General features: G+C 46.9%; 3 protein-coding genes across 3 annotated transcripts; all 3 read right to left on the reverse strand.

The window, feature by feature from the left end:
* Nucleotides 1-27,068: 27,068 nt before the first annotated feature.
* LOC145406768 (uncharacterized) lies at nt 27,069-27,857 on the reverse strand. The gene has a single exon (XM_080277868.1). It carries the CDS (start codon nt 27,855-27,857, stop codon nt 27,069-27,071), a length of 789 nt encoding a protein of 262 aa, XP_080133994.1.
* A 4,695-nt stretch (nt 27,858-32,552) lies between these two features.
* LOC145406777 (uncharacterized) lies at nt 32,553-34,902 on the reverse strand. The gene is made up of 3 exons (XM_080277876.1): nt 34,453-34,902; nt 34,056-34,262; nt 32,553-33,791 (listed from the first exon to the last, which is right to left on the reverse strand). The coding sequence occupies exons 1-3, from the start codon at nt 34,900-34,902 to the stop codon at nt 32,553-32,555; spliced, it is 1,896 nt and encodes a 631-aa protein (XP_080134002.1).
* A 14,238-nt stretch (nt 34,903-49,140) lies between these two features.
* Nucleotides 49,141-49,797, reverse strand: LOC145406787 (uncharacterized). The gene has a single exon (XM_080277887.1). The coding sequence runs from the start codon at nt 49,795-49,797 to the stop codon at nt 49,141-49,143; it is 657 nt and encodes a 218-aa protein (XP_080134013.1).
* Between the last annotated feature and the right edge of the window lie 22,292 nt (nt 49,798-72,089).

The following is a 72,089-nucleotide window of genomic DNA, read 5'->3' on the forward strand; positions in this document are numbered from 1 at the left end:
GACAGTATTCTCTCCAACCAGCCCCCTCCATCTCCACGATCATCACGCTGATGTAGAAGTGATCACACGACGTCTTGCCAGTAGTTTAACAAAGTACTGATACAAACAATCTTGAAATTTCTACGACGAACCATCGAACTACAACCATCTACAATCAACTACAAGTAACAACTCTACGAGTCGTCTGTATAATCTTCTACACGCACCTACAAGTAGCGGCAGTCTTCATCCAACAACGAGTAAATCACAAGAGAGAAGGACCGAGAAAACATCGACAAAGAAAAACGAAACAAACAAACGAAGAGTGAGACACGACTCATAACTCATAACCACCAGACCTCACTCTCCTCCCTCTGCTACATCCACCCAACCTCCACCGCTCACGCAGGAGTGAAGAGGTCAAGACGACGAAGAAAATACCAAGTCCATATTCACACCTCATCTTACTCACTCATCTTCACTCAAGTTACTCATCGCTACTCATTCACTCACCACAGCTACCAGTGTGAGAAGTCGACGTCATCATGCGTGCTTGCTGAAAAGACGCCACGTCAGTCAACTCACCACCTGCACCACCACTCACACCATTCCCACCACGGTAAAAATTAGTGAGTTACATAGTTACTTCATATATACAATACACAGTGATAGACAATAAGCTTCTGCACAAACATATAAAACGTGCTGTATAGTTACAGCTTAAATACACATACTTACTTCAGTTATCTGCATAACTCAAATACTAAATAATCACCAACAATAAATATTTTACACTATATGTTCATTCATTTATTATAACATTTATTTACTACCAACGAGTGTTACCATTTATACCTACATAAAATACGTGTTTCATACATACAGCTATACATTATTACATCTACAAAGTGATAAAGAAAATATACCATCACAGTTACTCAGTGAGCGATTAAAAGAATTGTAGTAAACATTTATTAATTAAAGCTACCTAGTGGAAACATATAAATTAAGTTACAAGGTAAACTAGAGGAAAAAAAAATGGCCAACACAAAAAACGTTAGCAAGAGTGAACATCTTCAACACAATCGTGAAGACAATGATTTCCACACAGTGCTGACACATATATTTCCCACGATAGGTACAAGTGAACAACAAGTCAGTATATATACATCTATCTATCTATCTATCTATTGCCAGACGCCTCAATCCCTTTTGGAGTGGCCACAAACAAATCGCCTCCAAGTCGCCCTGTCCCTCGCCATTTCACTGCCCTGCTCCCAACTCACCCCCCCCTCTCTCATATACCTCTCCACCCCATCCCTCCATCTCATCCTCGGCCTCCCCCTCCCTCTTCCCCCCTCCACCTCACTCACATACACTCTCTTCGTCAGTCTTTCACCCTCCATCCTCTCCACATGGCCATGTGTATATATATATATATATATATATATATATATATATATATATATATATATATATATATATATATATATATATATATATATATATATTATAAAAAAACAAAATATGGGACTATATAATATCATTTTCAATAATATCTGTGCAATATAAACTAAACTTTAAAAAAGTATCCCAAGGAAATTAGCCAGTAATTATGCAACCATAAACAACATAGAAAAAGCGTACACAAGCGAAGAAAAACAAACTATAGAAAATCAATACATCAAAAAAAAAAGAAAGAAAGAAAGAAACAGTAAGAAAGAAAAACGAGAGAAATAGAGTAAGATCACATAACAAACAAATGAAAATAAGTGTAAGTGTTACTACATATGCCAAAATACCACATAAACTACAAACAAAAAAGCAAATTGTTGTCTCCACGAGCCAGTGGCATGTCACATCATCACTATCATCGACCGCAGCATGACCGGATTCATATGTTAGGACTGCAATTATTACAATTATGTAACTACAAACGATATGTAACAATTATGTAACGACAAACGATTGCATTATGTTACACTTGCTACAATTATGTAACTACAAACAGTATGTACCATTTATGTAACAGTTGCATTAACAAGATGTAACTTTTATGTAACTTTAACTATAATTATGTAACTACAAACAATATGTACCATTTATGTAACAGTTGCATTAACAAGATGTAACTTTTATGTAACTTTAACTATAATTATGTAACTGCATCGATATGTAACAATTATGTAACGACAAACGATTGCATTATGTTACACTTTGCCAATTATGTAACAGTTGCATTAACAAGATGTAACTTTTATGTAACCTGAACTACAATTATAAGGCCAAGACACTAACAGTTGCATTAACAAAATGTAACTACATTTATAAGGCCAACACAATTATGCATTACCACAATATTATGTAACAATTCATAAAATATTACAATTATGTATTACTACAATATTATGTCAAGTCATACCATTATACCACAATTCTGTATTACCAGTATCATACAAGTTAGGTGAAATATTAGACATTACTAAAGTGATAACTCAATATGTAATGTATAACCTAGCAGTATTACCATTGCACAATTATATGCGTATGTCTGTTATACATACACATCTCACAAAACGTATACAACTTGTTTAAAATGTAATATTACTGGAGAATTGCTATTTACTATGAATGTTATATGTATACAATATTATAATCAATATTATATACTAATAGATTAGCATATGTCAATGATGATTGCTGTCGGAGGACCTCCAGTGGCGTGTACCGAGCATATGTTAGGACTCCATATTATATTTACAAATCATAACAGATAGATAGATAAATAGATAGATAGAGAGACAGATAGAAGCAAGAAGTCAGATGATGAGAAGGTACTGTGTCTGGAAGAATCGAGCAATGCTAAACATGCTTACAAACTCTTAACTCAAGGAATGCTTTATAGGCACACGACAGCGCCTAGTGACCATACACACACATACACACATACTCACACATAGGCTTCTAGAACTTTCCAATCACAGGGAACACACGTGACACAACCCATGCTACACCAGAATTTAGGAAAGAGAGGATGAAGGAAGCTAGCCATAGAACAGGCAGGTAGTGGGGAGAAGGGCTTAGCAACATGGGCAAGAGAGAGAGAGAGAGAGAGCGAGACAGGAGGTAGCAGGCGGGACTCTACTTTATACTTCGCTCTGTGTGAGAAACTGTTAATATTTCCAAGACAAATAAAAATAGTCCCATACTATTCTTTACCTTCTCCTTGTCATTGAATGACAAATGGGAAAGAAGATTATCTACTTACAAAGCTACTCAAGTATAACAACCGCTCGTCCACAAGTCTAATATATAAAACTTCTCTACAAGTAACATACAAAGGAGTTACAAAGTCTTTTTATGACAGTTTCACTTCTTCAGACACAGCCGAATTTCGAATCCTACCACCAACACGTATCATCTCGTCTTCATCTAAAAACACATCCAGTTTATAAAGCGGACTACTGTGAGAGACTGTTTTCTGACTCGATAGTCTCCCGAATTCCTTTGCAAAACATGATCTTTGAACTGTTTGAATGACAGAAGTCTTGGCCTTCTCCACTTCCTCGACCTTTAAGCTTCCTTTCCTTTTTGCACCTCTACAGTTGTCAAAGAACCTTAAAATCCAAGCCCACATCTTTAAAGTACTAAACCAGTTTTTGTAGATGAACACATGGACTACTTGAGATTCATCACCTTGACTGCTCAAGCACTTCACTTCTACATCGTCGGAGGATACTGCTGGGCTGAATCGTTGGATGTTCAAGTCAGATCTCCTGAGAAAATCTGGTCCCTGCAGCCAACGTTCTAACCAAACTGCACGCGATCCATCATCAGCAGGATTTTCAGCACTGTTAACATGAAACCATTGTTCAGGACAACACCCATCATGTATCCTTTGGACTCTATTAGCAACAAAAAACCTTGAATCTCACACATACATTCTTTATGTATCCTAGTACAACAGAACTGTCCGTCCAAAAGTACTCCGTGTACTGCAGACATAACTCCTTCCTTAGTTTAGTTGCAAGTTCTACACTGAGAACTGTCGCAATCAGCTCAAGGCGAGGAATAGTCAGTACTTGTTTAATAGGAGAGACTCTGCATTTACCAACCATGAAAGCAACACTGATCCTTCCATCTTCATCCAGAAACCTGAGATAGGAACAGGCAGCATATCCAGTAGAACTACCATCGGCAAAGTGATGCATTTCCAAAGCTGACATTTTCTCGCTCGAGTGGACGCAACGAGGAATGGTGACTTCTCCAATCTCATCAAGATTAGTAGACCACCTTTCATACTTCTGCAACAAGTCACCAGACAACATGTCATCCCATCCATAATTGTCATGACACATTTGATGTAACAACAACTTTGCTCGATGAACAAGTGGATACATGACACCGAGAGGATCATAGATCTTAGCAAGAGTGGAAAGCAAGCCTCTGCAAGTCATACTGCCTCTGTCAAAGTTCAAGGGAAAATTAAGTTCATCTGCCTCGACATTCCATAAAACACCTAGAGTTTTGTGCAATTTGGACTCATGTGTTGGTGCTCTGTCTTCAATGTGCACACCGTTCATGACTTCCTGAGAGTTTCACATCACCTTGTGACATTTGCAACCACCTTCAGCCAGAAGCTTCTGAGTTTCAATAATCAATTTACAAGCGGAGCTCACAGAAGAGGTAACACCATCATCCACATAAAAATTCTTCTGGACAAACTGCGATGCCTCGTCAGCGTACTTTGAACCATGATCACTAGCAGTCGTTCTTAGCGCATATGTGGCAACTCCTGGGGAAGAAGTGGCCCCAAACAAATGAACTCTCATTCTGCAATCAACAAAGTTCGAGCTAATATCACCATTGTTCCACCACAAGAATCTCAACAAGTTTGTATCACCAGGAGAGACCATGAACTGGTGATACATATTCTGGATGTCACAAGTGAGAGCAATGGGTTCAAGACGAAATCTGAACAGGATCCCTAACAACAAATTCATTAAACTGGGGCCCTGTAACAACCTGTCATTCAGACTAACACCTTGAAAATCCGAGCTACAATCGAAAACCACTCTCAGATTTTTAGATTGTTGCACACCATGGTGTGGAATATACCAAGTTCGGCCAACTGGCGAGAAATTCCTCTGGTGGAACAACTTCAGCAAACTCATTATCAAACATCTTCTGTATCACTTCTGATGGTAGATTGGATCCTTTTGAAATTTATATTTTAGCTTCATTAAGCATCTTTGTGCTATGGATCTGTTCAAAGGAAATGGTGCCTCGTATTTCAAAGGTAAAGGAGCTTCATAATGTCTGTCATCTCTCTGATACATCCTTTCTGACATGATATCCACGAATCGCACATTCTCTACACTGTACTTCTCATCCATCCCAGGCATAATTACCTCTGTATCATCAACATCCAACATCATCTCATGACATTCAGTCTTCAATGCAATGCAACCTTGTACAATGTGTGTAGTTCCCAATTCGTCTGTTTCATGAGTATTTACATCAGCACAATTTGCGCCCACAACTCACCAACCAAGACTTGTCTTCCACCCAAAAGGCTCTGAATCACCTCCACTCGCTATCTCCAATGGATGTATAACCTGAGAGCAATGGTAACCAGTTAGAAGACCAATGGGTGCATTCTCATAATACTGGGGAATGTCAATGCGAGAAAGATGCGGCCATTTGCTAATGACGTCACTGGTGGGAATGATTTCACGCCTGCAAGGTATGGATTCTCTCACATAGCATGACGAAATCCCAAAGTAAGGACCATCGGACACACTTCACTTCCAAACCCCCGCTGAGGGGGGTCACCTTGACGTGGTGGCGGGGCTTGAAGCGTGGCTGGCAGTGCCACCTACTTTGGAGGCATGCCTACCTTTGTAGGGTTCGGCATTTGTCAGTGTCGTGGACCAAGCACCCCCTACATCACTGGTGGAGGAGGCCTCCTGGTGATGCTAGTCCCTGCCCACTTGCCATCTAGGGCGGGACTGTTGCCTCCCCACGTGTTTACCGTGCATGGCATCCCGTAATGCTGGGAGACGGGAGTCCTGGAGGTTGAGTGATGCTGCACGGTGCGTCCTGCAGCTAGCAATACACCTCTTTGGTCCCTTATTCTGGCTAGACGGGCGGCCTGGTTGGGCCCGACCAGTCAAGCGGCTGGTCATGCGTTGGCTAGGGTCAAGTGGGCACTGGGGGGCCTGGTGGCTCCTATTGTCCTGGAGTCACCCTTGTCCGCGTCCCCCAGTGGTTACCTGTGTATACTCCTCTGCTACCCCTGGGGTCGTCAGTGGTTCTGTCCCTGACATATGGCCTCCCCCTGTTGGGCTCCATGGTGGGTGGGGGGGTGGGGGAATGAAGTTTTTTTTTAGTACTACATGGAGCATAAAGACAAACCTCTTGTTGACGACACGGCATCTGTCCCTGGCCATTCTTTGGACTCCTCACTTATTGCCACTCTGGAGCCTTTCCAGACCCGTGACGTTTATCCTCCTCTACCCCAGCGATCAGATGGGACTGGGAGGCGGTCACGTCGGGTTGGTGGGGCTATGAGGCAAGGTCTTGATGAGGCTGAGCCTGTAATTTACACCAAATATCTGGTATTGAAATCCTCTGAGGGGACATCAGTGATGGACATTGACATTTTTGACCTGCACCGGGCCATAGTTTCTACATGTGGGAGGGAACCGAAAATCTCGACACAGGGAGATGGAAGCATTCTGGTTGAGGTGTCCTCCCCAGAAGAGAGCTCCAGTCTCATGGCTCTGAAGTCTGTCTCAGGTTCTGGTATTTGCTGCGTACCACATGCTTCTTTCAACAGTTGTAAGGGCGTCATATTTTCTCATGACCTACTCCGATATTCAGAGGGACGGTTGTTGGAGGAATTGCAGTCATCAGGTGTTGTCAAAGTTGAGCGTCTACAGAAGAAAATAGATGGTGTCCTGACCCCTACTCCGACCTTGTTCCTGACCTTTAATAGATTAACTTTGCCTGCATCAGTGAAACTTGCTTGGCTATCTCTTCCAGTGAAGCCGTATGTGCCAACCCCAAAGCGTTGTTTCCACTGTCAAGGTTATGGCCATGTTAGCCGCTTTTGCCGTCATGCACAGGCTGGCCTTCCTGCCATATGTGTCTCTTGTGGCAAAGTCATACCAATGACTGTCCAGGCCCCCTTAAATGCTATCACTGTGGGGGTCCGCATGCTGTAAATTCTAAAAACTGCCCACGCTACTGTCCAGAAAAGGAGATTTTGTCTATCCGAACGACTGAGAGGGTTTCGTTCTTGAAGCTAAGAAGATAGCCCAGACTCGTTTTTTCCAGCCCGGAATTACTTATGCTGCTGTCCTTACTGGAGTGTCTGTGCGCCGCCCTGTATTTCAGAGGCAGCCTCGACGTATTCCAGTACCCACTCCTTCAACTCATGATATACAGAATGCTGTCCCCATGGTTACTACTGTTGGTGAGAATGATGCTTGCCTGACCGCTACTCCGACTGTTTCTGCCCCCACTTCGGCGTCTGACGCCTTGCACACTTCTGTGGTGGTGGCAGACGACAATATTGACCGGACCTCTTTTCCCGTTGAAGCCAGTATGCCCGAGGCTCCATCTGTACCTGGTAAACGTCACCATAGTTCATCAGGGTCCTCTGAACATGAAGACCGGCCACTTAAAGTCTCTGTTGTTGACCCTTCCGTTGACACCTCTCTTGTTCCCTCTGTCCAGCAGGCTGAGGGATCTAGCCAGGAGACTGCTGAAGCTGATGGTTCAGCTCTGGTCCAGTCCCCACCTGGGGATGTTGGACCACTTGTTGGTGCTTCAGATCTGAAGCATAGGACGGCCTCAAATGACTCTAGACCTGTGGGCTCTACTTCCACTTCTGGGGCTTCTGGTGGGTGCACTGGCCATCCTACGCCTCCAAAGACAGCCCCCAAGTCACTTACCAAACAAACTGGTATGCCCACTCCAAGAAGGAGTGTTGTAAAACTTACTTCCCCATCCTCACGTCTGTCTTCAGGTGTTAGACAGAGGGTGCGGGTTTCTGGTGCTAGGCAAGCTCCTATGAAGGGTCTTCATAAGCATCAATCCAAACCTGCTCGCTCATCAGATGTACAGTCCTGCACTTAATCATCATTCCTCCATTATGGGTTCTATCATCCAGTGGAATTGTCGGGGTTTACGTGCTAACTATGAGGAACTGTGTCATCTTGTTTCTCAGTCTACTCCTCTGTGCATGTGCATCCAGGAGACCATGGTGGGTGATACTGTTCCTTCTGGTCCTTCTGGCTACCATGCCTTTTATTCTGATCCTGTGCCAGGTCAAGGTCATCATGGAGGTGCTGCTATCTTCCTTCGCAAGGATATTCCATACAGTCATCTGGACATCTCCACTCCCCTGCAGGCTGTTGTTGTCCGGATGTTTTTACGTCGACAGTATACAGTTTGCAGTCTTTATCTTCCTCCTAGTGCTACTGTTGAAAGGGCAGATCTGGAATGCCTTATTCATGACCTTCCTTCTCCCTTTCTGTTACTAGGAGATATGAATGGTCACCATCCTCTATGGGGAAATAGTGAGGCCAACCCTCGGGGTGTAATGCTGGCCTCTTTAGTGGAAGATGAGGGGTTGGGCATTTTCAGTGCTGATAAAATGACTTATTTCCATAGTCAGACTGGAACTTTTACTGCCATTGATTTGTCCTTATGCTCTGCTGATGCTGTTTTAGATTTTACCTGGGATGTGTTGCCAGACCTGTATGGCAGCGACCATTTTCCATTACTTTTAACTACTAGTGCTGGTGGACCTCAGCCACGTCTTCCTCGCTGGCTTCTGGATAAGGCTGACTGGCCAAGTTTCAGGGAATTAAGTTCCATTTCCCTTTCTGTCAACGAGTTTGGCTGTCTTAATGAGGCTGTGTCATATTTCAATACCGTGTTGCACTCAGCAGCCCTGTTATCTATTCCAAAAACGAAGGGTCAATTTCCTAAACGTCCGGTTCCTTGGTGGAACTCTGAGTGCAGTTCCACAGTGAGAGCCAAACGAGTCGCCTTCTCTCGACTTCGTCGTCACCGTAGGGATCCTCAGTATTTGGTGGCGTATCAGAAGGCACGAGCTCATATGAGGAGGGTTTTAAAGGAGGCCAGGCGTTCATCCTGGAAGAATTATGTTTCCTCCTTCAATTCGATGACTTCCATCACCGGGGTGTGGAACCGGGTAAGGAAAATTTCAGGAAAATTTACTGTTCCCTCCCCTCCTGTTTTATCTGCAGCAGGTGGAACTGTGGCTGATCCATTTGCTGTTGCAGAGTTGCTTGCTGATCATTTTGCCAGTGTGTCAAAGAAGGATGCAGATACGCCTTCGGCTTGCCACCGTCGGCGCCTAGAGTCTCGTGGTCTTAGTTTTACATCTTCTGGAGGAGAGCCTTACAATGTTCCATTTTCAATTTCTGAACTCCAGGCGGCTTTGTCGCAGTGCCATGATTCCTCTCCTGGTTATGATGATATTCCTTATGCCTTTTTATGCCACCTGTTTGAGGAGTCCCTGTTGTTTTTGCTTTCACTGTTTAATAAGATCTGGTGTTCTGGGGAGTTTCCGGCTTGTTGGGGTGTTGCTGTAGTTATCCCCATCCCCAAACCAAATAAGGACCACTTACAGGCGACGAATTATCGGCCTATTTCTTTGACGTCTTGTATATGTAAAGTTTTGGAAAAGATGGTCAATGTTAGGCTTGTGTGGTTTTTAGAGAGAGGTGACTTCTTATCCTCTGCTCAGTATGGTTTTCGAAAAATGCGACCTACCTCTGATGTACTACTGTCCTTGGAATCTTCTGTCACTGAGGCTTTCTCCACTAACCAACACCAGGTCACGGTCTTCTTTGATCTGGCGAAGGCATATGACACTGCCTGGCGTCATGGTATTTTACTCTCTCTTCACGAGTTTGGTCTTCGTGGACGCTTGCCTATTTTTATTCAACAGTTTTTATGTAACCGAATTTTAAGGGTGTGAGTGGGAGGAGTGCTTTCTACTACCCGAGCTCTAGAAGTTGGAGTACCACAGGGGAGTATCCTTAGTGTTACTCTGTTTGCTGTAGCCATTAACAGTGTCATTAGTGTATTTCCTGACGGTGTACGAGGATCACTATATGTCGATGACCTCTCGATTTCCTTTACCTCGTCTAGAATGTCTCTGATAGAGAGGAAGTTGCAGCTGGCTCTAAATCGAATTTCTGACTGGGCAGAAACTCACGGTTTCCATTTTTCTTCAACAAACACAGTGGCTATGCATTTTTGTCGCCTTCGAGGGGTTCACCCTGACCCTGACTTGTATCTCTATGGTAGGAGAATATCTTGTGTGGAAGAGACGCGGTTTCTGGGTCTTTTGTTTGATAGACGACTAACCTGGGTTCCTCATATTCGTTCTGTTAAGGTGGCTTGTCTTAAAGCTTTGAGTCTTTTGAGGGTCTTAGCTCATACCTCTTGGGGTGCTGACCGTCAGACCCTCCTCCTCTTGCATAGGTCTCTTATTCTTCCCAAACTTGAATATGGGTGTGAGGTCTACTCCTCTGCAACAGATGCACGTCTCCGGTTGTTAAATTCTGTACATCATGCTGGTGTGCGTCTGGCAACCGGGGCATTCAGATCATCCCCGATTCCAAGCTTATTGGTGGATGCTGGTGTACTCCCCTTGGATTTGCGATGCCAGTTGCTAATGATGAGCTGTTGGTATCGTCTTCACCGCATTCCAGACTCAGTTTCATGTGCCATCGTCTCCCAGGATTCCCGATCTTCTGTTTTTGACACCCGTCCGAATTTCCCAAAGCCATTTGGTTACAGGGTCCGGTCTGTTATGTTAGCCCTCTCTGTCCCAAGACTGGCAATTTGTCCTCATTGGATCTCAAGGGTGGGTTTTTGGCTGCTCCCTCGTGTGACATTCTGTAGGTCCGTTGTTGAAAAAAAGTGCTCATTTCCCTCTCATGTGTCCCTCTCCCTCTTTTTAGAACATGCCTCCATTCATGAGGGTTCTGTCCCTGTCTATACCGACGGGTCTAAGACTGATACTGGAGTAGGATTTGGTGTTGTCTTCCCTTCCTTTAGTAGGGGTGGTAGCCTTCCTGGCATTACTTCAGTGTATACGGCAGAACTGACTGCAATTTTATATGCTGTTAAAATTATTTTTACTCTCCCCCAATCCGTTTTTGTGATTTTTAGTGACTCACATAGTGTTTTGTCTGCACTGGAGTCTTTTAATGTATCCCATCCATTGGTTTTATCAATTTTAGAGTGACTTTTTCTTCTTGGCCGTCGTGGCCGCCATGTAGACTTCTGTTGGGTACCTGCACATGTTGGTGAGGTGGGCAATGAGAGGGCAGATACTTTAGCTAAAGCTGCATCTTCTCAACAGCCCCCAACCGACTACCCACTTCCTGCTTCAGATGTAACACCTTACTTGCGGTACGCAATTCATACGTGTTGGCAGAGACACTGGGATGTTGTTTCTCACAATAAACGAAAAGAAATCTTTAAGAGAGTGGTTGTGCCAAAGGCTCTTCCTTCTATGTCTCGGCGATTGGAGGTGGCTCTTGCTAGGCTTCACATTGGGCATTCGCGGCTTACACATGGGTTCCTGATGAATGGTGAATCTCAACCGTACTGTGATGACTGTCTTGTTCCCCTTACTGTCCGTCACTTGCTGGTCGAGTGTCCGAGTCTGGGGGACCTACGTCAGAGATTCCTCCATAGGCATAAGGGGGCAGATGGTGCCTACTGTTTGTCCTCGATGCTTGGCAAAGCCTCTAGCGATTTTAGTGATGTTTTTAGTTTTCTTCAGGAGGCGGGCCTCCTTTCACTTTTATAAGTACTTAATATTTTATACACAATTCTTTTATTGTTTTTCAGTTTTTTGTTCCTACTACCAGATATTAACTTTAAATTGAACATGCACTTTTTATTTTGTTGTGCGTTTTACTTTGTTGTCCGGCGGCATATGACCCTGGCAGTTGCGCCGCCAGATTTTAATTATTTGCAATCAATCAATCACTTCCAAACCATCGACAGCTATAGTGGGCACACTCATACGCCCATTAATGGTCGTTAGATCCAATATAGTGTGACGACCTGACACGTTTAGCAACTTCACAACTTCATCGGTCATAAAATTAGTGTTAGAGTGTGTGTCGAAAAGTGCATACACCAATACCTCTTTATCACTTGATGGATGACGCAGCATGACAGGTAGTATCATGGTGGTGACACGATTGCTGATGTTGATACTAGAATTAGCGCCAGCAGCAAGATTGACATTGTCGGAAGTGGTAGTTGTGTCATTCTGTGATTGCAAACTGTAGTCGTGAAGCAATGTTGGGTGTCTTTTCGAACACACATAGCAAACATGCCGGTTTTTGCATCCCTTACTATAATGCCCACTGCCCAGACAACCAAAGCGCATGTTCTTGTCGCAGAGAGTAGATCTTCTGTCTGCTAAGCACATGTTGCTAAAAACGGAGCATTTAATAGTTTTATGTCCATCATCGCAAACAGGACAACTCTTGGACCCCGCTTGTGTATGCTGGGTTTGCCGTGCAGCCAGGTCTGACTGAATTACATGTGTCTGACCTTGAACACTCAAATCAGACTTAGGCAGTTGTGACCTCTTCGTGCTAGAGGACTGATGCAGTGATGAATGACCAGCCCAAAGTGCATGATTTGCAATTGTGGCCTTAGCCTTTATGAAATCAGAAAACTTATCAAAATTGGACAAAGAACCTTGTTCGACTACAAACTCAATCCACTTATTTACTAGCCACGTTGGTAATTTATTCAAGATTTTCTTACTTTCAAATTCATCACTCAAAATCTCTAAAGATTTGTAAGATTTCTTGGCAACACATATTTGGGCCAGAAAGTCTGAAATTCCCTGGAGTGCTTTACCGTCGCGTTCTCCAACCTTTGGCCAGTTCTCCAATTTTTTGTGAAAGGCAGAAGCAACTAGAGACCGCTTACCAAACCTCCTTTCAAGTATGTCAAGTGCAGCTTCATATGAGGACTCGTCAGGACAAAGGAATAAGGCTTCAATAGCGCTCTGAGCTTCACCAACTGTATATTGTTTATGGTAGAATATCTTTATATCATAATCAATATTGTGCTTTCCAACTAAAGTGTTGAAAGATGCCTTCCACAAAGGGTATGTCTCAGGTCTTCCACTGAAAACATCAGGTTGCGGCACTGAAGGTAACTTAACGTAAGACATAGAATTAGATTCAGCGGTGAATTTCATTTGTGATTGAGCACTAACCTTCGAACCTCTCCGAATGTAATCACTAACACCTTGCAAACCATCAGTATAATTGCATTCAACTTCTTCGAAATATTTGTCACTTGCCACAATATCAGATTCATCAGTGAGTGCATTATGATATTCATTATGTGCTTGTGTGAAATCATGGAAAATTCCTTTAATTAAATCAAATTTCTGAACTACTACACTGTATGCACAGTCAACTACAAGTCTTCGAAGTTCATTAATCTTTTTTGTCACCCGAGTTCTCTTACTTGTGCGAATTTTGCGTAGCTCTTCCATAGATGCCATGGCTGTATGATCAACAAATCCACTTTACCTACAGCCGAATCAACAGACAAAAAAGGATCACCGATGCACTCACTCCCTGCCTAGCTCTCGTGATGAGCAGACCTCTCGCCAGTCTCTCTCGAGTGTTGGACTCTGCCTTAGTTACTGAGGAAGCATTTTGGGGAGTTTTTCCTGTTTTTAGGCATTGCAGGACTAAGCCTAATTTACTTAGGCGATTTTTCTCTTTTTTTTTCCTGTTTCTGGGTGGACTCTGTCTCTGATAGATAGCCTTGCGAGCTTGTGTGTGTGAGTGTGTGGGTGTTTTGTGAGTGTGTTTGCGGGTGTGTGGGTGTTTTTTTTTTTTCTTCTTTTTTGGCCGCCGTTAGCGTCTCTCTGCGTGGTACGAAGCCGAACCCTGAAGGGCTGCCGTTAGGGCAGTTCCATGAGGGGGGGCCATTAGGGCCTGGTTATAGGAAGCGCAGAGAGCGGCTCTGATAGATTAGGGAAGACCCGAAAGGGGCAGTGGCGGGGCCTCCCACGTCGCCTTTTAGAGGGCGGGGAGCATAGGTAGCCCGTCACTGTAGGGACCTGCCGGCTTTTTCTTAAGTTTATTGTTCTTTCAGAGTGAGTGTTGGTGTATCTATTTGGGTGTCTGTGTGAGTGGCGTCTTTGTGTGTTTGTGTGACTGTCCCTCAGGGACATGAGACGGACCCAGATCCCCAGGCCTACGGGGCCACCGCGCCAATCCCAGTCACAGCAGAGGACGACTCGCCCTGCTGCCACGCCAGGCGCGAAGCGAGAGCGGCATCTCTCAGATGCGAACTCTCACTGTCAACTTCTGGTGATGTCTCTGCCTCTACTTCTTGTCGCCCTAAAGAGCAGGCTCCCCTCACGAGGCCTGTCGCTTTAGCCCCCTTTCCCCTTTTGGCACGTGCAGCTAAGGTTGCACGTGTCCATGAGGCTATAGAGGAAGCTGCTTCGGCTCTGCTTACCGTCCCTAACAACAAGCCCTCTGTACATGTCCCTACTGCTGCCTCTACTGCTGAATGCCCATGCCGCCAGGCCCTTACCACTGCCATGCCATCTCCACACAATGGAGCCTGTGCTGCACAGGCACCCGTTGCCGACCATTCTCCCACTGGAGCTGCCCCTGCTGCTAGGACTGAGGACGCTGACGGCTTTATAACTGTGGCACGCAAACCACGGCGAGCGCCGCAGGGAAACACCGTTCCTCCTGCATCCAGGACTTTGGCGCCACAGCAGCCTCCCTCTACTCGTCGCCCTTAAGTCTCAGTCGTGCCTCCTCCACCTCCTCGCTCGTCCTTCCCGGCCTTTCGCGTTCCCCTCCAGGCGGGGTTCAGCACGAGCTATGATGCAGTAGCGCCCTTAGAGGAACACCTGACGGGCCTAGTGGCTATCAATCGATACGGCCGCGATGACAGCTGCGTGCTGATCCCTACCAAGGAGGAGTCTTATCTGTGCCTGAAGGCAGTGGCGGAGGAGGAGGCCCCATTTGTCAAGCTCGTGGAGCTCTCGCAGGGCACCCAGACAACAAGGGCGATGGTTATGGGATATCCTCGGCGCATGCCGGTGGATATCCTTTTAAGGCATCCACTAGTAGAGGCAGCAGAACGCTGTCAAAACCAGCGAACCAGAGAGGAAACACTGCAGGTCTGTGTGACTCTGCAGGGGCCTCTCGTGCCATCCCTCGACCTGGGCAATTGGGGAGCTTTCCATCTCCGCCCCTTCACGCCGGAACCACTGCGCTGCTACCGGTGCCAACGCTACGGCCACCACCGTGCCAACTGCAACCGCCCCGTCATCTGCGGCACGTGCAGTGGCGCCCACGATACGGACGAGTGCCTGCAGTGGTTGAGGGCAAAGCAACCAATTGCGGCCAAGTGCCCCAATTGCTCAGGACGACACCACGCCTGGCACTGCAGTTGCCCTGCGAAGGTTCAACAAGTGAACCAGAGTCGAGAGAGGCAGGTTGCTTTTGTGCAAGAGAACCAGGACACCAGCGTCACTCCAGCTCCCCCCGGCACTTTCATCTGGGGACAACAGCACCGCCCTCTCATTCAGTACCCACCACCCCTCAGCGACCAGGAGTTCCCTCCATTGCCCTCAGCTCTTACTGTGGACCAGACCACAGCAGAGGTCCACCGCCAACAGCCGCCTGTCTCGCCACCACTTCCCACTGTAGCGACCAGTCAGCCACTGACAATTCCGCCACCAGTACCTGGCTCCACACCCAGTCCACACACTGCTCCTGCTTCACTGGTCCTCGCGTTCACGGCGGAGGATCTGCGGGACCTGGGTTCACAGATTGCAGTGGCCGTGGCCCAAGCAGTGTCCCTCAAACCGGGGATCACTCTCAAGGCGGCCTCAATCGCCTCTGCAGCCGATCGCATCGTCGATCGCGCAATCGCCAGGAAGCTGCATGGTCCCGACACCCATCCTGCCCCTCGACGTCCGGCTCGCTCAACAGGGGGACCACGGACTCCCCCACGCAAGCCGGCTCGCTCTTTCAAGCGCACCAAGCCCAGGAAGGCTGCTGCCCTATCTTCCACCCCTCAGCAGAGTCGGCCTCGCCCCCTTCCAGAGCAACAACTGATGCCCGTCGTGGCACCCTCGACAGCCATGGCCTCACCTCCGTTGCTGGAGGACGTCCGTCTCTGTCTGTCTCCGGACAGTGGGACGCTCCCCCCTTCGACTCCTTCAGTGGAACTGTTTAGGAGCACGGCTCAAGCTCCCGCTTCTGCAGGAGGCGGCCAACAGGGACCGTCCCTATGTCATCCTACTGCAAGAAACCCTGCTCCCGGATAGTTCCACTTTTCATCTCTCGGGTTACAGCACCCATCTCCTCCCGTATGTTCGTGGCGTCACACGAGGGTGTGCTGTTCTGGTCCAGGACCACATTGCATGCACAGATTGTGACCGTCCTCCTTTCTGTGGATCTGATGTGGAGGTCCAGGGCGTGGTTCTACACCTGGCAACGTCACCCCTGACGGTATATAATGTATATCGGAGCCAGAGAGGCACCCTGGAGTTGGGTGATCTGTTCTCCCAGGCTGCCAGGGGAGCCATGTATATAGGGGGTGACTTTAACGCCCACCACGCCCTTCTATCATCGCCTCTTCAGTCCAATGAAGCAGGACGGCACATTTCTTTACTTCTGGAGGAGATGGGTGGTGTCTCCCTCTTAAACGACATGACAGAGCCCACCCATATTGGGGGAGGTCACCTCGACCTCTCCTTTGTTTCAACCCCACTGTCAGGCCTGGCGTCATGGTCACTCCATCCCCACCTTGCGAGTGACCACTTTGCTCTTCTTGTTGGCTTGCCTCTCGCCCCCCTCCCACCGCCGGTACCTGGTTGCTGTCACTCGGCATGTGGTCTCTGAAAAGCGTCGCCTTAAAGAGGAGGCGTGGATCAGATGTTGTCGTACCCTTGATTTTCACTCCACTCTCCGTGAGATGTGGGGGAGAATCAGGTCCATCTCTGATCCACGTCCTCCTCGTCCGCCCTCCCACCCTGACCCTGGCGCTGAGACCGCTGTCTTGCCCAGCATTTCGCCGACCGCTCAGCCTCTTCCAATCTCCCACAGTCCGTCCGAGCCTTACAAATGCAGCTGTCCGCCTCTTGCATTGCAGCCATTCAGACAGCATGTGATACACCTGACCCCGCTGACTGTCCAATCACCAGCGAAGAGCTTCAGAAAGCGCTGAGGCGCTGGGAGGATACTGCGCCGGTTCTCGACGGGGTCACGTGCTCCATTTTATCACATGCTGGAGATTGCGGTAGAGAGCGTCTGCTTGATTTGCTCAACCTCTCGTGGTCTGAGGGGCGTCTACTGAGGTCGTGGAAGATGGCGGTCATCCACCCGATTTCTAAGCCTCGCGATCCCACTGCCATGCGCCCTATCTCCCTGCTCAGTTCCATTGCTAAGACAGCTGAGAAGGTTGTGCGGGCTCGTCTTGCTTGGCGGCTGGGACCGCTGCACCCAAGGATTTATGCCTATCATCCAGGCAGGAGTGCCACCCACTGCCTTGCATCATTCCTTGGAGAGCTGAGGGGCGGACGGGGTATGACCATCTTCCTCGACCTCGAGAAGGCCTTCGAACTGGCAAACCCCACTGTTATCTTGGCGGCTCTTGCGGCCAGGGGAGTAGCGGGCAGGCTCATATCCTGGGTCCGGGACTTTTTCAGTGACCGCACTGCGGGGGTCCGCTTTCAGGGGCACCTCTCCCCTTTTCATCCTCATCCTAATGGCACCCCCCAGGGAAGCGTTTTGAGCCCTCTCCTCTTTAACGTCCTGATGGAGGAGCTCCTAACTGTGGAATATGGGCCTGGCATAACTCTTCTTTGCTATGCTGACGATCTGGCCCTCGTCTTTACGAGGAGAGACTGCTTCACACAGGCGGACTTGGCCCTTTCTCGGCTGCATGCCTAAGTGCACCGAGCTAGGCCTAAAGATCAATTTCGCCAAGACGAAGTGTCTGCCTTTTGGCCTCCGCCCCCTCGACTTTCCACTGCTGCTTGGAGGTCATCAGCTCTCCCTGGTCACCGTCCACCAGTATCTGGGGGTCTGGCTAGATGTGGGTCTCACCTTTGCTTGTCACGTTCGGTATCTGAGGGAACGTGCTTCCACCCGAATGGCTGCTCTTAGATATCTCTGCAGGCGGAGTTTGGGGGCATCATTTTCTGTCCTCCGGACTTTTTATATTCACGCCATCCGATCTCTGGTGGACTACAGCGCCATCTGTCTGACTGGCCTCACTCCACCAGTGTCTCAATCTCTGGAGGTCATCCAGAACGATGCCCTCCATGTCATGCTGGGTGCTCCACATTGGACCCGGGTTGTTAATCTGCAAATGGAGGGTGGTTTGCCATCTCTGCCCCGCTGAGGGGGGGTCACCTTGACGAGGTGGTGGGGCTTGAAGCGTGGCTGGCAGTGCCACCTACTTTGGAGGCATGCCTACCTTAGTAGGGTTCGGCATTTGTCAGTGTCGTGGACCAAGCACCCCCTACATCACTGGTGGAGGAGGCCTGCTGGTGATGCTAGTCCCTGCCCACTTGCCATCTAGGGCAGGACTGTTGCCTCCCCACGTGTTTGCCGTGCTTGGCGTCCCGTAATGCAAGGAGACGGGAGTCCTGGAGGTTGAGCGATGCTGCACGATGCGCCCTGCAGCTAGCAATACACCTCTTTGGTCCCTTATTCTGGCTAGACAGGCGGCCTGGTTGGGCCCAACCAGGTCAATCGGCTGGTCATGCATTGGCTAGGGTCAAGTGAGCACTGGGGGGCCTGGTGGCTCCTATTGTCCTGGTGTCACCCTTGCCCAGGTCCCCCATTGGTTACCCACGTATACTCTCCCGCTACCTCTGGGGTCGCCAGTGGTGTTATCCATGGCATATGACCTCCCCTTGTTGGGCTCCGTGGAGGGTGGAGGGGTGGGGGAATGAAGTTATTTTGTGTCAAAATATGGCAAAGAATATTCATAACTCTGTTGATGACTCTGGCTATGCCCCCGGACATTCTTCGGACTCCTCACTTATTGCCACCCTGGAGCCTTTCCAGGCCCCTGAGGACGTTCCTCTTGTTCCCCAGCGTTTTGCTGGGAGTAGGAGGAACTTCCGACGGATTGGTCTAGCTATGGAGCTCTCCCCAGAAACCACGGTACCACAGTCTTTCACAAAATATCTAGTCTTAAAATCCTCTGTAGGTGGATCAGTGAAAGAGATAGATATTTTTGAGTTATACCATGCAATTTTAGCAGCCTGTAAGAGAGAGCCAAAAATTTCATCTCAGGGGGATGGAAGCATCCTTATTGAGGTCTCCTCACCGGAAGAGAGTTCCCGGCTGATGTCTTTGACCTCAGTTTCTGGTACAGAGGTTACATGCACTCCAAACGCTACATTTAACAGATGCAAGGGAGTAATATTTTGTCATGACCTCCTCCGGTACTCGGAGGCGCGATTGTTGGAGGAGCTGCGATCTGCCGGTGTGGCAAATGTAGAGCGCCTGCAGAAGAAGGTAGATGGTGTCTTGACCCCTACACCGACCTTGTTCCTAACATTTGACAGGTTGACCTTGCCTGCCTCTGTGAAGTCGGCTTGGCTATCACTTCCGGTGAAACCATACATACCAACCCCAAAGCGCTGTTTCCACTGCCAGGGATATGGACATGTCAGCCGCTTTTGCCGCCGTGCACAGGCTGGCATTCCTGGTGTATGTGTCTCCTGTGGTGGACTAAGTCATACCAATGACTGTCCAGGACCCCTTAAATGCTATCACTGTGGGGGTCCTCATGCTGTAAATTCTAAAAACCGTCCTCGCTACTGCCTGGAAAAGGAGATTTTGTATATTAGAATAACTGAGAGGGTTTCATTTCCTGAAGCTAAGAAGAGAGCCCAGACTCGCTTTTTCCAGCCGGGAGTTACTTATGCTGCTGCCCTTTTTGGAGTGTCGGTGTGGTGCCCTGTATCTCAGAGGAAGCCTCAACCCATTCCAGTGCCCTCTCCTTCGACTGGTGATTTGCAGATTGATGTCCCCAAGGGTAGTACTGTTTGTGAGACTGAACCTCGCCCACCTTCTAAACTTGCAGTTTCTCCCCACATTTCCGTGGCTGATGGCTTGCACAATTCTGTTGTGGTGGCAGATGTCCACACCGACCGAACTCCTCCTGTCTTACCCAGTGTGACTGAGGCTCCATCTGTACCTAGCAAACGCCAACGTTGTTCGTCAGAGTCCTCTGAGACAGAGGACCGACCACCTAAGGTCTCTGTTGTCGACCCTTGTGTCGACCCCTCTCCTGTTCCCTCTGCCCCGCAGGCTGGGGAATTTAGCCAGGTGACAGCTGAAGCTGATGGTCCACATATGGTTCAGTCCCGACTTGGGGAAGTTGCTGGACAAATTGTTGGTGCTTCAGATCTAAAGCATAAGATGCCATCCTCAAATTATTCAAGTCCTGTGGACTCTACTTCCACGTCTGGGACTTCTGGTGGGGGCACTGCCCCACCGACGCCTCCAAAGGCACCCCCCAAGCCACCTTCCAAACAAACTGGTTTGCCCACTCCAAGAAGGAGTGTGGTAAAACATCCTTCCTCGTCCTCTCGTTTGCTCACAGATGTTCAACAGAGGGTGCGGGTTTCTGGTGCTGGGCAGGCCCCTGCGAAGGGCCTTCATAAGCATCAAACCAAACCCTCTCACTTGTCAGGTGTACAGTCCCGCACTTAGTCATCATTCCTCCATTATGGATTCTATCATCCAGTGGAACTGTCAAGGTTTACGTGCTAACTATGAGGAACTTTGTCATCTTGTTTCTCAATTTACTCCTCTGTGCATGTGCATCCAGGAGACCATGGTAGGTGATGCTGTTCCTTCTGGTCCCTCTGGCTACCATGCCTTTTATTCAGATCCTGTGCCGGGTCAAGGTCGTCATGGAGGTGCTGCTATCTTCCTTCGCGAGGATATTCCATACAGTCATATGGACATCTCTACTCCCCTGCAGGCTGTCACTGTCCGGATGTTTTTACATCGGCAGTATACAGTTTGCAGTCTTTATCTACCTACCAGTGCTGTTGTTGAAAGGGCGGATCTGGAACGCCTTATTTGTGGCCTTCCTTCTCCCTTTTTGTTATTAGGAGATATGAATGGACACCATCCACTGTGGGGAAACAGTGAGGCCAACGCTCGGGGTGTCATGCTGGCCTCTTTAGTGGAAGATGAGGGGTTGGGCATTTTCAGTGCTGATAAAATGACTTATTTCCATAGCCAGACTGGAACTTTTACTGCCATTGATTTATCTTTATGCTCAGCTGATGCAGTTTTAGATTTTACCTGGGATGTGTTGCCAGACCTATATGGCAGTGACCATTTTCCATTACTTTTAACTGCTAGTGCAGGCGGACCTCAGCCACGTCTTCCTCAATGGCTTCTGGGTAAGGCTGACTGGCCACGTTTCAAGGAATTAAGTTCCACTTCCCTTTCTGTCAATGAGTTTGGCTGTCTTACTGAGGCAGTGTCATATTTCACTGACTTGTTGCACTCAGCAGCCCTTTTAACTATTCCAAGAACTAAAGGTCAGTTTCCTAAACGTCCGGTTCCTTGGTGGAACTCTGAGTGCAGTTCCGTGGTGAGAGCTAAATGAGTCGCCTTCTCTTGACTTCGTCATCACCGTGGGGATCCTCAGTATTTGGTGGCATATCAGAGGGCACGAGCTCATATGAGGCGGGTTTTAAAGGAGGCCAGGCGATCATCCTGGAAGGGTTATGTTTCTTCCATCAATTCGAGGACTTCCATCACCCAGGTGTGGAACCGGGTAAGGAAAATTTCAGGGAAATTTACTGCCCCCTCGCCTCCCGTTTTATCTGCAGCAGGTGGAACTGTGGCTGATCCTTTTGCTGTTGCAGAGATGCTTGCTGATCATTTTGCCAGTGTGTCACAGAAGAATGCGGATATGCCTTCAGCTTGCCACCGTCAGCGCCTAGAGTCTCGTGATCTCAGTTTTACCTCTCCTGGGGGAGAGCCTTACAATGTTCCATTTTCAATTTCTGAACTCCAGGCAGCTCTGTCGCAGTGCCATGACTCTTCTCCTGGTTATGATGATATTCCTTACGCCTTATTAAGTCACCTATCTGATGAGTCCCTTATGTTTTTGCTTTCTCTGTTTAATAAGATTTGGTGTTCCGGGGAGTTTCCGGCTAGTTGGGGTGTTGCTGTGGTTATCCCCATCCCCAAACCAAATAAGGACCACCTACAGGCAACGAATTATCGGCCTATTTCTCTAACATCATGTATATGTAAAGTTCTGGAAAAGATGGTCAATGTTAGGCTTGTGTGGTTTTTGGAGAAAGGTGACTTCTTATCCCCTGCCCAGTTTGGTTTTCGAACAATGCGATCTACCTCTGATGCACGGCTGTCCTTGGAATCTTCTGTCTGTGAGGCTTTCTCCACTAACCAACACCAGGTCACGGTCTTCTTTGACCTGGAGAAGGCATATGACACTGCCTGGCGTCATGGTATTTTACTCTCTCTTCATGAGTTTGGTCTTCGTGGACGCTTGCCTATTTTTATTCAACAGTTTTTATCTAACCGAATTATAAGGGTGCGAGTGGGAGGAGTGCTTTCTAATGCCCGACCACTAGAAGATGGAGTACCACAGGGGAGTATCCTTAGTGTTACTCTGTTCGCTGTAGCCATTAACAGCATCATCAGTGTACTTCCTGATGGTGTACGAGGATCACTGTATGTCGATGACCTCTCAATTTCCTTCACCGCGTCTAGAATGTCTCTGATAGAAAGGAAGTTCCAGCTGGCTCTCAATAGAATTTCTGACTGGGCAGAAACATGCGGTTTCCATTTTTCTTCAGCAAAGACAGTGGCTATACATTTTTGTCGTCTTCGAGGGTTTCACCCAGACCCTGACTTGTATCTCTATGGTAGGAGAATATCCTGTGTGGAAGAGACACGGTTTCTGGGTCTTTTATTTGATAGAAGATTAACCTGGGTTCCCCATATTCGTTCTGTTAAGGTGGCTTGTCTTAAAGCTTTGAGTCTTTTGAGGGTTTTAGCTCATACCTCTTGGGGTGCTGACCGTCAGACCCTCCTCCTCTTGTGTAGGTCTCTTATTCTTCCCAAACTTGAATATGGGTGTGAGATCTACTCCTCTGCAACAGATGCCCGCCTCCGGTTATTAAATTCTGTGCATCATGCTGGTGTACGTCTGGCAACCGGGGCATTCAGATCATCCCCAATTCCAAGTTTGTTGGTAGATGCTGGTGTACTCCCCTTGGACTTGCGACGTCAGTTGCTAATGATGAGGTGTTGGTATCGTCTTCACCGCATTCCAGACTCAATTTCATGTACCATTGTCTCCCAGGATTCCCGATCTTCTGTTTTTGAGACCCGTCCTAATTTCCCAAAGCCATTTGGTTACAGGATCCGGTCTGTTATGCTAGCCCTCTCTGTCCCAAGACTGGCAATTTGTCCACATCGGATCCCAAGGGTGGGTTCTTGGCTACTCCCTCTTGTGACATTCTGTAGGTCGGTTGTTGGAAAAAAGGGCTCACTTCCCTCTCAGGTGTCCCTCTCTCTCTTTTTAGAACATGCCTCCATTCATGAGGGTTCTGTCCCCGTCTACACTGACGGGTCTAAGACTGATACTGGAGTAGGATTTGGTGTTGTCTTCCCTTCATTTAGTAGGGGTGGTAGCCTCCCTGGCTTTACTTCAGTGTATACGGCAGAACTGACTGCAATTTTATATGCTGTTAAAATCATTTTTACTCTCCCCCAATCCGTTTTTGTGATTTTTAGTGACTCGCGTAGTGTTTTGTCTGCACTGGAGTCTTTTAATGCATCCCATCCATTGGTTTTATCAATTTTAGAATGGCTTTTTCTTCTTGGCCGTCGTGGCCACCGTGTAGACTTCTGTTGGGTTCCTGCACATGTTGGTGTGGTGGGCAATGAGAGGGCAGATTTTTTAGCTAAAGCTGCATCTTCTCAACAGCCCCCAACCGACTACCCACTTCCTGTTTCTGATGTAACACCTTACTTGCGGTACACAATTCGTTCTTGTTGGCACAGACACTGGGATGGCGTTTCTCATAATAAACTAAAAGAAATTTTTCTGAGAGTGGTTGTGCCAAGAATTCTTCCCTCTATGTCTCGGCGACTGGAGGTGGCTCTTGCTAGGCTTCGCATTGGGCATTCTCGGCTTACACATGGGTTCCTCATGTGTGGTGAGACTCAACTGTACTGTGATGACTGCCTTGTTCCCCTTACTGTTCATCACTTGCTGGTCGAGTGTCCAAGTCTGGGGGACCTGCGTCAGAGGTTCCTTCATAGGCATGGGGTAGCAGATGGTGCCTACTGTTTGTCCTCGATGCTTGGTGAGGCTTTTAATGATTTTACTGATGTTTTTAGTTTTCTTCAGGTGGCGGGCCTCCTTTCACTTTTATAAATAATTGTTATTTTATAAACTATTCTTTTATTATTTTTAGTGTTTTATTCCTACTAACTGATATTAACTTTATTTTGAATAGGCACTTTTTATTTTGCTGTGTCTTTTACTTTATCATCCGGTGGCATATTACCCTGGCAGTTGCGCCGCCAGATTTTTATTATTTTCAATCAATAATCAATCAATCAATTGCCATCTCTGGCATGTCGTATTGCCCTACGAGTGGTGCTCATCACTCTACAGCTGGTGCAGTGCCGGCCCCACCTGCCTGTCTCGGCACTCTTAAAATGGCTCATGTGTCGCCCACCTGCGCAGGCCCCTCGGCGTGACTGGGCCCGCAATACAGCTGCCATTGTTCATGGGTTGGGAGTTGCAGAGAGCCTCTGTCAGGATCCTGACTCCCCTTTTCCGGGATACGCGGAACCACCAACATGGGATCCCCTGCATTTTCACATTTTTGGTCCCTCGGAGGCTAAACCTCGCTCCTCCTTTCCTGCACTCCTCCGTCAGGAGGGTCTAAGCCGAGTAGCAACTCTAGCCTTACCGGACTCGGCCGTCTACTTCACTGATGGCTCAGTTTCATCTGATGGCTCTGCTGGGGCGGCCTTTGTTTCTGGCCAACTGGTAGAGTCTTGGCGACTCTCCTATTGTGTCTCAGCTTTCCAAGCAGAGCTTGCTGCCATCTTGGGTGCCTTGCGACACGCCCATCACCATCATCGCCACCGAGTCATTATTCATACTGACTCTCTTTCCTCCCTGCAAAGACTCCCCTTCAGGACAATATCTTTCTTCTCATGGTTATTTATACATTTGCATCCCTTTTTGTCCGCAGGGGTGCTAATATCATCCTCCACTGGCTCCCTGGACATGTTGGTATCCGCGGCAATGAGCTTGCGGATGGTGCAGCAAGGGCAGCTTGCTCTCTCCCTGATATATCATTTCCACTGCTCCCCGGCCCATCGCACCTCATCCGCACTCTAAATGCTACCATTGGCGGGCAATCCATAGAGGATCATTGGCTTTGGGAAACGGAGGGCTCTCGCTCTGCTACCTGGTATGCCACTGCCACGTCCTACTCCCTGCTGTCACCTCCTCCGAGTACACCTAATTATCTTCTAGTGAGGCTCAGGCGTTTGCGTCTGGGGTTCCCTGGCTATAGGCAGATTATTGGCGCAGAGCCAGACCCGTGTACCCACTGTCTAGCTAGTCCTATGGAGCCGCTCATTCACTATCTGCATTACTGCCCTGCCACTACCATGCTTAGGCCTCAACCTGCCACAGCACTGGCACGGTCTGGAGATGACTCTATGGAAGCTGCTGGCATTGTCACCTGCGCTCCCCTCAATATTCTACTCCAAACGGTCAGGGACTACCTTCCCCCTCGATAATTCATGTTTGCGCCTTATGCGCACCTCTGATGGGCTCTCTTGTTTGCCCGTGTCCCCACCATTTATGGTGGGACAAATATCCCAACAACAACAACAACCGATGCACTCTTGCCATATGTTGGTGTAGGCCGTAACAGTCTGTTGGTGGCCGGCACAGAGATGAACCATGAGCGACAACTCTGAGTGCAGAGTGGCATCAACAATGCCGCGGTGAACAATGAACACAGGTGCAGCAGTTACGGTGCCAGGCTATCGATGTCATTGTCGGTCGCTAGAAGTTCACTGTTGCCGTCCCCGCCCAGAAGATCAATAAAGTCCGACTGCCCTCAATAGTTTATTGAGTAGCGTAGAGTGAACTGCAATACAAGTACACATCGTAACAACAACAAAAGTATTGACACGTATTTCATGTATACATCAGTAGAAATCTGAAACTGTCATTTATGTTTTATACACACAAGTTGTTAAGCTATACACACCTTCTATTGCGATAACTGGGCTCTCAAATGGGTGAGCAACTGTACATCCAATAAAACACTAGCCAACGTCCCGGCCGCGACAATGCCCCAGCCTCAACTGAAGGCACGCCCGCGTCCGCGGCAATCAAGCTGCCTTGGGTCACCGGTTCTGATGAATCACTCCGAACTCTCAAGCCAACCCACACCTCACCTCTCGAATCATCACGTCAAACACCCATACAAATGAAACAACGGGACACAAACAAAATGAACAACATTAAACTAACACAAGACAAATACATAATACAGAAAATAGCAACACAATAATGTACAACAAAAGCAAACAAATTTTACCAGAGTTGAAATTTCACCAATGCATTCACGGATTCATACATGATTCCAGTCACATGGCTCCCCTAATTATAATACATTATAATTACACAATCAATATAAACACAACACATATACATATAATAAACATATATAATAAACACATACATATAATACATTATAATTACGCAATCAAAAAACATACACAGTCAAACATACATATGCCGGCTCCTTGACGGGGATCGTGCCCTGCATCTTAATAACTCAACAGTTTGATTAACTTTTGGACAGGGCGCTTTAAGACTGATTGGTCAGCAGGTTGTACCTTTACTGAGCACACCAAACCATCTTCAGATGGTTGAGCTTCAATGACTCACACCAATTTCCAATATGAACGATGACACTGTTCGTTTATGATTAAAACCAGATCACCTATCTTTAGATTCTGTCTAGGAGTATTCCACTTAGCTCGAGACATATGCTGCTGAACGATTTCCTTCTTCCATCGTGACCAAAACAAGTCTATCATATACTGAACACGACGCCATTCTTTTGTCGCATACAGGTCGGATCGTTCTGCATCCACTGTGGCCAGAGCACGAGGAATGACCTTCGATTTCATTGTGATCAAATGATTTGGTGTCAGAGGTTCAAGAGACTGAGGATCACTGATGTGGTCAACGTTGAGAGGTCTACTATTAATAATTGATGTGGCTTCAGACAGCACAGTCATCAAGCCTTGGTCATCGAGACGAGACCCATGTTCACACAAGATGCCTTCAATGATTCGTCTGGCAACACCAATCATCCTCTCCCACACCCCACCTCTGTGGCTTGATATAGGTGGATTGAAGACCATATCACATCCCATTTTCAACAACTCATTTCTTGCACTTATCAGATTAGTGCCTTGGTCACACTTGATCTCTCTCACAGCACCGCGAAGGGCGACAAACCTTCTAAATGCATTGAGCAAACTGTCTGTGGTGAGAGAGTGAACGACTTCGATGTGCACAGCCCTGCTCACTAAGCAAGTGAACAGCACACCATATCTCTCACACTTTCGGCGACCCGACTTCACAATGTAAGGGCCAAAAGAATCACAGCCCGAGAACCAAAATGGAGAACATGGGGACAGTCTGTCCTCTGGCAGATCAGCCATCTTTTGCTATACAGGCCTGCCACGCAGACGAAAACAAGTCACGCATGTGCGAATCAGCTTCTTCACCAGTCTTTGTAAGGATAATATCCAGAAACCATGGCTGCGAACCTCAGAGCACGTCATCCCTCTACCCTGATGATGGGTTTTCTGATGGAAATACTGGATAATCAGAAAGGATAGCTGGTGATCAGAAGGCAAAATCAATGGATGTTTTGTTAGGACTCCATATTATATTTACAAATCATAATAGATAGATAGATAAATAGATAGATAGAGAGACAGATAGAAGCAAGAAGTCAGATGATGAGAAGGTACTGTGTCTGCAAGAATCGAGCAATGCTAAACATGCTTACACACTCTTAACTCTAGGAATGCTTTATAGGCACACGACAGCGCCTAGTTACCATACACACACATAGACACATACTCACACACAGGCTTCTAGAACTTTCCAATCACAGGGAACACACGTGACACAACCCATGCTACACCAGAATTTAAGAAAGAGAGGATGAAGGAAGCTAGCCATAGAACAGGCAGGTAGTGGGGAGAAGGGCTTAGCAACATGGGCAAGAGAGAGAGGGAGAAAGCGAGACAGGAGGTAGCAGGCGGGACTCTACTTTATACTTCGCTCTGTGTGAGAGGCTGTTAATATTTCCAAGACAAATAAAAATAGTCCCATACTATTCTTTACCTTCTCCTTGTCATTGAATGACAAATGGGAAAGAAGATTATCTACTTACAAAGCTACTCAAGTATAACAACCGCTCGTCCACAAGTCTAATATATATAACTTCTCTTCAAGTAACATACACAGTCTTTTATGACATTTGGTAGCAGCGAACGTATACGAACCTTCTCTACGAATCAACAGTGAATTCCTACAAAATATCAGGATTGAAAACAAAAAAATACCTCTCACAATCAACAACTTACAACCAGCTCCTGACAGTATTCTCTCCAACCAGCCCCCTCCGTCTCCACGATCATCACGCTGATGTAGAAGTGATCACACGACGTCTTGCCAGTAGTTTAACAAAGTACTGATACAATCTTGAAATTTCTACGACGAACCAACGAACTACAACCATCTACAATCAACTACAAGTACCAACTCTACGACTCGTCTATATAATCTTCTACACGCACCTACAAGTAGCGGCAGTCTTCATCCCACAACGAGTAAATCACAAGAGAAAAGGACCGAGAAAACATCGACAATGAAAAACGAAACAAACAAACGAAGAGTGAGACACGACTCATAACTCATAACCACCAGACCTCACCCTCCTCTCTTTGCTACATCCACCCAACCTCCACCGCTCACGCAGGAGTGAAGAGGTCAAGACGACGAAGAAAATACCAAGTCCATATTCACACCTCATCTTACTCACTCATCTTCACTCAAGTTACTCATCGCTACTCATTCACTCACCACAGCTACCAGTGTGGGAAGTCGACGTCATCATGCGTGCTTGCTGAAAAGACGCCACGTCAGTCAACTCACCACCTGCACCACCACTCACACCATTCCCACCACGGTAAAAATTAGTGAGTTACATAGTTACTTCATATATACAATACACAGTGATAGACAATAAGCTTCTGCACAAACATATAAAACTTGCTGTATAGTTACAGCTTAAATACACATACTTACTTTAGTTATCTGCATAACTCAAACACTAAATAATCACCAACAATAAATATTTTACACTGTATATATTCATTCATTTATTATAACATTTATTTACTACCAACGAGTGTTACCATTTATACCTACATAAAATACGTGTTTCATACATACAGGTATACATTATTACATCAACAAAGTGATAAAGAAAATATACCATCACAGTTACTCAGTGAGCGATTAAAAGAACTGTATTAAACATTTATTAAGTAAAGCTACCTAGTGGAAACATATAAATTAAGTTACAAGAAAAACTAGAAAAAAAAAATGGAAAACACAAATGACGTTAGCAAGAGTGAACATCTTCAACACAATCGTGAAGACAATGATTTCCACACAGTGCTGACACATATATTGCCCACGATAGGTACAAGTGAACAAAAAGTCAGTGTATATACTTAATACTGTATATAGTGTATATATATATATATATATATATATATATATATATATATATATATATATATATATATATATATATATATTAAATAAAATAAAATATGGGACTATATAATATCATTTTCAATAATATCTGTGCAATATAAACTAAACTTTAAAAAAGTATCCCAAGGAAATTAGCCAGTGATTATGCAACCATGAACAACATAGAAAAAGCGTACACAAGCGAAGAAAAACAAACTATAGAAAATCAATACATCAAAAAAAAAAAAAAAAAAAAAAAGTAAGAAAGAAAAACGAGAGAAATAGAGTTAGATCACATAACAAACAAATGAATATAAGTGTAAGTGTTACAACACATGCCAAAAAACCACATAAACTACAAACAAAAAAGCAAATTATTGTCTCCATGAGCCAGTGGCATGTCACATCATCACTATCATCGACCGCAGCATGACCGGATTCATATAATAGGACTGCAATTATTACAATTATGTAACTACAAACGATATGTAACAATTATGTAACGACAAACGATTGCATTATGTTACACTTTGCCAATTATGTAACAGTTGCATTAACAAGATGTAACTTTTATGTAACTTTAACTACAATTATGTAACTACAAACGATATGTAACAATTATGTAACGACAAACGATTGCATTATGATACACTTGCTACACTTATGTAACTACAAACAGTATGTACCATTTATGTAACAGTTGCATTAACAAGATATAACTTTTATGTAATTTAACTACAATTATGTAACTACAAACAATATGTACCATTTATGTAAAAGTTGCATTAACAAGATGTAACTTTTATGTAACTTTAACTACAATTATGTAACTGCAACGATATGTAACAATTATGTAACGACAAACGATTGCATTATGTTACACTTTGCCAATTATGTAACAGATGCATTAACAAGATGTAACTTTTATGAAACTTTAACGACAATTATAAGGCCAAGACACTAACAGTTGCATTAACAAAATGTAACTACAATTATAAGGCCAACACAATTATGCATTACCACAATATTATGTAACAATTCATAAAATATTACAATTATGTATCACTACAATATTATGTCAAGTCATACCATTATACGACAATTCTGTATTACCAGTACCATCATACAAGTTAGGTGAAATATTAGACATTACTTAAGTGATAATTCAATATGTCATGTATAACCTAGCAGTATTACCGTTGCACAATTATATGCGTATGTCTGTTATACATACACATCTCACAAAATGTATACAACTTGTTCAAAATGTAATATTACTGGGGAATTGCTATTTACTGTGAATGTTATATGTATACAATATTATAATCAATATTATATACTAATAGATTAGCAAATGTCAATGATCATTGCTGTCGGAGGACCTCCAGTGGCGTATGCCGAGCATATGTTAGGACTCCATATTATATTTACAAATCATAATAGATAGATAGATAAATAGATAGATAGAGAGACAGATAGAAGCAAGAAGTCAGATGATGAGAAGGTACTGTGTCTGCAAGAATCGAGCAATGCTAAACATGCTTACACACTCTTAACTCAAGGAATGCTTTATAGGCACACGACAGCGCCTAGTGACCATACACACACATACACACATACTCACACACAGGCTTCTAGAACTTTCCAATCACAGGGAACACACGTGACACAACCCCTGCTACACCAGAATTTAGGAAAGAGAGGATGAAGGAAGCTAGCCATAGAACAGGCAGGTAGTGGGGAGAAGGGCTTAGCAACATGGGCAAGAGAGAGAGAGAGAGAGAGAGAGCGAGACAGGAGGTAGCAGGTGGGACTCTACTTTATACTTCGCTCTGTGTGAGAAATTGTTAATATTTCCAAGACAAATAAAAATAGTCCCATACTATTCTTTACCTTCTCCTTGTCATTGAATGACAAATGGGAAAGAAGATTATCTACTTACAAAGCTACTCAAGTATAAGAACCGCTCGTCCACAAATCTAATACATAAAACTTCTCTACAAGTAACATACAAAGGAGTTACAAAGTCTTTTTATGACAGTTTCACTTCTTCAGACACAGCCGAATTTCGAATCCTACCACCAACACGTATCATCTCGTCTTCATCTAAAAACACATCCAGTTTATAAAGGACTACTGTGAGAGACTGTTTTCTGACTCGATAGTCTCCCGAATTCCTTTGCAAAACATGATCTTTGAACTGTTCGAATGACAGAAGTCTTGGCCTTCTCCACTTCTTCGACCTTTAAGCTTCCTTTCCTTTTTGCACCTCTACAGTTGTCAATGAACCTTAAAATCCAAGCCCATATCTTAAAATACTAAACCAGTTTTTGTAGATAAACACATGGACTACTTGAGATTCATCACCTTGACTGCTCAAGCACTTCACTTCTACATCGTCGGAGGATACTGCTGGGCTGAATCGTTGGATGTTCAAGTCAGATCTCCTGAGAAAATCTGGTCCCTGCAGCCAACGTTCTAACCAAACTGCACGTGATCCATCATCAGCAGGATTTTCAGCACTGTTAACATGAAACCATTGTTCAGGACAAGACCCATCATGTATCCTTTTGACTCTATTAGCAACAAAAAACCTTGAATCTCACACATACATTCTTTATGTATCCGAGTACAACAGTACTGTCCGTCCAAAAGTACTCCGTGTACTGCAGACATAACTCCTTCCTTAGTTTAGTTGCAAGTTGTACACTGAGAACTGCCGCAATCAGCTCAAGGCGAGGAATACTCAGTACTGGTTTAATAGGAGAGACTCTGCGTTTACCAACCATGAAAGCAACACTGATCCTTCCATCTTCATCCAGAAACCTGAGATAGGAACAGGCAGCATATCCAGTAGAACTACCATCGGCAAAGTGATGCATTTCCAAAGCTGACATTTTCTCGCTCGAGTGGACGCAACGAGGAATGGTGACTTCCCCAATCTCATCAAGATTAGTAGACCACCTTTCATACTTCTGCAACAAGTCACCAGACAACATGTCATCCCATCCATAATTGTCATGACACATTTGATGTAACAACAACTTTGCTCGATGAACAAGTGGAAACATGACACCGAGAGGATCATAGATCTTAGCAAGAGTGGAAAGCAAGCCTCTGCGAGTCATACTGCCTCTGTCAAAGTTCAAGGGAAAATTAAGTTCATCTGTCTCGACATTCCATAAAACACCTAGAGTTTTGTGCAATTTGGACTCATGTGTTGGTGCTCTGTCTTCAATGCGCACACCATTCATGACTTCCTGAAAGTTTGACATCACCTTGTGACATTTGCAACCACCTTCAGCCAGAAGCTTCTGAGTTTCAATAATCAATTTACAAGCGGAGCTCACAGAAGAGGTAACACCATCATCCACAGAAAAATTCTTCTGGACAAACTGCGATGCCTCGTCAGCGTACTTTGAACCATGATCACTAGCAGTCGTTCTTAGCGCATATGTGGCAACTCCTGGGGAAGAAGTGGCCCCAAACAAATGAACTCTCATTCTGCAATCAACAAAGTTCGAGCTAATATCACCATTGTTCCACCACAAGAATCTCAACAAGTTTGTATCACCAGGAGAGACCATGAACTGGTGATACATATTCTGGATGTCACAAGTGAGAGCAATGGGTTCAAGACGAAATCTGAACAGGATCCCTAACAACAAATTCATCAAACTGGGGCCCTGTAACAACCTGTCATTCAGACTAACACCTTGAAAATCCGAGCTACAATCGAAAACCACTCTCAGCTTGTTAGATTGTTGCACACCATGGTGTGGAATATACCAAGTTCGGCCAACTGGCGAGAAATTCCTCTGGTGGAACAACTTCAGCAAACTCATTATCAAACATCTTCTGTATCACTTCTGATGGTAGATTGGATCCTTTTGAAATTTATATTTTAGCTTCATTAAGCATCTTTGTGCTATGGATCTGTTCAAAGGAAATGGTGCCTCGTATTTCAAAGGTAAAGGAGCTTCATAATGTCTGTCATCTCTCTGGTACATCCTTTCTGACATAATATCCACGAATCGCACATCCTCTACACTGTACTTCTCATCCATCCCAGGCATAATTACCTCTGTATCATCAACATCCAACATCATCTCATGACATTCAGTCTTCAATGCAATGACACCTTGTACAATGTGTGTAGTTCCCAATTCGTCTGTTTCATGAGCATTTACATCAGCACAATTTGCGCCCACAACACACCAACCAAGACTTCTCTTCCACCCAAAAGGCTCTGAATCACCTCCACTCGCTATCTCCAATCGATGCATAACCTGAGAGCAATGGTAACCAGTTAGAAGACCAATGGGTGCATTCTCATAATACTGGGGAATGTCAATGCCAGAAAGATGCGGCTATTTGCTAATGACGTCACTGGTGGGAATGATTTCACGCCTGCAAGGTATGGATTCTCTCACATAGCATGACGAAATCCCAAAGTAAGGACCATCGGACACACTTCACTTCCAAACCATCGACAGCCAAAGTGGGCACACTCATACGCCCATTAATGGTCGTTAGATCCAATGTAGTGTGACGACCTGACACGTTTAGCAACTTCACAACTTCATCGGTCATAAAATTAGTGCTAGATTGTGTGTCCAAAAGTGCATACACCAATACCTCTTTATCACTTGATGGATGACGCAGCATGACAGGTAGTATCATGGTGGTGACACGATTGCTGGTGTTGATACTAGAATTAGCGCCAGCAGCAAAATTGACATTGTCGGAAGTCGTAGTTGTGTCATTCTGTGATTGCAAACTGTAGTCGTGAAGCAATGTTGGGTGTCTTTTCGAACACACATCGCAAACATGCCGGTTTTTGCATCCCTTACTATAATGCCCACTGCCCAGACAACCAAAGCACATGTTCTTGTCGCGGATAGTAGATCTTCTGTCTGCTAAGCACATGTTGCTAAAAACGGAGCATTTAATAGTTTTATGTCCATCATCGCAAACAGGACAACTCTTGGACCCCACTTGTGTATGCTGGGTTTGCCGTGCAGCCAGGTCTGACTGAATTACATGTGGCTGACCTTGAACACTCAAATCAAACTTAGGCAGTTGTGACCTCTTCGTGCTGGAGGACTGATGCAGTGATGAATGACCAGCCCAAAGTGCATGATTTGCAATTATGGCCCTAGCCTTTATGAAATCAGAAAACTTATCAAAATTGGACAAAGAACCTTGTTCGACTACAAACTCAATCCACTTATTTACTAGCCACGTTGGTAATTTATTCAAGATTTTCTTATTTTCAAATTCAACACTCAAAATCTCTAAAGATTGGCAACACATATTTGGGCCAGAAAGTCTGAAAATCCCTGGAGTGCTTTACCATCGCGTTCTCCAACCTTTGGCCAGTTCTCCAATATTTTGTGAAAGGCAGAAGCAACTACAGACGGCTTACCAAACCTCCTTTCAAGTATGTCAAGTGCAGCTTCATATGAGGACTCGTCAGGACAAAGGAATAAGGCTTCAATAGCGCTCTGAGCTTCACCAACTGTATATTGTTTAAGGTAGAATATCTTTTCATCATAACCAATATTGTGCTTTCCAACTAAAGTGTTGAAAGATGCCTTCCACAAAGGGTATGTCTCAGGTCTTCCACTGAAAACATCAGGTTGCGGCACTGGAGGCAACTTAACGTAAGACACAGAATTAGATTCAGCGGTGAATTTCATTTGTGATTGAGCACTAACCTTCGAACCTCTCCGAATGTAATCACTAACACCTTGCAAACCATCAATATAATTGTATTCAACTTCTTCGAAATATTTGTCACTTGCCATAATATCAGATTCATCAGTGAGTGCATTATGATATTCATTATGTGCTTGCGTGAAATCATGGAAAATTCCTTTAATTAAATCAAATTTCTGAACTACTACACTGTATGCACAGTCAACTACAAATCTTCGAAGTTCATTAATCTTTTTTGTCACCCGAGTTCTCTTACTTGTGCGAATTTTGCGTAGCTCTTCCATGGATGCCATGGCTGTATGATCAACAAATCCACTTTACCTACAGCCGAATCAACAGATCACAAAGGTTCACCGATGCACTCACTCCCTGCCTAGCTCTCGTGATGAGCAGACCTCTCGCCAGTCTCTCTCGAGTGTTGGACTCTGCCTCAGTTACTGAGGAAGCATTTTGGGGAGTTTTTCCTATTTTTGGGCATTGCAGGACTTAGCCAAATTTACTTAGGCGATTTTTCTCTTTTTTTTTCCTGTTTCTGTGTGGACTCTGTCTCTGACAGATAGCCTTGCGACCTTGTGTGTATGAGTGTGTGGGTGTTTTGTGAGTGTGTTTGCGGGCGTGTGGGTGTTTTTTTTTTTCTTCTTTTTTGGCCGCCGTTAGCGTCTCTCTGCGTGGTACGAAGCCGAACCCTGAAGGGCTGCCGTTAGGGCAGTTCCATGAGGGGGGGCCATTAGGGCCTGGTTATACGAAGCACAGAGAGCGGCTCTGATAGATTAGGGAAGACCCGAAAGGGGCAGTGGCGGGGCCTCCCACGTCGCGGGGAGCATAGGTAGCCCGTCACTGTAGGAACCTGCCGGCTTTTTCTTAAGTTTATTGTTCTTTCAGAGTAAATGTTGGTGTATCTGTTTGGGTGTCTATGTGAGTGGCGTCTTTGTGTGTTTGTGTGACTGTCCCTCAGGGACATGAGACGGACCCAGATCCCCAGGCCTACGGGGCCACCGCGCCAATCCCAGTCACAGCAGAGGACGACTCGCCCTGCTGCCACGCCAGTCACAAAGCGAGAGCGGCGTCTCTCAGATGCGAGCTCTCACTCGTTGATGTCTGGTGACGTCTCTGCCTCTACTTCTTGTCGCACTAAAGGGCAGGCTCCCCGCGCGAGGGCTGTCGCTTCAGCCCCCCTTCCCACTTTGGCACGTGCAGCTAAGGTTGCACGTGTCCATGAGGCTATGGAGGAAGCTGCTTCGGCTCCGCTTACCGTCCATAACAACACGCCCTCTGTTCATGCCCCTACTGCTGCCTCTACTGCTGAATGCCCACGCCGCCAGGCCCTTACCACTGCCATGCCATCTCCACACAATGGAGCCTGTGCTGCACAGGCACCCGTTGCCGACCATTCTCCCACTGGAGCTGCCCCTGCTGCTAGGACTGAGGATGCTAACGGCTTTATAACTGTGGCACGCAAACCACGGTGAGCGCCGCAGGGAAACACCGTTCCTCCTGCATCCAGGACTTTGGCACCATGGCAGCCTCCCTCTTCTCGTCGCCCTTCAGTCTCAGTCGTGCCTCCTCCACCTCCTCACTCGTCCTTCCCGGCCTTTCGCGTTCCCCTCCAGGTGGGGTTCAGCACGAGGTACGATGCAGTAGCGCCCTTAGAGCAACACCTGATGGGCCTAGTGGCTTTGAATCGATACGGCCGCGACGACAGCTGCATGCTGATCCCTACCAAGGAGGAGTCTTATCTGCGCCTGAAGGCAGTGGCGGAGGAGGAGGCCCCATTTGTCAAGCTCGTGGAGCTCTCGCAGGGCGCCCAGACTACAAGGGCGACGGTTATGGGATATCCTCGGCGCATGCCGGTGGATATCCTTTTAAGGCATCCACTCAAACCGGGGATCACTCTCAAGGCAGCCTCAATCGCCTCTGCAGCCGATCGCATCGTCGATCGCGCAATCGCCAGGAAGCCACATGGTCCCGACACCCATCCTGCCCCTCGACGTCCGGCTCGCTCAACAGGGGACCACGGACTCCCCCATGCAAGCCGGCTCGCTCTTTCAAGCAAGCCAAGCCCAGGAAGGCCGCTGCCCTGTCTTCCACCCCTCAGCAGAGTCGGCCTCGCCCCCTTCCAGAGCAACAACCGATGCCCGTCGTGGCACCCTCGACAGCCATGGCCTCACCTCCGTTGCTGGAGGATGTCCGTCTCTGTCTGTCTCCGGACGGCGGGACAGCCCCCCCCTTCGACTCCTTCAGTGGAACTGTTTAGGAGCACGGCTCAAGCTCCTGCTTCTGCAGGAGGCGGCCAACAGGGACCGTCCCCATTTCATCCTACTGCAAAAAACCCTGCTCCCGGATAGTTTCACTTTTCGTCTCTCGGGTTACGCCACCCATCTCCTCCCGTATGTTCGTGGCGTCACACGAGGGTGTGCCGTTCTGGTCCAGGACCACATTGCATGCACAGATTGTGACCGTCCTCCTTTCTGTGGATCTGATGTGGAGGTCCAGGGCGTGGTTCTACACCTGTCAACGTCACCCCTGACGGTATATAATGTATATCGGAGCCAGAGAGGCACCCTGGAGTTAGGTGATCTGTTCTCCCAGGCTGCCAGGGGAGCCATGTATATAGGGGGTGACTTTAACGCCCACCACGCCCTTCTATCATCGCCTCTTCAGTCCAATGAAGCAGGACGGCACATTTCTTTACTTCTGGAGGAAATGGGTGGTGTCTCCCTCTTAAACGACATGACAGAGCCCACCCATATTGGGGGAGGTCACCTCAACCTCTCCTTTGTTTCAACCCCACTGTCAGGCCTGGGGTCATGATCACTCCACCCCCACCTTGCGAGTGACCACTTTGTTCTTCTTGTTGGCTTGCCTCTCGCCCCCCTCCCGCCTTCCCCTGCCTCCCACACCATGGTGGGATCTACACAAGGCGGATTGGGCGGCCTTTGACCGTACTCTCACGGCGGCCTTTGCAACATCTTCTCCCGCTTCAGACCTCGAGAGCTGGGCGGATCAAGCAGCAAATATTTTTTCGCATGCTGCCTCTCTTGCCATTCCATTGCAGCGGCGCTCGGCGAGATGCTACCAGGACGGCTGGTTTTACTGCGACAGGGTCAGGGAATTGAACAGGAGGCTCAATGCAGCACGCAAGCAGTACCGGCGGCGCTGGACATCTCCGCACCGCCGGTACCTGGTTGCTGTCACTCGGCATGTGGTCTCTGAAAAGCGTCGCCTTAAAGAGGAGGCGTGGATCAGATGGTGTCATACCCTAGATTTTCACTCCACTCTCCGTGAGATGTGGGGGAGAATCAGGTCCATCTCTGATCCACGTCCTCCTCATCCGCCCTCCCACCCTGGCCCTGCCGCTGAGGCCGGCCGTCTTGCCCAGCATTTCGCCGACCGCTCAGCCTCTTCCAATCTCCCGCAGTCCGTCCGAGCCTTACAAATGCAGCTGTCCGCCTCTCACATTGCAGCCATTCAGACAGCGTGTGATACACCTGACCCCGCTGACTGTCCAATCACTAGCGGAGAGCTTCAGAAAGCGCTGAGGCGCAGGGAGGATACTGCGCCGGGGCTCGACGGGGTCACGTACTCCATTTTATCACATGCTGGAGATCGCGGTAGAGTGTCTGCTTGATTTGCACAACCTCTCGTGGTCTGAGGGGCGTCTACCGAGGTCGTGAAAGATGGCGGTCATCCATCCGATTCCGAAGCCTCGCGATCCCACTGTCATGCGCCCCATCTCCCTGCTCAGTTGCATTGCTAAGACAGCTGAGAAGGTTGTGCGGGCTCGTCTTGCTTGGCGGCTGGGACCGCTGCACTCAAGGATTTATGCCTATCATCCAGGCAGGAGTGCCACCCACTGCCTTGCATCATTCCTTGGGGAGCTGAGGGGCGGACTGGGTATGGCCATCTTCCTCGACCTTGAGAAGGCCTTCGAACTGCCAAACCCCACTGTTTTCTTGGCGGCTCTTGCGGCCAGGGGAGTAGAGGGCAGGGTCATATCCTGGGTCCGGGACTTTTTCAGTGACCGCACTGCGGGGGTCTGCTTTCAGGGGCACCTCTCCCCTTTTCATCCTCATCCTAATGGCACCCCCCAGGGAAGCGTTTTGAGCCCTCTCCTCTTTAACATCCTGATGGAGGAGCTCCTAACTGAGGAATATGGGCCTGGCATAAATCTTCTTTGCTATGCTGACGATTTGGCCCTCGTCTTTATTAGGAGAGACTTCTTCACACAGGCGGACTTGGCCCTTTCTCGGCTGCATGCCAAGTGCACCGAGCTAGGCCTAAAGATCAATTTCCCCACTGAGGGGGGTCACCTTGACGTGGTGGCGGGGCTTGAAGCGTGGCTGGCAGTGCCACCTACTTTGGAGGCATGCCTACCTTTGTAGGGTTCGGCATTTGTCAGTGTCGTGGACCAAGCACCCCCTTCATCACTGGTAGAGGAGGCCTACTGGTGATGTCAGTCCCATTTGTCCCATTTGTCCCCCATTTTCCATCTAGGGTGGGACTGTTGCCTCCCCACATGTTTGCCGTGCGTGGCGTCCCGTAATGCTGGGAGACGGGAGTCCTGGGGGTTGAGTGATGCTGCATGGTGCGCCCTGCAGCTAGCAATACACCTCTTTGGTCCCTTATTCTGGCTAGATGGGTGGCCTGGTTGGGCCCGACCAGGTCAATCGGCTGGTCACTGCCTAGCCATCCAGGCTAGTCACCTAGTGGCTTTAGGGTCAAGCGGGCACTGGGGGACCTGGTGGCTCCTATCGTCCTGGAGTCACCCTTGTCAGGGTCCCTTGGTGGTTACCTGCGTATACTTTCCCACTACCTCTGGGGTCGCCAGTGGTGCTTTCCCTGGCATATGGCCTCCCCTTGTTGGGCTCCATGGTGGGTGGAGGGGTGGGGGAATGAAGGTAGTTTTTGTCTAATATGGCCTTTTATAAAATTTCATCAGCTGACGACCCTGGTTCTGTCCCTGACCATCCTTTAGAATCTCCCTTCTGTGCGCCTCCTGTGCCTCTGGCTGGTGAGACCCATATTGCCACCCTGGAACCATACCTACCTGGTTCCAGTGGTTTACGGTCAACGGCCACTACAAAGAAGAGCCGGACACACACAACAACATATAGTGGACATGCCCGTGAGGTCCTGCCGGGTGTCTTTGAGAGGGTTGATCTTACAAGGTACTACACCATTCGTACTTTGGATGGTCAACCTATTGGGAATTTGGATATTTTTACTGTTCATCGGCGTATTATGTCAATCTGTGGGAGGGAGCCGAAGATTTCACCTCAGGGGGATGGTAGCCTACTAGTGGAGGTTACATCCCCTGAAGAGGGTTCCCGGCTGGCTGCCCAGTGTAAGGACCCGGATGCTCTGTTTTCTTGTGTCCCTCATGCTTTTTTCAATCAGTGTCGAGGTGTTGTTTTCTCCAAAGACTTACTTCGCTACAGTGAAGAGAAGCTACTTGAAGAGCTCCAGGTCCACAGGGTCGTTAAAGTGGAGAGATTTCAGAAGAAGGTTGATGGTATTCTTACCCCAACTCCATCCTTGTTGCTGACGTTCGACTGTACTGTTCTGCCTTCATCTATCAAGGTGGCTTGGTTGTCCCTTAGGGTCAAACCCTTTGTCCCAAATCCACGACGCTGCTACCACTGTCAGATGTACGGGCATGTTGGGCGAGTCTGTCGTCGTTTGCAACAGGGCCTCCCAGTGGTGTGTGTCAGTTGTGGAGCATCTACTCATGCAGGACAGGACTGTCCTGGACCTGTTTGTTGTTTGCACTGTGGTGAGGCACATCCTGCTTCATCTAAAGACTGTGCCCGGTTTTGCTTGGAGAAGGAGATCCTCCTCATCCGTAATCGGGATAAAATAAGCTTTCCTGAGGCCAGGAGTAGAGCCATGTCATCTGTTTTCCGTAACGGAGTGTCTTATGCATCAGTTTTGTCCGGTCATAGCCGTCCTCGTCGTCCTGTCCAGCAGCAGGCCCGAGTTCCTCCTGTTGTGTCAGCTCCTATGCCTTCATCTGCTGATTCCATGTCAGTGCAACAATCTCCCGCACTTGAGACGGTTGCCACTACAGTTCAAGACTCGACCTCTACATCAATGGTATCCCCTGGTAGTCATGGTGCACATTCTTCATTTGCTAAACGTCATCGTGGTTCCTCAGAGTCTTTGAGTCTTGAAGATCCTCCAAGCAAGGTGTCGGTCGTGGAGTCCACATCCTCTGTAGTTAGTCCATCTGTGCAACAGCCCTCAGACCCTACTTCTGGGTCTTCGGGGGCTTCTGGGGTGTCAGGTCAGTCTGGCACCTCTTCCTCTGGGGAATCGGATGTTCCTTCTCCTGTTACCTCTGAGGATCCTGTCCTGCCCCCTCCACGTTTGGAGGCCAGGACCCCAATCCCTCCTACTCGACCTCTTGGTTCACTGGGGGCCCCGGGCAGGGTTCGGAGTAGCTCTTCCTCTCCTGCTGGGCAGCGACGGGTGTCTGTGAAGTCTCCCAACACTTCGCAGACCCCAGGCCCTCGTTCTAGCCATGCTGCTGCCCGTGGCAAGCCCCTTAGTGGGCGTATCCGCATTCCCAAGAAGATTGTCTCCCAGGGTCGCTCAGTGGTTTCCACTAAATGACCCTTTCTTTTGTGTATATAGTTCCTCCATTTTAATATTTTTAGTATTTTTTTTTATGGTCTTCTGTTTGTCCCTCTCCCCTGCCCCTTTTTATTTCAGTAGTTTTAATGGCTAATATTATTCAATGGAACTGCCGTGGTTTACGAGCCAACTGGGAGGAACTCCGTTGGCTTCTGGCTGAGTATTCACCTGTGTGTGTTTGCCTACAAGAGACAATGGTTGGTGATGCTGCGCCTCCCAGTCCACCTGGTTACCAGGTTTTTTATTCAGATCCTCTTCCTGGACAAGGTCATGGTGGGGGTGTGGCTATTCTAGTACGCAGTGACATACCTTTCACTGCTGTGAATCTTAACACTCCACTGCAGGCTGTTGCTCTCCAGATTTTCCTTCCCCGTCGTTATACTGTGTGCTCTTTGTACCTCCCTCCTAGTGCCACTATTGAGAGGGTTGATCTTGAAAATCTTATTCGTGCACTTCCCTCACCCTATTTCTTGCTGGCTGACATGAACAGTCATCATCCCCTGTGGGGTGGCTCCACAGCTGATGCTAGAGGTACTATGTTAGCCTCCATTGTGGAGGATGTGGACCTGTACATTTTAAATTCTGGTGAAGTTACTTACTTCCATAGTCAAACGGGTATTTTTACTTCTATTGATTTGTCTCTGTGCTCTGCAGGGGTAGCCCTGAATTTTACATGGGCTGTGTTACCAGACTTACATGGCAGTGACCACTTCCCTATTTTATTAAGATCGACACAGAGTGCGCCTCGGCGTCGTCTTCCCGGCTGGCGCTTGGATAGGGCGGTCTGGCTGGTTTTTGAGGAGCTGTGTTCCCCGAACCGATGTGTGGAGGATTTTGTCAGCACTGATGCTGCTGTTGAGTATTTCACAGACTTACTACACTCGGCGGCACTGCAGAGTATTCCGAGAACAGCTGGTCACTTTCCTTGCCGTCCAGTTCCCTGGTGGACTGATGAGTGTGCTTCTGCTGTTCGGGCTAAACGTGCTGCTTTCTCCCGACTTCGTCGTCACCGAGGTGACCCTGGTTACTTAGCGGCATATAGGAGGGCCCGAGCTCATGCCCGGCGGGTTATGAAGGAGGCTAGGAGGAAGTCTTGGGCATCATTTGTTTCTTCAATTTCTTCACAGACTCCTCTCACAAAAGTGTGGAAACGGGTGAGGAAGATTTCAGGGAAATTTCCTGTTCCCTCTCCTCCTGTTTTATCTCATGTAGGTGTGGTGGTGGCTCATTCTTCGTCTGTTGCCGAGATATTTGCAGCTCATTTTGCTAATGTCTCTAGGAAGGACACCTCATCCTCATCAGCACGCCGCCGACGGCACCTGGAATCTTTGGGCATTAGTTTTCCATCTACTGCGGAGGAGTCGTATAATGTTGCTTTTTCTGCTTCTGAACTTCAGATGGCATTGTCGCAGTGTCGTGACTCGTCTCCAGGCTTGGATGATGTCCCATATGCCTTCTTACACCACTTGCAGCCCTTCATTTTCTGTTGTCACTGTATAACAGAATTTGGTGCAATGGTGGGTTTCCGACCTCATGGGGTGTTGCTGTGGTTCTCCCCATCCCTAAGCCGGGTAAGGATCACTTGCAGGCCACTAATTATCGCCCTATCTCGCTGACATCTTGCCTTTGTAAGGTCCTTGAAAAGATGGTGAATAGTCGGTTCATGTGGTACTTAGAGAAGGGTGGTTACTTGTCTCCAGTCCAGTGTGGGTTTCGGAAGATGCGGTCGACCACAGATGCTCTCCTTTCTTTAGAATCTTCCATCTGCCAGGCTTTTGCAACTAACCAGCATCATATCACAGTGTTCTTTGATTTGGAGAAGGCGTACGACACTTCCTGGCGTCATGGTATATTGCAATCTCTTTATGAGTTTGGTCTCCGTGGGCAACTCCCCACTTTTATCTGGGAGTTTTTATCTAATCATTTTATTCGGGTCCGAGTCGGGAGTGAGCTGTCTACTGCACGTCCCCTTGAGGATGGTGTGCCACAAGGGAGCATACTAAGTGTTACCCTTTTCGCAGTGGCAATTAACAGCGTTATTTCTGTGCTCCCTGATGGTGTTCGTGGCTCTCTCTATGTTGACGATTTATCAATCTCTGTCACTGCCTCATGGATGTCAATGGCAGAAAGGAGGATGCAGATGGCTCTCAACCTTGTCTCTAGATGGGCTGATGAACGAGGTTTTCGATTTTCCTTCAAGAAGACCGTTGCCATGCATTTTTGTCGTGTTCGTGGAGTCCACCCTGACCCAAACCTTTTTTTAGATGGGCGTCGTATTTCGTGTTTAAAGGAAACCCGTTTTTTAGGGCTGATTTTTGACAGCCGGTTGACTTGGGTCCCTCACTTGAGGTACGTAAAAGCTGAGTGTCTCAGAGCATTGGGTCTCTTGAAAGTATTAGCGCACACATACTGGGGAGCTGATCGCTAGACCCTCCTCCTCTTGCATCAGTCTCTGATTTTATCCAAACTTCATTATGGATGTGAAGTTTATTCCTCTGCCTCAGAAGCCCGGCTTCGTATTTTAGATTCCATACATCATGCTGGTGTTCGTCTCGCCACTGGGGCATTCCGATCTTCCCCGATTTCGAGTTTGTTGGCTGATGCTGGTGTCCTTCCTCTAGACTTGCTCCGCTCTTCCCTTTTGATGAGATGTTGGTATCGCTTATCTCGTCTCCCAGACTCCGTGCCCTTTCTCAAGGTCTCTCAAGATTCTCGGTCACCTATTTTTGCAACTCGGCCATCCTTTCCAAAGCCCTTTGGTTTCAGGGTGCAGTCGATTATGTCTAGCTTCTCTGTTCCTTCTGTGCCGATCACTCTCCACCGTGTCCCGAGGGTGGGCTACTGGCTTCTCCCCAGGGTGACATTTTGTCGTTTCTTCTCATCCAGTAAGGCCTCCCTTCCTTCTCATGTTTTATTTTCTCTGTTTTTAGAGCATGCCTCTTCTCATGGGGACTCCATACCAGTTTATACTGATGGATCTAAGTCTGATGCGGGTGTGGGCTTTGGTGTGGTGTTTCCCACCTTCTGTCGAGGTGGGAGCCTCCCTGTGACTGCTTCTGTTTTTACGGCTGAGCTGACTGCTATTTTATTTGCCCTTCAGATTCTCTTCACTCTCCCCCACACTCCTTTTACTGTTTTTAGTGACTCACGAAGTGCTCTTTCTGCAATGGAGTCTTTTAATCCCTCTCATCCTTTGGTTTTATCCATTTTAGAGTGGCTTTTCCTTTTAGGGCGTCGTTGACGTCGTGTAGATTTCTGTTGGGTTCCAGCTCATGTAGGAGTGGCAGGGAATGAACGAGCTGATCAGCTGGCCAAGGCGGCAGCGGCTCGTCCCCCTCTTGCACAGTTCCCTCTGTATCGTTTGCCTGCTGCAGATATGCGCTCCTTTATTGCCTTCAGAGTTTGGTGCTGTTGGCAGGAGCATTGGGATGCTGTGGGTGCCAATAAGTTGCGCTCGATTTGCCAGAAGGTGGGCTCATTCAGTTACCAGGGCTTCCCTCGTCAATGGGAGACTGCTTTGTGCCGCCTCCGCATTGGCCACACCCGTTTCTCTCACGGTTTTTTAATGGAGAGGGCTCCTCCTCCATTCTGTGATGACTGTCTGGTTCCCTTGACTGTTCGGCACCTGTTGGTGGAGTGTCCTAGTCTTGAGGATTTACGGCGTCGGTTCCTCTCTGACCACCAAACGGATGGAGGTGTGTATCATCTTTCCTCCGTGCTTGGGGAGGATGCCTGTGCACTGGGAGGGGCAACCCTCTCCTTTGTCAAGGAGACAGGACTTCTTAAAGATATTTAGAATTTCTCCTTTTTTATTGCCTTATCCTCTATTTTTTGTTTTTTGCTTTTTACTTCTTTGTTAAACGGCGGCATATGACCCTGGCAGTTGCGCCGCCATGATAATTATTAAAAAAAAAAAAAAAAAAAAAAATAAAGATCAATTTCGCCAAGACGAAGTGTCTGCCTTTTGGCCTCCGCCCACCCGACTTTCCACTGCTGCTTGGAGGTCATCAGCTCTCCCTGGTCACCGTCCACCAGTATCTGGGGGTCTGGCTACATGGGGGTCTCACCTTTGCTTGTCACGTTCGGTATCTGAGGGAACGTGCTTCCACCCGAATGGCTGCTCTTAAATATCTCTCCAGGCGGAGTTTGGGGGCATCATTTTCTGTCCTCCAGACTTTTTATATTCACGCCATCCGATCTCTGGTGGACTACAGCGCCATCTGTCTGACTGGCCTCACTCCACCAGTGTCTCAATCAGTGGAGGTCATCCAGAATGATGCCTTCCATGTCATGCTGGGTGCTCCACGTTGGACCCGGGTTGTTAATCTGCAAATGGAGGGTGGTTTGCCATCTCTGGCATGTCATATTGCCCTACGAGTGGTGTTCATCACTCTACACCTGGTGCAGTGCTGGCCCCACCTGCCTGTCTCGGCACTCTTAAAATGGCTCATGTATCGCCCACCTGCGCAGGCCCCTCAGCGTGACTGGGCCCGCAATACAGCTGCCATTGTTCATGGGTTGGGAGTTGCAGAGAGCCTCTGTCAGGATCCTGACTCCCCTTTTCCGGGATACGCGGAACCACCAACATGGGATCCCCCGCTTTTTCAAATTTTTGGTCCCTCGGAGGCTAAACCTCGCTCCTCCTTTCCTGTACTCCTCCGTCAGGAGGGTCTAAGCCGAGTAGCAACTCTAGCCCTACCGGACTCGGCCGTCTACTTCACTGATGGCTCAGTTTCATCTGATGGCTCTGCTGGGGCGGCCTTTGTTTCTGGCCAACTGGTAGAGTCTTGGCGACACTCCTATTGTGTCTCAGCTTTCCAAGCAGAGCTTGCTGCCATCTTGGGTGCCTTGCGACATGCCCATCACCATCATCGCCACCGAGTCATTATTCATACTGACTCTCTTTCCTCCCTGCAAAGACTCCGCTCCTTTTCCCTTCGGGACAATATCTTTCTTCTCACGGCCATTTATACATTTGCATCCCTTCTTGTCCGCAGGGGTGCTAATATCATCCTCCACTGGCTCCCTGGACATGTTGGTATCCACGGCAATGAGCTTGCGGATGGTGCAGCACGGGCAGCTTGCTCTCTCCCTGATATATCATTTCCACTGCTCCCCGGCCCATTGATCCTCATCCGCACTCTAAATGCTACCATTGGCGGGCAATCCATACAGGATCATTGGCTTTGGGTAACGGAGGGCTCTCGCTCTCCTACCTGGTATGCCACTGCCATGTCCTACTCCCTGCTGTCACCTCCTCCGAGTACACCTAATTATCTTCTAGTGAGGCTCAGGCGTTTGCGTCTGGGGTTCCCTGGCTAAAGGCAGATTATTGGCACAGAGCCAGACCCGTGTACCCACTGTCTAGCTAGTTCTATGGAGCCGCTCATTCACTATCTGCATCACTGCCCTGCCACTACCATGCTTAGGCCTCAACCTGTCACAGGACTGGCACGGTCTGGAGATGACTCTATGGATGCTGCTGGCATTGTCGCCCACGCTCCCCTAGATATTCTGCTCCAAACGGTCACGGACTACCCTCCCCCTCGATAATTCATGTTTGCGCCTCATGCGCACCTCTGACGGGCTCTCTTGTTTGCCTGTGTCCCCACCATTTATGGTGGGGCAAATAACCCAACAACAACAACAACCGATGCACTCTTGCCATATGTTCGTGTAGGCCATAACAGTTTGTTGGTGGCCGGCACAGAGATGAACCATGAGCGACTACTCTGAGTACAGAGTGGCATCAACAATGCGGCGGTGAACAATGAACACAGGTGCAGCAGTCACGGTGCCAGGCTATCGATGTCATTGTCGGTCGCTAAAAGTTCACTGCTGCCGTCCCCGCCCAGAAGATCAATAAAGTCCGACTGCCCTCAATAGTTTATTGAGTAGCGTAGCGTGAACTGCAATACAAGTACACATCGTAACAACAACAAAAGAGACTGAAACTGTCATTTATGTTTTATACACACAAGTTGTTAAGCTATACACACCTTCTATTGCGATAACTGGGCTCTCAAATGGGTGAGCAACTGTACAACCAATAAAACACTAGCCCACGTCCCGGCCGCGATAATGCCCCAGCCACAACTGAAGGCACGCCCGCGTCCGCGGCCATCAAGCTGCCTTGGGTCACCGGTTCTGATGAATCACTCCGAACTCTCAAGCCAATCCACACCTCACCTCTCGAATCATCACGTCAAACACCCATACAAATGAAACAATGGGACACAAACAAAATGGACAACATTTAACTAACACAAGACAAATACATAATACAGAAAATAGCAACACAATAATGTACAACAAAAGCAAACAAATTTTACCAGAGTTGGAATTTCACCAATGCATTCACGGATTCATACATGATTCCAGTCACATGGCTCCCCTAATTATAATACATTATAATTACACAATCAATATAAACACAACACATATACATATAATAAACATGTATAATAAACACATACATATAATACATTATAATTACGCAATCAAAAAACATACACAGTCAAACATACATATGCTGGCTCCTCGACGGGGATCGTGCCCTGCGTCTTAATAACTCAACAGTTTGATTAACTTTTGGACAGGGCACTTTAAGACTGATTGGTCAGCAAGCTATACCTTTACTGAGCGCACCAAACCATCTTCAGATGGTTGAGCTTCAATGACTCGCGCCAATTTCCAATATGAACGATGACACTGTTCGTTTATGATTAAAACCAGATCACCTATCTTTAGATTCTGTCTAGGAGTATTCCACTTAGCTCGAGACATATGCTGCTGAACGATTTCCTTCTTCCATCATGACCAAAACAAGTCTATCATATACTGAACACGACGCCATTCTTTTGTCGCATACAGGTCGGATCGTTCTGCATCCACTGTGGCCAGAGCACGAGGAATGACCTTCGATTTCATTGTGATCAAATGATTTGGTGTCAGAGGTTCAAGAGACTGAGGATCACTGATGTGGTCAACGCTGAGAGGTCTACTATTAATAACTGATGTGGCTTCAGACAGCACAGTCATGAAGCCTTGGTCATCGAGACGAGACCCATGTTCACACAAGATGCCTTCAATGATTCGTCTGGCAACACCAATCATCCTCTCCCACACCCCACCTCTGTGGCTTGATATAGGTGGATTGAAGACCATATCACATCCCATTATCAACAACTCATTTCTTGCACCTATCAGATCAGTGCCTTGGTCACACCTGATCTCTCTCACAGCACCACGAATGGCGACAAACCTTCTAAATGCATTGAGCAAACTGTCTGTGGTGAGAGCGTGAACGACTTCGATGTGCACAGCCCTGCTCACTAAACAAGTGAACATCACACCATATCTCTCACGCTTTCGGCGACCCGACTTCACAATGTAAGGGCCAAACAAATCACATCCCGAGAACCAAAATGGAGAACATGGGGACAGTCTGTCCTCTGGCAGATCAGCCATCTTTTGCTATACAGGCCTGCCACGCAGACGAAAACAAGTCACGCATGTGCGAATCAGCTTCTTCACCAGTCTTTGCAAGGATAATATCCAGAAACCATGGCTGCGAACCTCAGAGCACGTCATCCCTCTACCCTGATGATGGGTTTTCTGATGGAAATACTGGATAATCAGAAAGGATAGCTGGTGATTAGAAGGCAAAATCAATGGATGTTTTGTTAGGACTCCATATTATATTTACAAATCATAATAGATAGATAGGTAAATAGATAGATAGAGAGACAGACAGAAGCAAGAAGTCAGATGATGAGAACGTACTGTGTCTGCAAGAATCGAGCAATGCTAAACATGCTTACACACTCTTAACTCAAGGAATGCTTTATAGGCACACGACAGCGCCAAGTTACCATACACACACATACACACATACTCACACACAGGCTTCTAGAACTTTCCAATCACAGGGAACACAAGTGACACAACCCCTGCTACACCAGAATTTAGGAAAGAGAGGATGAAGGAAGCTAGCCATAGAACAGGCAAGTAGTGGGGAGAAGGGCTTAGCAACATGGGCAAGAAAGAGAGAGAGAGAGAGCGCGAGACATGAGGTAGCAGGCGGGACTCTACTTTATACTTCGCTCTGTGTGAGAGACTTAATATTTCCAAGACAAATAAAAATTGTCCCATACTATTCTTTACCTTCTCCTTGTCATTGAATGACAAATGGGAAAGAAGATTATCTACTTACAAAGCTACTCAAGTATAACAACCGCTCGTCCACAAGTCTAATATACAGTATATAACTTCTCTACAAGTAACATACAAAGTCTTTTATGACATTTGGTAGCAGCAAACGTATACGAACCTTGTCTACGAATCAACAGTGAATTCCTACAAAATATCAAGATTGAAAACAAAAAAATACCTCTCACAACCAACAACTTACAACCAGCTCCTGACAGTATTCTCTCCAACCAGCCCCCTCCATCTCCACGATCATCACGCTGATGTAGAAGTGATCACACGACGTCTTGTCAGTAGTTTAATAAAGTACTGATACAAACAATCTTGAAATTTCTACGACGAACCAACGAACTACAACCATCTACAATCAACTACAAGTAACAACTCTACGAGTCGTCTGTTTAATCTTCTACACGCACCTACAAGTAGCGGCAGTCTTCATCCCACAACGAGAAAATCACAAGAGAAAAGGACCGAGAAAACATCGACAAAGAAAAACGAAACAAACAAACGAAGAGTGAGACACGACTCATAACTCATAACCACCAGACCTCACCCTCCTCTCTTTGCTACATCCACCCAACCTCCACCGCTCACGCAGGAGTGAAGAGGTCAAGACGACGAAGAAAATACCAAGTCCATATTCACACCTCATCTTACTCACTCATCTTCACTCAAGTTACTCATCGCTACTCATTCACTCACCACAGCTACCAGTGTGGGAAGTCGACGTCATCATGCGTGCTTGCTGAAAAGACGCCACGTCAGTCAACTCACCACCTGCACCACCACTCACACCATTTCCCCCACGGTAAAAATTAGTGAGTTACATAGTTACTTCATATATACAATACACAGTGATAGACAATAAGCTTCTGCACAAACATATAAAACGTGCTGTATAGTTACAGCTTAAATACACATACTTACTTCAGTTATCTGCATAACTCAAACACTAAATAATCACCAACAATAAATATTTTACACTGTATATATTCATTCATTTATTATAACATTTATTTACTACCAACGAGTGTTACCATTTATACCTACATAAAATACGTGTTTCATACATACAGCTATACATTATTACATCTACAGAGTGATAATGAAAATATACCACCACAGTTACTCAGTGAGCGATTAAAAGAACTGTATTAAACATTTATTAATTAAAGCTACCTAGTGGAAACATATAAATTAAGTTACAAGGAAACCTAGAGAAAAAAAAATGGCCAACACAAATGACGTTAGCAAGAGTGAACATCTTCAACACAATCGTGAAGACAATGATTTCCACACAGTGCTGACATACATATTGCCCACGATAGGTACAAGTGAACAAGTCAGTGTATATACTTAATACTGTATATAGTGTATATATATATATATATATATATATATATTATATAAAATAAAATATGGGACTATATAATATCATTTTCAATAATATCTGTGCAATATAAACTAAACTTTAAAAAAGTATCCCAAGGAAATTAGCCAGTAATTATTCAACCATGAACAATATAGAAAAAGCGTACACAAACGAAGAAAAACAAACTATAGAAAATCAATACATCAAAAAAAAAAAAAAAAAAAAAAAAAAAAAGTAAGAAAGAAAAACGAGAGAAATAGAGTAAGATCACATAACAAACAAATGAAAATAAGTGTAAGTGTTACTACATATGCCAAAATACCACATAAACAGCAAACAAAAAGGCAAATTGTTGTCGCCACGAGCCAGTGGTATGTCACATCATCACTATCATCGACCGCAGCATGACCGGATTCATATGATAGGACTGCAATTATTACAATTATGTAACTACAAACGATATGTAACAATTATGTAACGACAAACGATTGCATTATGTTACACTTTGCCAATTATGTAACAGTTGCATTACCAAGATGTAACTTTTATGTAACTTTAACTACAATTATGTAACTACAAACGATATGTAACAATTATGTAACGACAAACGATTGCATTATGTTACACTTGCTACAATTATGTAACTACAAACAGTATGCACCATTTATGTAACAGTTGCATTAACAAGATGTAACTTTTATGTAACTTTAACTTCAATTATGTAACTACAAACAATATGTACCATTTATGTAAAAGTTGCATTAACAAGATGTAACTTTTATGGAACTTTAACTACAATTATGTAACTGCAACGATATGTAACAGTTATGTAACGACAAACGATTGCATTATGTTACACTTTGCCAATTATGTAACAATTGCATTAACAAGATGTAACTTTTATGTAACTTTAACTACAATTATAAGGCCAACAATATTATGCATTACCACAATAATATGTAACAATTCATAAAATATTACAATTATGTATTACTACAATATTATGTCAGGTCATACCATTATACCACAAATCTGTATTACCAGTATCATCATACAAGTTAGGTGAAATATTAGACATTACTAAAGTGATAGCTCAATATGTCTTGTATAACCTAGCAGGATTACCATTGCATAATTATATGCGTATGTCTGTTATACATACACATCTCACAAAATGTATACAACTTGTTTAAAATGTAATATTACTGGTGAATTGCTATTTACTATGAATGTTATATGTATACAATATTATAATCAATATTATATACTAATAGATTAGCATATGTCAATGATGATTGCTGTCGGAGGACCTCCAGTGGCGTGTACCGAGCATATGTTAGGACTCCATATTATATTTACAAATCATAATAGATAGATAGATAAATAGATAGATAGAGAGACAGATAGAAGCAAGAAGTCAGATGATGAGAAGGTACTGTGTCTGCAAGAATCGAGCAATGCTAAACATGCTTACACACTCTTAACTCAAGGAATGCTTTATAGGCACACGACAGCGCCTAGTGACCATACACACACATACACACATACTCACACACAGGCTTCTAGAACTTTCCAATCACAGGGAACACACGTGAAACAACCCCTGCTACACCAGAATTTAGGAAAGAGAGGATGAAGGAAGCTAGCCATAGAACAGGCAGGTAGTGGGGAGAAGGGCTTAGCAACATGGGCAAGAGAGAGAGAGAGAGAGAGAGCGAGACAGGAGGTAGCAGGCGGGACTCCACTTTATACTTCGCTCTGTGTGAGAAACTGTTAATATTTCCAAGACAAATAAAAATAGTCCCATACTATTCTTTACCTTCTCCTTGTCATTGAATGACAAATTGGAAAGAAGATTATCTACTTACAAAGCTACTCAAGTATAACAACCGCTCGTCCACAAATCTAATACATAAAACTTCTCTACAAGTAACATACAAAGGAGTTACAAAGTCTTTTTATGACAGTTTCACTTCTTCAGACACAGCCGAATTTCGAATCCTACCACCAACACGTATCATCTCGTCTTCATCTAAAAACACATCCAGTTTATAAAGCGGACTACTGCAAGAGACTGTTTTCTGACTCGATAGTCTCCCGAATTCACTTTGCAAAACATGATCTTTGAACTGTTCGAATGACAGAAGTCTTGGCCTTCTCCACTTCTTCGACCTTTAAGCTTCCTTTCCTTTTTGCACCTCTACAGTTGTCAATGAACCTTAAAATCCAAGCCCATATCTTAAAATACTAAACCAGTTTTTGTAGATGAACACATGGACTACTTGAGATTCATCACCTTGACTGCTCAAGAACTTCACTTCTACATCGTCGGAGGATACTGCTGGGCTGGATCGTTGGATGTTCAAGTCAGATCTCCTGAGAAAATCTGGTCCCTGCAGCCAACGTTCTAACCAAACTGCACGCGATCCATCATCAGCAGGATTTTCAGCACTGTTAACATGAAACCATTGTTCAGGACAAGACCCATCATGTATCCTTTGGACTCTATTAGCAACAAAAAACCTTGAATCTCACACATACATTCTTTATGTATCCGAGTACAACAGTACTGTCCGTCCAAAAGTACTCCGTGTACTGCAGACATAACTCCTTCCTTAGTTTAGTTGCAAGTTGTACACTGAGAACTGCCGCAATCAGCTCAAGGCGAGGAATACTCAGTACTTGTTTAATAGGAGAGACTCTGCGTTTACCAACCATGAAAGCAACACTGATTCTTCCATTTTCATCCAGAAATCTGAGATAGGAACAGGCAGCATATCCAGTAGAACTACCATCGGCAAAGTGATGCATTTCCAAAGCTGACATTTTCTCGCTCGAGTGGACGCAACGAGGAATGGTGACTTCTCCAATCTCATCAAGATTAGTAGACCACCTTTCATACTTCTGCAACAAGTCACCAGACAACATGTCATCCCACCCATAATTGTCATGACACATTTGATGTAACAACAACTTTGCTCGATGAACAAGTGGAAACATGACACCGAGAGGATCATAGATCTTAGCAAGAGTGGAAAGCAAGCCTCTGCGAGTCATACTGCCTCTGTCAAAGTTCAAGGAAAAATTAAGTTCATCTGTCTCGACATTCCATAAAACACCTAGAGTTTTGTGCAATTTGGACTCATGTGTTGGTGCTCTGTCTTCAATGCGCACACCGTTCATGACTTCCTGAAAGTTTGACATCACCTTGTGACATTTGCAAGCACCTTCAGCCAGAAGCTTCTGAGTTTCAATAATCAATTTACAAGCGGAGCTCACAGAAGAGGTAACACCATCATCCATAGAAAAATTCTTCTGGACAAACTGCGATGCCTCTTCAGCGTACTTTGAACCATGATCACTAGCAGTCGTTCTTAGCGCATATGTGGCAACTCCTGGGGAAGAAGTGGCCCCAAACAAATGAACTCTCATTCTGCAATCAACAAATTTCGAGCTAATATCACCATCGTTCCACCACAAGAATCTCAACAAGTTTGTATCACCAGGAGAGACCATGAACTGGTGATACATATTCTGGATGTCACAAGTGAGAGCAATGGATTCAAGACGAAATCTGAACAGGATCCCTAACAACAAATTCATCAAACTGGGGCCCTGTAACAACCTGTCATTCAGACTAACACCTTGAAAATCCGAGCTACAATCGAAAACCACTCTCAGCTTGTTAGATTGTTGCACACCATGGTGTGGAATATACCAAGTTCGGCCAACTGGCTAGAAATTCCTCTGGTGGAACAACTTCAGAAAACTCATTATCAAACATCTTCTGTATCACTTCTGATGGTAGATTGGATCCTTTTGAAATTTATATTTTAGCTTCATTAAGCATCTTTGTGCTATGGATCTGTTCAAAGGAAATGGTGCCTCGTATTTCAAAGGTAAAGGAGCTTCATAATGTCTGTCATCTCTCTGGTACATCCTTTCTGACATAATATCCACGAATCGCACATCCTCTACACTGTACTTCTCATCCATCCCAGGCATAATTACCTCTGTATCATCAACATCCAACATCATCTCATGACATTCAGTCTTCAATGCAATGCAACCTTGTACAATGTGTGTAGTTCCCAATTCGTCTGTTTCATGAGCATTTACATCAGCACAATTTGCGCCCACAACACACCAACCAAGACTTGCCTTCCACCCAAAAGGCTCTGAATCACCTCCACTCGCTATCTCCAATGGACGCATAACCTGAGAGCAATGGTAACCAATTAGAAGACCAATGGATGCATTCTCATAATACTGGGGAATGTCAATGTCAGAAAGATGCGGCTATTTGCTAATGACGTCACTGGTGGGAATGATTTCATGCCTGCAAGGTATGGATTCTCTCACATAGCATGACGAAATCCCAAAGTAAGGACCATCGGACACACTTCACTTCCAAACCATCGACAGCCATAGTGGGCACACTCATACGCCCATTAATGGTCGTTAGATCCAATGTAGTGTGACGACCTGACACGTTTAGCAACTTCACAACTTCATCGGTCATAAAATTAGTGTTAGATTGTGTGTCCAAAAGTGCATACACCAATACCTCTTTATCACTTGATGGATGACGCAGCATGACAGGCAGTATCATGGTGGTGACACGATTGCTGGTGTTGATACTAGAATTAGCGCCAGTAGCAAAATTGACATTGTCGGAAGTCGTAGTTGTGTCATTCTGTGATTGGAAACTGTAGTCGTGAAGCAATGTTGGGTGTCTTTTCGAACACACATCGCAAACATGCCGGTTTTTGCATCCCTTACTATAATGCCCACTGCCCAGACAACCAAAGCACATGTTCTTGTCGCGGATAGTAGATCTTCTGTCTGCTAAGCACATGTTGCTAAAAACGGAGCATTTAATAGTTTTATGTCCATCATCGCAAACAGGACAACTCTTGGACCCCACTTGTGTATGCTGGGTTTGCCGTGCAGCCAGGTCTGACTGAATTACATGTGTCTCACCTTGAACACTCAAATCAGACTTAGGCAGTTGTGACCTCTTCGTGCTGGAGGACTGATGCAGTGATGAATGACCAGCCCAAAGTGCATGATTTGCAATTGTGGCCCTAGCCTTTATGAAATCAGAAAACTTATCAAAATTGGACAAAGAACCTTGTTCGACTACAAACTCAATCCACTTATTTACTAGTCACGTTGGTAATTTAATCAAGATTTTCTTATTTTCAAATTCAACACTCAAAATCTCTAAAGATTGGCAACACATATTTGGGCCAGAAAGTCTGAAAATCCCTGGAGTACTTTACCATCGCGTTCTCCAACCTTTGGCCAGTTCTCCAATATTTTGTGAAAGGCAGAAGCAACTACAGACGGCTTACCAAACCTCCTTTCAAGTATGTCAAGTGCAGTTTCATATGAGGACTCGTCAGGACAAAGGAATAAGGCTTCAATAGCGCTCTGAGCTTCACCAGCTGTATATTGTTTAAGGTAGAATATCTTTTCATCATAACCAATATTGTGCTTTCCAACTAAAGTGTTGAAAGATGCCTTCCACAAAGGGTATGTCTCAGGTCTTCCACTGAAAACATCAGGTTGCGGCACTGGAGGCAACTTAACGTAAGACACAGAATTAGATTCAGCGGTGAATTTCATTTGTGATTGAGCACTAACCTTCGAACCTCTCCGAATGTAATCACTAACACCTTGCAAACCATCAATATAATTGCATTCAACTTCTTCGAAATATTTGTCACTTGCCATAATATCAGATTCATCAGTGAGTGCATTATGATATTCATTATGTGCTTGCGTGAAATCATGGAAAATTCCTTTAATTAAATCAAATTTCTGAACTACTACACTGTATGCACAGTCAACTACAAATCTTCGAAGTTCATTAATCTTTTTTGTCACCCGAGTTCTCTTACTTGTGCGAATTTTGCGTAGCTCTTCCATAGATGCCATGGCTGTATGATCAACAAATCCACTTTACCTACAGCCGAATCAACAGATCACAAAGGTTCACCGATGCACTCACTCCCTGCCTAGCTCTCGTGATGAGCAGACCTCTCGCCAGTCTCTCTCGAGTGTTGGACTCTGCCTCAGTTACTGAGGAAGAATTTGGGAGAGTTTTTTCTATTTTTGGGCATTGCAGGACTTAGCCAAATTTACTTAGGCGATTTTTCTCTTTTTTTTTCCTGTTTCTGTGTGGACTCTGTCTCTGACAGATAGCCTTGCGACCTTGTGTGTGTGAGTGTGTGGGTGTTTTGTGAGTGTGTTTGCGGGTGTGTGGGTGTTTTTTTTTTTCTTCTTTTTTGGCCGCCGTTAGTGTCTCTCTGCGTGGTACGAAGCCGAACCCTGAAGGGCTGCCGTTAGGGCAGTTCCATGAGGGGGGGCCATTAGGGCCTGGTTATAGGAAGCACAGAGAGCGGCTCTGATAGATTAGGGAAGACCCGAAAGGGGCAGTGGCGGGGCCTCCCACGTCGCGGGGAGCATAGGTAGCCCGTCACTGTAGGAACCTGCCGGCTTATTCTTAAGTTTATTGTTCTTTCAGAGTGAATGTTGGTGTATCTGTTTGGGTGTCTATGTGAGTGGCGTCTTTGTGTGTTTGTGTGACTGTCCCTCAGGGACATGAGACGGACCCAGATCCCCAGGCCTACGGGGCCACCGCGCCAATCCCAGTCACAGCAGAGGACGACTCGCCCTGCTGCCACGCCAGTCACGAAGCGAGAGCGGCGTCTCTCAGATGCGAGCTCTCACTCGTTGACGTCTGGTGACGTCTCTGCCTCTACTTCTTGTCGCACTAAAGGGCAGGCTCCCCGCGCGAGGGCTGTCGCTTCAGCCCCCCTTCCCACTTTGGCACGTGCAGCTAAGGTTGCACGTGTCCATGAGGCTATGGAGGAAGCTGCTTCGGCTCCGCTTACCGTCCCTAACAAGACGCCCTCTGTTAATGCCCCTACTGCTGCCTCTACTGCTGAATGCCCACGCCGCCAGGCCCTTACCACTGCCATGCCATCTCCACACAATGGAGCCTGTGCTGCACAGGCACCCGTTGCCGACCATTCTCCCACTGGAGCTGCCCCTGCTGCTAGGACTGAGGACGCTGACGGCTTTATAACTATGGCACGCAAACCACGGTGAGCGCCGCAGGGAAACACCGTTCCTCCTGCATCCAGGACTTTGGCGCCATGGCAGCCTCCCTCTTCTCGTCGCCCTTCAGTCCCAGTCGTGCCTCCTCCACCTCCTCGCTCGTCCTTCCCGGCCTTTCGCGTTCCCCTCCAGGCGGGGTTCAGCACGAGCTACGATGCAGTAGCACCCTTAGAGCAACACCTGACGGGCCTAGTGGCTATGAATCGATACGGCCACGACGACAACTGTGTGCTGATCCCTACCAAGGAGGAGTCTTATCTGCGCCTGAAGGCAGTGGCGGAGGAGGAGGCCCCATTTGTCAAGCTTGTGGAGCTCTCGCAGGGCGCCCAGACTACAAGGGCGACGGTTATGGGATATCCTCGGCGCATGCGGGTGGATATCCTTTTAAGGCATCCACTAGTAGAGGCAGCAGAATGCTGTCAAAACCAGCGAACCAGAGAGGAAACACTGCAGATCTGTGTGACTCTGCAGGGGCCTCTCATGCCATCCCTCGACCTGGGCAATTGGGGAGCTTTCCATCTCCGCCCCTTCACTCCGGAACCGCTGCGCTGTTACCGGTGCCAACGCTACGGGCACCAACGTACCAACTGCAACCGCCCCATCATCTGCAGCATGTGCAGTGGCGCCCACGATACGGACGAGTGCCTGCAGCGGTATAAGGCAAAGCAACCAATTGCAGCCAAGTGCCCCAATTGCTCAGGACAACACCACGCCTGGCACCGCAGTTGCCCCGCGAGGGTTCAACGAGTGAACCAGGGTCGAGAGAGGCAGGTTGCTTTTGTGCAAGAGAACCAGGCCACCAGCGCCACTCCAGTTCCCCCCGGCACTTTCATCTGGGGACAACAGCGCTGCCCTCTCATTCAGCGCCCACCACCCCTCAGCGACCAGGAGTTCCCTCCATTGCCCTCAGTTCATACTGTGGACCAGACCACAGCAGAGGTCCACTGCCAACAGCCGCCTGTCTCACCACCACTTCCCACTGTAGCGACCAGTCAACCACTGACAATTCCGCCACCAGTACCTGGCTCCACACCCAGTCCACCCACTGCTCCTGCTTCACTGGTCCTTGCGTTCACGGCGGAGGATCTGCGGGACCTAGGTTCACAGATTGCAGTGGCCGTTCCCCAAGCAGTGTCCCTCAAACCGGGGATCACTCTCAAGGCGGCCTCAATCGCCTCTGCAGCCGATCGCATCGTCGATCGCGCAATCGCCAGGAAGCTGCATGGTCCCGACACCCATCCTGCCCCTCGACGTCCGGCTCGCTCAACAGGGGACCACGGACTCCCCCATGCAAGCCGGCTCGCTCTTTCAAGCAAGCCAAGCCCAGGAAGGCCGCTGCCCTGTCTTCCACCTCTCAGCAGAGTCGGCCTCACCCCCTTCCAGAGCAACAACCGATGCCCGTTGTGGCACCCTCGACAGCCATGGTCTCACCTCCGTTGCTGGAGGACGTCCGTCTCTGTCTGTCTCCGGACGGCGGGACAGCTCCCCCCTTCGACTCCTTCAGTGGAACTGTTTAGGAGCACGGCATAAGCTCCCGCTTCTGCAGGAGGCGGCCAACAGGGACCGTCCCCATGTCATCCTACTGCAAGAAACCCTTCTCCCGGATAGTTCCACTTTTCGTCTCTCGGGTTACGCCACCCATCTCCTCCCGTATGTTCGTGGCGTCACACGAGGGTGTGCCGTTCTGGTCCAGGACCACATTGCATGCACAGATTGTGACCGTCCTCCTTTCTGTGGATCTGATGTGGAGGTCCAGGGCGTGGTTCTACACCTGGCAACGTCACCCCTGACGGTATATAATGTATATCAGAGCCAGAGAGGCACCCTGGAGTTGGGTGATCTGTTCTCCCAGGCTGCCAGGGGAGCCATGTATATAGGGGGTGACTTTAACGCCCACCACGCCCTTCTATCATCACCTCTTCAGTATAATGAAGCAGGACGGCACATTTCTTTACTTCTGGAGGAGATGGGTGGTGTCTCCCTCTTAAACGACATGACAGAGCCCACCCATATTGGGGGAGTACACCTCAACCTCTCCTTTGTTTCAACCCCACTGTTAGGCCTGGCGTCATGGTCACTCCACCCCCACCTTGCGAGTGACCACTTTGCTCTTCTTGTTGGCTTGCCTCTCGCCCCCCTCCCGCCTCCCCCGCCTCCCACACCACGGTGGGATCTACGCAAGGTGGATTGGGCGGCCTTTGACCGTGCTCTCACGGCGGTCTTTGCAACATCTTCTCCCGCTTCAGACCTCGAGAGCCGGGCGGATCAAGCAGCAAATATTTTTTCGCACGCTGCCTCTCTTGCCATTCCATTGCAGCGGCGCTCGGCAAGATGCTACCGGGACGGCTGGTTTTACTGCGACAGGGTCAGGGAATTGAACCGGAGGCTCAATGCAGCACGCAAGCAGTACCGGCGGCGCCGGACATCTCCGCACCGCCGGTACCTGGTTGCTGTCACTCGGCATGTGGTCTGAAAAGTGTCGCCTTAAAGAGGAGGCGTGGATCAGATGGTGTCGTACCCTAGATTTTCACTCCAATCTCCGTGAGATGTGGGGGAGAATCAGGTCCATCTCTGATCCACGTCCTCCTCATCCGCCCTCCCACCCTGACCCTGCTGCTGAGGCCGGCCGTCTTGCCCAGCATTTCGCCGACCGCTCAGCCTCTTCCAATCTCCCGCAGTCCGTCCGAGCCTTACAAATGCAGCTGTCTACCTCTCGCATTGCAGCCATTCAGAAGGCGTGTGATGCACCTGACCCCGCTGACTGTCCAATCACCAGCGGAGAGCTTCAGAAAGCACTGAGGCGCCGGGAGGATACTGCGCCGGGGCTCGACGGGGTCACGTACTCCATTTTATCACATGCTGGAGATCGCGGTAGAGAGCGTCTGCTTGATTTGCTCAACCTCTCGTGGTCTGAGGGGCATCTACAGTGGTCGTGAAAGATGGCCGTCATCCACCCGATTCCGAAGCCTCGCGATCCCACTGTCATGCGCCCCATCTCCCTGCTCAGTTGCATTGCTAAGACAGCTGAGAGTGTTCTGCGGGCTTGTCTTGCTTGGCGGCTGGGACCGCTGCACCGAAGGATTTATGCCTATCATCCAGGCAGGAGTGCCACCCACTGCCTTGCATCATTCCTTAGGGAGCTGAGGGGCGGACGGGGTATGGCCATCTTCCTCGACCTCGAGAAGGCCTTCGAACTGGCAAACCCCACTGTTATCTTGGCGGCTCTTGCAGCCAAGGGGATTAGGGGGCAGGCTCATATCCTGGGTCCAGGACTTTTTCAGTGACCGCACTGCGGGGATCTGCTTTCAGGGGCACCTCACCCCTTTTCATCCTCATCCTAATGGCACCCCCCAGGGAAGCGTTTTGAGCTCTCTCCTCTTTAACGTCCTGATGGAGGAGCTCCTAACTGTGGAATATGGGCCTGACATAACTCTTCTTTGCTATGCTGACGATCTGGCCCTTGTCTTTACGAGGAAAGACTTCTTCACACAGGCGGACTTGGCCCTTTCTCGGCTGCATGCCAAGTGCACCGAGCTAGGCTTAAAGATCAGTTTCGCCAAGATGAAGTGTCTGCCTTTTGGCCTCCGCCCACCCGACTTTCCACTGCTGCTTGGAGGTCATCAGCTCTCCCTGGTCACCGTCCACCAGTATCTGGGGGTCTGGCTAGATGGGGGTCTCACCTTTGCTTGTCACGTTCGGTATCTGAGGGAACGTGCTTCCACCTGAATGGCTGCTCTTAGATATCTCTGCAGACGGAGTTTGGGGGCATCATTTTCTGTCCTCCGGACTTTTTATATTCACGCCATCCGATCTCTGGTGGACTACAGCGCCATCTGTCTGACTGGCCTCACTCCACCAGTGTCTCAATCTCTGGAGGTCATCCAGAACGATGCCCTCCATGTCATGCTGGGTTCTCCACATTGGACACGGGTTGTTAATCTGCAAATGGAGGGTGGTTTGCCATCTCTGGCATGTCGTATTGCCCTACAAGTGGTGCTCATCACTCTACAGCTGGTGCAGTGCCGGCCCCACCTGCCTGTCTCGGCACTCTTAAAATGGCTCATGTGTCGCCCACCTGCGCAGGCCCCTCTGCGTGACTGGGCCCGCAATACAGCTGCCATTGTTCATGGGTTGGGAGTTGCAGAGAGCCTCTGTCAGGATCCTGACTCCCCTTTTCCGGGATACGCGGAACCACCACCATGGGATCCCCCGCTTTTTAAAATTTTTGGTCCCTCGGAGGCTAAACCTCGCTCCTCCTTTCCTGCACTCCTCCGTCAGGAGGGTCTAAGCCGAGTAGCAACTCTAGCCTTACCGGACTCGGCCGTCTACTTCACTGATGGCTCAGTTTAATCTGATGGCTCTGCTGGGGCGGCCTTTGTTTCTGGCCAACTGGTAGAGTCTTGGCGACTCTCCCATTGTGTCTCAGCTTTCCAAGCAGAGCTTGCTGCCATCTTGGGTGCCTTGCGACACGCCCATCACCTTCATCGCCACCGAGTCATTATTCATACTGACTCTCTTTCCTCCCTGCAAAGACTCTGCTCCTTTTCCCTTCGGGACAATATCTTTCTTCTCACGGCCATTTATACATTTGCATCCCTTCTTGTCCGCAGGGGTGCTAATATCATCCTCCACTGGCTCCCTGGACATGTTGGTATCCGCGGCAATGAGCTTGCGGATGGTGCAGCACAGGCAGCTTGCTCTCTCCCTTATAAATCATTTCCACTGCTCCCTGGCCCATCGCACCTCATCCGCACTCTAAATGCTACCATTGGCGGGCAATCCATACAGGATCATTGGCTTTGGGTAACAGAGGGCTCTCGCTCTGCTACTTGGTATGCCACTGCCACGTCCTACTCCCTGCTGTCACCTCCTCCGAGTACACCTAATTATCTTCTAGTGAGGCTCAGGCGTTTGCGTCTGGGGTTCCCTGGCTATAGGCAGATTATTGGTGCAGAGCCAGACCCATGTACCCACTGTCTAGCTAGTTCTATGGAGCCGCTCATTCACTATCTGCATCACTGCCCTGCCACTACCATGCTTAGGCCTCAACCTGCCACAGCACTGGCACGGTCTGGAGATGACTCTATGGATGCTGCTGGCATTGTCGCCCGCGCACCCCTCAATATTCTGCTCCAAACGGTCAGGGACTACCCTCCCCCTCGATAATTCATGTTTGCGCCTCATGCGCACCTCTGACGGGCTCTCTTGTTTGCCCGTGTCCCCACCATTTATGGTGGGGCAACTATCCCAACAACAACAACAACCGATGCACTCTTGCCATATGTTGGTGTAGGCCGTAACAGTCTGTTGGTGGCCGGCACAAAGATGAACCATGAGCGACAACTCTGAGTGCAGAGTGGCATCAACAATGCGGCGGCAAACAATGAACACAGGTGCAGCAGTCACGGTGCCAGGCTATCGATGTCATTGTCGGTCACTAGAAGTTCACTGTTGCCGTCCCCACCCAGAAGATCAATAAAGTCCGACTGCCCTTATTAGTTTATTGAGTAGTGTAGCGTGAACTGCAATACAAGTACACATCGTAACAACAACAAAAGTATTGACACGTATTCCATGTATACATCAGTGGAGTCTGAAACTGTCATTTATGTTTTATACACACAAGTTGTTAAGCTATACACACCTTCTATTGCGATAACTGGGCTCTCAAATGGGTGAGCAACTGTACAACCAATAAAACACTAGCCCACGTCCCGGCTGCGACAATACCCCAGCCACAACTGAAGGCACGCCCGCTTCCGCGGCAATCAAGCTGCCTTGGGTCACCGGTTCTGATGAATCACTCCGACCTCTCAAGCCAACCCACACCTCACCTCTCGAATCATCACGTCAAACACCCATACAAATGAAACAACGGGACACAAACAAAATGAACAACATTTAACTAACACAAGACAAATACATAATACAGAAAATAGCAACACAATAATGTACAACAAAAGCAAACAAATTTTACCAGAGTTGGAATTTCACCAATGCATCCACGGATTCATACATGATTCCAGTCACATGGCTCCCCTAATTATAATACATTATAATTACACAATCAATATAAACACAACACATATACATATAATAAACATATATAATAAACACATACATATAATACATTATAATTAAGCAATCAAAAACATACATAGTCAAACATACATATGCTGGCTCCTCGACGGGGATCGTGCCCTGCGTCTTAATAACTCAACAGTTTGATTAACTTTTGGACAGGGCACTTTAAGACTGATTGGTCACCAAGCTGTACCTTTACTGAGCGCACCAAACCATCTTGAGATGGTTGAGCTTCAATGACTCGCCCCAATTTCCAATATGAACGATGACACTGTTCGTTTATGATTAAAACCAGATCACCTATCTTTAGATTCTGTCTAGGAGTATTCCACTTAGCTCGAGACATATGCTGCTGAACGATTTCCTTCTTCCATCGTGACCAAAACAAGTCTATCATGTACTGAACACGACGCCATTGTTTTGTTGCATACAGGTCGGATCGTTCTGCATCCACTGTGGCCAGAGCACGGGGAATGACCTTCGATTTCATTGTGATCAAATGATTTGGTGTCAGAGGTTCAAGAGACTGAGGATCACTGATGTGGTCAACGCTGAGAGGTCTACTATTAATAACTGATGTGGCTTCAGACAGCACAGTCATGAAGCCTTGGTCATCGAGACGAGACCCACGTTCACACAAGATGCCTTCAATGATTCGTCTGGCAACACCAATCATCCTCTCCCACACCCCACCTCTGTGGCTTGATATAGGTGGATTGAAGACCATATCATCCCATTTTCAACAACTCATTTCTTGCACCTATCAGATCAGTGCCTTGGTCACACCTGATCTCTCTCACAGCACCACGAAGGGCGACAAACCTTCTAAATGCATTGAGCAAACTGTCTGTGGTGAGAGAGTAAACGACTTCGATGTGCACAGCCCTGCTCACTAAGCAAGGGAACATCACACCATATCTCTCACACTTTCGGCGACCCGACTTCACAATGTAAGGGCCAAACAAATCACATCCCGAGAACCAAAATGGAGAACATGGGGACAGTCTGTCCTCTGGCAGATCAGCCATCTTTTGCTATACAGGGCTGCCACGCAGACGAAAACAAGTCATGCATGTGCAAATCAGCTACTTCACCAGTCTTTGTAAGGATAATATCCAGAAACCATGGCTGCGAACCTCAGAGCACGTCATCCCTCTACCCTGATGATGGGTTTTCTGATGGAAATACTGGATAATCAGAAAGGATATCTGGTGATCAGAAGGCAAAATCAATGGATGTTTTGTTAGGACTCCATATTATATTTACAAATCATAATAGATAGATAGGTAAATAGATAGATAGAGAGATAGATAGAAGCAAGAAGTCAGATGATGAGAAGGTACTGTGTCTGCAAGAATCGAGCAATGCTAAACATGCTTACACACTCTTAACTCAAGGAATGCTTTATAGGCACACGACAGCGCCTAGTGACCATACACACACATACACACATACTCACACACAGGCTTCTAGAACTTTCCAATCACAGGGAACACACGTGACACAACCCCTGCTACACCAGAATTTAGGAAAGAGAGGATGAAGGAAGCTAGCCATAGAACAGGCAGGTAGTGGGGAGAAGGGCTTAGCAACATGGGCAAGAGAGAGAGAGAGAGAGCGAGACAGGAGGTAGCAGGCGGGACTCTACTTTATACTTCGCTCTGTGTGAGAGACTGTAAATATTTCCAAGACAAATAAAAATAGTCCCATACTATTCTTTACCTTCTCCTTGTCATTGAATGACAAATGGGAAAGAAGATTATCTACTTACAAAGCTACTCAAGTATAACAACCGCTCGTCCACAAGTCTAATACATAAAACTTCTCTACAAGTAACATACAAAGGAGTTACAAAGTCTTTTTATGACAGTTTCACTTCTTCAGACACAGCCGAATTTCGAATCCTACCACCAACACGTATCATCTCGTCTTCATCTAAAAACACATCCAGTTTATAAAGCGGACTACTGCGAGAGACTGTTTTCTGACTCGATAGTCTCCCGAATTCCTTTGCAAAACATGATCTTTGAACTGTTCGAATGACAGAAGTCTTGGCCTTCTCCACTTCTTCGACCTTTAAGCTTCCTTTCCTTTTTGCACCTCTACAGTTGTCAATGAACCTTAAAATCCAAGCCCACATCTTTAAAGTACTAAACCAGTTTTTGTAGATGAACATGGACTACTTGAGATTCATCACCTTGACTGCTCAAGCACTTCACTTCTACATCGTCGGAGGATACTGCTGGGCTGAATCGTTGGATGTTCAAGTCAGATCTCCTGAGAAAATCTGGTCCCTGCAGCCAACGTTCTAACCAAACTGCACGCGATCCATCATCAGCAGGATTTTCAGCACTGTTAACATGAAACCATTCTTCAGGACAAGACCCATCATGTATCCTTTGGACTCTATTAGCAACAAAAAACCTTGAATCTCACACATACATTCTTTATGTATCCGAGTACAACAGTACTGTCCGTCCAAAAGTACTCCGTGTACTGCAGACATAACTCCTTCCTTAGTTTAGTTGCAAGTTGTACACTGAGAACTGCCGCAATCAGCTCAAGGCGAGGAATACTCAGTACTGGTTTAATAGGAGAGACTCTGCGTTTACCAACCATGAAAGCAACACTGATCTTCCATCTTCATCCAGAAACCTGAGATAGGAACAGGCAGCATATCCAGTAGAACTACCATCGGCAAAGTGATGCATTTCCAAAGCTGACATTTTCTCGCTCGAGTGGAAGCAACGAGGAACGGTGACTTCTCCAATCTCATCAAGATTAATAGACCACCTTTCATACTTCTGCAACAAGTCACCAGACAACATGTCATCCCATCCATAATTGTCATGACACATTTGATGTAACAACAACTTTGCTCGATGAACAAGTGGAAACATGACACCGAGAGGATCATAGATCTTACTAAGAGTGGAAAGCAAGCCTCTGCGAGTCATACTGCCTCTGTCAAAGTTCAAGGGAAAATTAAGTTCATCTGTCTCGACATTCCATAAAACACCTAGAGTTTTGTGCAATTTGGACTCATGTGTTGGTGCTCTGTCTTCAATGCGCACACCGTTCATGACTTCCTGAAAGTTTGACATCACCTTGTGACATTTGCAACCACCTTCAGCCAGAAGCTTCTGAATTTCAATAATCAATTTACAAGCGGAGCTCACAGAAGAGGTAACACCATCATCCACATAAAAATTCTTCTGGACAAACTGCGATGCCTCGTCAGCGTACTTTGAACCTTGATCACTAGCAGTCGTTCTTAGCGCATATGTGGCAACTCCTGGGGAAGAAGTGGCCCCAAACAAATGAACTCTCATTCTGCAATCAACAAAGTTCGAGCTAATATCACCATTGTTCCACCACAAGAATCTCAACAAGTTTGTATCACCAGGAGAGACCATGAACTGGTGATACATATTCTGGATGTCACAAGTGAGAGCAATGGGTTCAAGACGAAATCTGAATAGGATCCCTAACAACGAATTCATCAAACTGGGGCCCTGTAACAACCTGTCATTCAGACTAACACCTTGAAAATCCAAGCTACAATCGAAAACCACTCTCAGCTTGTTAGATTGTTGCACACCAGGGGTGGAATATACCAAGTTCGGCCAACTGGCGAGAAATTCCTCTGGTGGAACAACTTCAGCAAACTCATTATCAAACATCTTCTGTATCACTTCTGATGGTAGATTGGATCCTTTTGAAATTTATATTTTAGCTTCATTAAGCATCTTTGTGCTATGGATCTGTTCAAAGGAAATGGTGCCTCGTATTTCAAAGGTAAAGGAGCTTCATAATGTCTGTCATCTCTCTGGTACATCCTTTCTGACATAATGTCCACGAATCGCACATCCTCTACACTGTACTTCTCATCCATCCCAGGCATAATTACCTCTGTATCATCAACATCCAACATCATCTCATGACATTCAGTCTTCAATGCAATGCAACCTTGTACAATGTGTGTAGTTCCCAATTCGTCTGTTTCATGAGCATTTACATCAGCACAATTTGCGCCCACAACACACCAACCAAGACTTGTCTTCCACCCAAATGGCTCTGAATCACCTCCACTCGCTATCTCCAATGGACGCATAACCTGAGAGCAATGGTAACCAATTAGAAGACCAATGGGTGCATTCTCATAATACTGGGGAATGTCAATGCGAGAAAGATGCGGCCATTTGCTAATGACGTCACTGGTGGGAATTATTTCACGCCTGCAAGGTATGGATTCTCTCACATAGCATGACGAAATCCCAAAGTAAGGACCATCGGACACACTTCACTTCCAAACCATCGACAGCCATAGTGGGCATACTCATACGCCCATTAATGGTCGTTAGATCCAATGTAGTGTGACGACCTGACACGTTTAGCAACTTCACAACTTCATCGGTCATAAAATTAGTGTTAGATTGTGTGTCCAAAAGTGCATACACCAATACCTCTTTATCACTTGATGGATGACACAGCATGACAGGTAGTATCATGGTGGTGACACGATTGCTGGTGTTGATACTAGAATTAGCGCCAGTAGCAAGATTGACATTGTCGGAAGTGGTAGTTGTGTCATTCTGTGATTGCAAACTGTAGTCGTGAAGCAATGTTGGGTGTCTTTTCGAACACATCGCAAACATGCCAGTTTTTGCATCCCTTACTATAATGCCCACTGCCCAGACAACCAAAGCACATGTTCTTGTCGCGGATAGTAGATCTTCTGTCTGCTAAGCACATGTTGCTAAAAACGGAGCATTTAATAGTTTTATGTCCATCATCGCAAACAGGACAACTCTTGGACCCCACTTGTGTATGCTGGGTTTGCCGTGCAGCCAGGTCTGACTGAATTACATGTGTCTGACCTTGTACACTCAAATCAGACTTAGGCAGTTGTGACCTCTTCGTGCTAGAGGACTGATGCAGTGATGAATGACCAGCCCAAAGTGCATGATTTGCAATTGTTGCCCTAGCCTTTATGAAATCAGAAAACTTATCAAAATTGGGCAAAGAACCTGGTTCGACTACAAACTCAATCCACTTATTTACTAGTCACGTTGGTAATTTATTCAAGATTTTCTTATTTTCAAATTCAACACTCAAAATCTCTAAAGATTGGCAACACATATTTGGGCCAGAAAGTCTGAAAATCCCTGGAGTGCTTTACCATCGCGTTCTCCAACCTTTGGCCAGTTCTCCAATATTTTGTGAAAGGCAGAAGCAACTACAGACGGCTTACCAAACCTCCTTTCAAGTATGTCAAGTGCAGGTTCATATCAGGACTCGTCAGGACAAAGGAATAAGGCTTCAATAGCGCTCTGAGCTTCACCAGCTGTATATTGTTTAAGGTAGAATATCTTTTCATCATAACCAATATTGTGCTTTCCAACTAAAGTGTTGAAAGAGGCCTTCCACAAAGGGTATGTCTCAGGTCTTCCACTGAAAACATCAGGTTGCGGCACTGAAGGCAACTTAACGTAAGACACAGAATTAGATTCAGCGGTGAATTTCATTTGTGATTGAGCACTAACCTTCGAACCTCTCCGAATGTAATCACTAACACCTTGCAAACCATCAATATAATTGCATTCAACTTCTTCGAAATATTTGTCACTAGCCACAATATCAGATTCGTCAGTGAGTGCATTATGATATTATGTGCTTGCGTGAAATCATAGAAAATCCCTTTAATTAAATCAAATTTCTGAACTATTTCACTGTATGCACAGTCAACTACAAGTTCATTAATCTTTTTTGTCATCCAAGTTCTCTTACTTGTGCGAATTTTGCGTAGCTCTTCCATAGATCCCATGGCTGTATGATCAACAAATCCACTTTACCTACAGCCGAATCAACAGATCACAAAGGTTCACCGATGCACTCTTGCCATATGTTGGTGTAGGCCGTAACAGTCTGTTGGTGGCCGGCACAGAGATCTCCTAGCTCAGACTTTGTCAGGTGTGGAGGTCAGGCCGATCTGTCTCGAGATTTGAACTCTGCTTCATTTACTCGTGGCGATTTTCGTCCGTTTTCCTCACTTTTTGCCTGTTTAGGGACTTAGTCTCTGGCATTGATTAAGGATTTTTTGCTGTTTTCCAGGTTTTTCTGGGACTTAGTCTCCAATTTTTGGGTGTGAGTGGGAGTGTGTGTGTGTTTGCGACTGTTTTTTTTTTTTTGGCCTGCCGTTAGTGTCCCTCACTGTAGTACGACGCCGAACCCTGAAGGGGTGCCGTTAGGTCACTTCCATGAGGGGGGGTCATTAGGGCCTGGTTAAAGGAGGCAGTGAGGGTGGCTCTGCTAGATTAGGGAAGACCCGCAAGGGGCAGTGGCGGGGCCTCCTACGTCGCCCTTTAGAGGGCGGGGAGCATAGGTTGCCCGTCACTGTAGGGACTTAGGCCACTTTTCTAGTTTTTTTTTTTTTTCTGTGTGTCCAAGTGTCTGTGCTTGTGTGTGGGTGACGTGTGTTTGTGTGATCTGTGTGTGTGTGTGTGTGTGTTGTGGGGATGAAGGGATCAGGCATCCCTAGGCCCATAGGGCCTAAGTGCCCCCCTCCCTCCATGTCGAGGAACTCCCCACCTAAGTCCGTTGCGGGTGCGAAGCGGGAGCGGCACCTCTCCTCTGACAGCTCCAACTCATTGACAGCTGGGGATTTCTCCACTGCTCACCCTACTTCTCGCTCCACCGGGGCTGTGGCTCGTCGCTGCTCTGCTGCCTCGACTACCTCCTCTGTCTGCTCAGCGAAGGTCGCACGCCTCCACGAGGCAATGGAGGAGGTTACCAAAGCTCCAACTGCTTCCACCACCAACTCGGCCACCTTTGCTTCCTCTCGTGCTGCACGCGGTCCCTCCATCAAGCAAAAGAAAACACGCTCCTAAGCCTCTGCTTCCTCCAGGCCGTCACTCACCTCCATTCTGCCAAGAGTGTCTCAGAGCATTCCTGCTGCTGCGGC

This window comes from Coenobita brevimanus, chromosome 8 (assembly GCF_032717465.1).
Source record: "Coenobita brevimanus isolate Jiangsu-jjx chromosome 8, ASM3271746v2, whole genome shotgun sequence".
In the NCBI taxonomy this organism is placed as follows: domain Eukaryota; kingdom Metazoa; phylum Arthropoda; class Malacostraca; order Decapoda; family Coenobitidae; genus Coenobita; species Coenobita brevimanus.

Bases quoted from the DNA above. Each gene is read 5' to 3' on its own strand.
- LOC145406768 (XM_080277868.1), bottom strand. From the start codon at position 27,857: ATGGCTGATCTGCCAGAGGACAGACTGTCCCCATGTTCTCCATTTTGG.
- LOC145406777 (XM_080277876.1), bottom strand. From the start codon at position 34,902: ATGTGCTTAGCAGACAGAAGATCTACTATCCGCGACAAGAACATGTGC. The intron at 34,263-34,452 runs GTGAAGTGTGTC...CATTGCTCTCAG, and splicing joins TGGCTGTCGATGGTTTGGAA to GTTATGCATCGATTGGAGAT. The intron at 33,792-34,055 runs GTAATTATGCCT...TTGTTCCACCAG, and splicing joins TGGATGTTGATGATACAGAG to AGGAATTTCTCGCCAGTTGG.
- LOC145406787 (XM_080277887.1), bottom strand. From the start codon at position 49,797: ATGGCTGATCTGCCAGAGGACAGACTGTCCCCATGTTCTCCATTTTGG.